We start from the raw sequence: 55,773 nt of genomic DNA, 5'->3' as shown, positions 1-55,773 counted from the left end.
CGTTTTTAGATCGACATGCTATAGTATGACGTTTTTAGAGCGACATGCTACGCTATGATGTTTTTAGAGCGACATGCTATAGTATGACGTTTTTAGAGCGACATGCTATACTATGACGTTTTTAGATCGACATGCTATAGTATGACGTTTTTAGAGCGACATGCTATACTATGACGTTTTTAGAGCGACATGCCATACTGTGACGCTTTTAGAGCGACATGCTATACTATGATGTTCTTTGGACGACAAGCTAAACTATGACGTTTTTAGAGGGACATGCTATACTATGATGTTTTTTGGACGACATGCTATACTATGATGTTTTTTTGGATGACATGCTAAACTATGACGATTTTAAAGCGACATGCTATATTATGACATTTTTAGACCAAAGGCTATACTATGACATTTTTAGAGTGACATGCTATACTATGACAATTTTAGAGTGACATGCTATACTATGACGTTTTTTGGGTGACATGCTATACCATGACATTTTTAGAGCGACATGCTATACTATGATGTTTTAAGAGCGACATGCTATACTCTGACGTTTTTTGGACCAAAGGCTATACTACGACGTTTTTAGAGTGACATGCTATACTATGACATTTTAAGAGCGACATGCTATACTATGATGTTCTTTGGACGACATGCTATAGTATGATGTTTTTTGGACGACATGCTATACTATGATGTTTTTTTGGACAAAATGCTATGATGTGACGTTTTTTGGACCAAAGGCTATACAATGACATTTTTAGAGCGACATGCTATGCAATGAAATTTTTTGAGCGACATGCTATACAATGACGTTTTTTGAGCGACATGCTATACTATGACGTTTGTTGGACCAAAAGCTATTCTATGACATTTTTTGAGCGACATGCTATACTATGACGATTTTAAAGTGACATGCTATATTATGACGTTTTTAGACCAAAGGCTATAGTATGACGTTTTTAGAATGACATGCTATACCATGACAATTTTAGAGTGACATGCTATACTATGACGTTTGTTGGGCGACACTCTATACTACAGGCTTTTTAAATTGACATATTACTATGACTTTTTTTTTTGTTTTTTTGTTTTTTAGCAACATATAAGAATTTGAACAGTTTTCAAAATTACTATACTTTTACTTGTGCAACGAAATATTATTCTATGGCATTTTTTAGACGACATACTCTGATGTCTTCTTGAAAAACATACTATTTTGACAATATACTGCACTATGACATTTTTCGAACCACATATCATACATGACAATTTTAGGCAACATCCTATCATTTTGCACTTTTTGAACCACATAATAATCAGTTTGGGTTTTTTGCCGACATGCTATACTATGACCTACAGGCCATACTATGTTATACTTGAGAAGTATACTATACTTTGACATTTTCTGAACTACATCCAATACTATGGCGTTATACACAGAGTGCTTTGGTTACATGTTGATTATAATCTAGATTTTTTTCTGTTTTGTTTTTTGACGGGATTACCACAGACCTGACCGTGAACACCGTTGACACCCACCCGAGGGAGACGCTGCCTAAGATCCCAAGGCTGCTTGGTCGTGGTCTTTCTGGTCCTGCTCCAGAACGCCTTCATCAACTACATCTTCTTTTGAAGAGGCCCTCAGATGCTGCAATCTCTGACCTTAAGGAGGAACTGCTACTTTCACTCTGTAACGAGACGGCGGTTATTTTAAAGACCCAGCTCCTGGCGGCTTTGAGTAAAAGTTTAACACCCATCAAAATGGTACTACAGACAGTTAAATCTGAGCTGTCGGTCAGTATTTCAAACATCAAGTCTGACCCGGCTGCCCTAAAGCACACTGTGGGTGAAACGGAAACTTCACTCTCCACATCACCGACGACATTGTCACACTCCAAAACAGAGCACCTGTCTGCTGAACTTTTAAAAGTGGACTATAAATGTGAAGAATGTGAGCAGCAGCAGACTGTGAGCAGTGGAACAGATGTGATCAGAAAGAAGTCATTTTCTTTTTTCTTTTCTTTCTGGTTGACTTGATGCTGTCAGATGCAGATGTTGGAGCTGATTCTGATCTTTCAGGATAAAAAAGCTGCTTTTCCTTCACAGACTTTTCAGGAAATTATTCTCTCAGATTTTCTCTGCTATTTATATTTTTATTATCTGTGATTATTTCATTATTTCTTTATTGTAAAAATAAAGTCTGAGGCATAAAGACTCATTTAGTTATTTTAATCCTGAAATCTTTGATGTAGCAGAACTAAACTTCCATTTTCATCCTTGTACTTCTGATACTAGAACTAAACGTATCTTCAACATGGATCATCTGCTTTTAATGAATCAGCAGCAACATCACAACAACAAATGAGACAATTTTCAACAAATTAATGAAACTGATGTCATTTCAAGGGGCAGTGGTGGCGCAACGGTTAAGTCTCTGGACTACTGATCCGAAGATCAGAGGTTCAAGCCCTGATGTGGCCACTGTTGGGCCCTTGAGCAAGGCCCTTAACCCGTCCTGCTCCAGGGGCGCTGTACTGCGGCTGACCCGTCGCTCTGACTCCCCCAATTGGAGAGAGATGCGAAAATCAGAATTTCCCCTCGTGGGATTAATAAGGGATAATAAAAAAAAAAACAACTTAAAACTATCAGAGTTTGTTTTAGTGTCAAATTAAAGCTGATTACTGACAATAGAACATTAACGTTACTGGTTTAATCACAACACTGAGCGTTACATTAATGTCAACCAGCCACAGTTTTATGAACTTAATGAACCACATTACAGGAACACAACACACTTCAGCTGTTTACATGAAACTCAACACATTAGCTTGATGCTACGTTAGCTTTAATCAGGCTACGACTGAGCAGCTAGCTCGGTTAGCATCGCTAACATTAAAGCTAATATTTACTATGCTAACTTTCTTCTCTGGTCAACACACACTGAAATAAACTCCACCAACATCTGGAGTGCATGGCACACATTACATCTGACACTAAAGCTGCATATAAAGTGCATTAAAAGCGGCACCGATACGAAAATAAACATTTACTTACCGAACTATTAGAGTCCTTTCAGTGTCTGCTGGTAGAATCAGCCGAAGGTAGAAAACGGGTTAAAACAAGCCAACGGGCAGGAAAACTGTCTGTGGAAAATGTTCTGCTGCTCCACCGATAAATAAACCAACAGTTGTATCAGAATTAATCCAAAAGAGGAGAACAGAGTCTCTGCTGCCTCCTCCATAGGACCTATCAATCATTCCAGACCGGACTGTCAATCAAGTAGTCCCGCCCCCTGGCTTCGCAAAACTGTAACGCTCTATAAAAAAAAATCAATATTGATTTATTTTAAGATCTGCCACCTGATCTCTCATTTTGACCATGACAACTCACGAAAAAAAATGTATGTACAGTTTATGCACCGTACTCTGTTTGGCTCCACACTTGCTGATGACCACTTCCGGTCTCAGAAAATGAAAAAACGGACCTTTTTTCGTTTCTGTCTCTTACTGATTTTACTTTCTTGTTATTCTAAATATAAAACGAAAATCAGAGCATTTAAAAAAAATAATCGTATGTCCCCTTTTGATCATGAAAAGGAAAAACGCCTTATATTTCAATTTTAATTTTTGTATTTTAAAACGAAAATCAAATAACCACTCGTTTTTTGTTTTTCAATACCCGTTTCAGAACGGAAAATCCAATTACCAGATCCGTACACGGACCGAACTTGGAAACACGTTGTACATATTGTTTCTTCATTTGTTCCTCATTGCACGACAACATTTTTACACTTTTTAAATACTTGTTTCTATTTACTTGTATATATATGCATTTAATACTTGGTTTATGCAGCTGTTCGTTGTTTGTTATACTATGTTGTTTTTGTGCCAACAAAGTTTCATTGCAGAAATGCAATGAAATAAATATCCTTGAATCCTTTTTTTGTTTGTTTGTTGTTTTTTTTTGGTAAAATAGAAAGGCAATTTAGTGTTTTTGTTTTCTTTTTTAATTACTTATGGCATAGGGTTCCTTCTACTACTGGTCGTGGTTGTTCTGTTTCCATAGAGATCCAGGACTTTATATTGTAGTAAAAAATGAGTCCACGGGGGGTGGGGGGGGGGGTGGGGGGGGGCGGGGACCTGATCTGAGTTCACATGGTTAACACATTACATGTTTGTTTAATCAATACAATCAGTCTGAAACATGCTAACCCAGCTGTTAAATATTATACATTTATGTTAAAAAGGACAATGATCAAAATATGTTTTCTATTGCTTTTATGTGTTTTCACTCTAAATTGTCAGCATTGGAAGTGTTTATCCCTGTTAGTCCTGAACCAGCTGATCATCACTGTATTTCTTCACTCTATTCATAATGTATGAATAACATCACTCCCTTCTCAATCATTCTCCTGCAACATCCCATCCTGAGAAAAAAAACTGCAGAAAAATCAACAGTAGTCACTTTATTCATACATCAGTGTTCAGTCCTCACTCACACAATATCATTCACAGTCAGAGCCTCAGATCATGATTGGCTCGGATCAATTGTCCGCTTTTTTCTCTCAGCTGCACAGACTCCATTAGAGGGCGGGAATTACCCTGCATAAAATCTGCCTTTATGTAGACAAACGGAATGAAACAGAGAGTCAGAAGCAGCTGAAATGTATTTGTGTGGTTTCTACAGTTAGTAGATGATGTGTCATGCAGCCCACAGGCTGTGCAGATTATGCAGCTCTACAACTTCACAAGTCAGAGGTGTAAGCTGAATTCTTAGAAAATGTTTGACGCAAATAGCACATTTTTGTTGGGAAATGTATTTCATTAAATTCACATAAGATGAAATTGTGTGATTGTCATTTGAAATGTGCTCTGGAGTGGTTCAGTGCCGTACACTCGGTGTATCGCTACACTCTGTCTCCATCATTTCAAGACTCCTGCTGGTTTCAATTTGACAATTTAGGCTATTGAGGCAAAATTTACACGTGTGTGTGTAATGTGAAAACGCGCACACCTGTGTGCATGAATATGTGTGCATGCATACATATTTACAATTCTATTTTAACATAAAGTGTGTGTCTGTGTGTGTGTGTGTGTGTGTGTGTGTGGGAGGAGGGTTACTGTGGTGGTCATTAATCATTCAATTACACACCTGTCAGAGTTCAGACAAGTGGGAGAGAGTGGGGGGAGGGAGGGAGGGAGGAGAGGGAGGGGTGAGGGAGAGAAAGGAATGGAGGAATGCAGATGGACAGGGAGGAAGAGAACAGTGAGGATCTGAATGACACAGAGAGGGAATGTAAAAGCTGCAGGAGGGTTCAAAAAGAGGGAGAGAAAGGGAGAAAGTTTTATTGTGGGCGTGTGAAGGAGCCGTGACAGAGGCAAGCTGCTGGATGGTGACAGCCGCTGAAAGGCCGCAGTAAAGACAAAGACACTTACATGTATTATGGCGGCCGAGTGACAGATGAGGACGAGGCAGGGCAGGACAGTAAAGACGCAGACCAACTCTGCACTCCATCCACATTGATTTAAGAGGAGCTCCAAGTGAGACAGTGCAAGGGCACATTTAGGGCTTTTTAAATACAATGTGAGTGTGGGACAGTTAATAAATCCAGACAGTACAATGCAGGAGTTTAACACGACATCAAATGGAAATGTAGTTTTGTTGTTTGATGCCAAATAGTAAGGGTCAAGTAAGTATTTTCTTGAAAAAAATACTATGTACATGCATTCCAAACTGAATTGTCATTATTTGTCTTTGCTGATTATGAAAAAATTCAGATTTTTTTACAGTAACTATAATTATTTTCATCCCTAATGTTAATGCAAAAATGACCAGCAGTTGTTTCTTTTTTCTTTGTTTTTTGTCAACTAAGACTGTTTCTACTTTTCGGTCTTAAAATGGACACACTTATTGTGTCTCAATTGCGTTTAAATGCTAACATTATGCAGTGTATATTACTGACACTAATATTCAATAATATGTTCATTTCCGTTTCAATAATTTTTTACGATTTTATCCACTGTTAGGCTGTATAATTTACAACAGTGTATCAAAATCTGATCATGTTTTGAATTGAAAATTTCTTTTGTGCAACAATATTCTGTTTCTACATTTTGTCTGTAAAATTGCCACTCTGGTTGTGTCTCAGTTACAGTTTAAATATTATACTGTATATATTAAAGATAATTCTGCAGCTAGCTTACAGGAAAATACTGCACTTTATGTTTTATATATGCAGGAAAAAACACAAGAAATACAGAGGGAAAGATATATGGAAATGTATGCTTCACCTAAGTGTAAGGTTGCATTATGTAAATTCTCCTTTACACTAAACAAAAAGTTCTGCATTGAAACATTAAGTCGCAACAGTGAAGGTACTCATAATTAAGAAAAATGGCCCATGCAAGTGTTATAATTTATTACAAACTGTGCATCATATTTTATGAGCTGATCATGTCTTGCATGTAAAATTTAATGCTGTAGGGCAACTAGTGGCTATAAAAATGTAGCATGGAGGCAAAATACAGTTTTAAAGTCTGTGATTATAATTGTGCTAAGCAGCATTAAATAGAAATTATCAAGCAAAGCAGTTGTTAATCCAGTGCTGATTTTCTTTTTCATTTTATTAGAGAGCTTTTACTGTTTTGTTGTCAGTCTGTTGGCCACTACCAGTTGTGGAAACTGAGGAAATAAAACCGCAGTATGTTTATACTGTATGTGGCTCTGCTTCAATACATTATATGTGTATAAGTGTGTGTGTGAGTAGCCCTCCCACATTTAATCTTCTGTGTGTGTGTGTGTGTGTGTGTGTGTGTGTGTGTGTGTGTGTGTGTTGCAGTCTACATGTTTAGCTGCAGCACCTCGAATGCCTCAGGCCACAGCCATCTGTGCCCCCTCCCCTCCTTATTTCTCTCTCTCACACACACACACACACACACACACACACACACACACACACACACACACACACACACACACACACACACACACACACACACACACACACACACACACACACACACTCTCCTCCTCCTCCTCCTCCACCTCCTTCTCCTCGTCCTCCACTGCCGCCACCACAGCCATATATCTAATTTATGGCTGTGGTGAGTGCGTTACACACACTCATGTATGCATAATATATCACATGTGTGAAGGAACAGCGTGTGGGAGAGTCGCTGTGTGACATTATGTACTGGCCAGTAGTCTAGACCGCAACTCTTCTGCTCAGCAATCCCCTAAATTTGGCCTTCTGTGTGTGTGTGTGTGTGTGTGTGTGTGTGTGTGTGTGTGTGTGTGTGTGTGTGTGTGTGTGTGTGTGCGTGCCCAATAACCACGACGCTCAGTGTGTGTCACTGCATTTCTTTGTCATTCTTCCAGCAGATCTAACAGCACTGATAAAGTGTGAGAAGAGAAAGGGAATATGCGAGTGTGTTTGTGTGTGTGTGTGTTTGTGTGTGTGTGTGTGTGTGTGTGTGTGTATAAAGGCCCAGCTGTTTCTGAGCTTGACATCCACATGCAGGCAGAATGCCAGATGTCTCATTAGGCAAATTTGATTGGCTCGGTCATTTAGAATGCAGCGATGAGACGGTTCCATATGTGTGTGTACATGAAGCTGTGTGTACATTTACATAAGAGGCCCCCTGTATAACTATTTACATGTGTACATGCTGGATGTATGTGCATTCATTAAGGACTGTGCCAGCATTTGAATTTACAGCCTGTTAATTACTTTACAGTGATGAAAAACATAACTGCTGTGTAATAACTGATACAAGAGGGAGTTGTCCTGGAAACTGCAAGAATGAAACAAACTAGTGACAAAATACAAAAGTTAGACTATTGCAGGGAAATGTCGTGTTTTCACTTCAAAGAAACACTTAACCTCTTTAACTTTTTCAGCTATGGCATTTTTATTTTCCACTAGATCTGCCTTAATTGCCTCAACTGTAGGTTTCACTTCACCAACTGACACAACTACTTTAACTCTTCTGTCGCCAGGTTTCTCATTCAAAACAACAACAAAAAAGACATTAATGTTTTATTCCTGTTACCTTTAATCACATATATTCATGCTGTGGTTTTTCATTCTAATGAAATAACGTTAGCTAATGTGAATTGCTAACCAGTAGCTAGCCAACACCATTAGATGAGTGGCTAAGCTACAGCTATGGTAGCTAACGTTTCAGTGGTGAATTCAATCATGGGATCGCCCAGCAATGTAATCTGTGGTTAAAACTAAATACTAATACTAAAATACTAAAACAACAATAATGCTAAAATACTGGTGGTTTATCACAACTGCGCAATAGAAAAAAACACAGTGGCTAGGTAGCTAGCTTGAAAATTTCTTCATCTTTCTTCCGCACTCTAACATATCATTGTTAGCATGTTGTCCCAGCTACAGTGGTTAAATTGAATATGAAGCCATTGACAAGCAACCAAAATTAAATGCATTATTAGACTGAAAAAAAACTTTTTTTTTTTTTTTTAGCATTTTAAACATTGTTGGAGACATTTGGGATAATGTAAGCCAACATTCACTGTTGCATATTATACTTTATAATGATCACTTTCTCTGTTCAATTTACCAGCTCTTTGCAATCAAGAAGTTGAGATATTGGAGGTATAAAAAGCACAAACTGTCCCTGATTTAAATTTGCCTGCTATCCCCCTCATACTAGTTACCGTGTGCAGCGCTACACAGCTCCCAGTGGTCTTGCCACAGTTGGAATGCCTCCACGTAAATCCAGTTATGGAAGTGCGTCAAGCACCGTCTGCGATGCACGCTGTATCTCCTCTACTGTGTAAAAACAGTGATAGACAAGCTTGATTTTAAATCTGGGAAGTCGCAGTGAGCCCAGTCTGGTGAGTAAGGCAGAATTCAGCTTATTTGCGCCACAGATGTTTTAGGATGTTACAGTAAAACTCTGCATTGACAGTCCGACCCTCAGTGATGAATTCTCAGTGTAGGAACCCTGAAAATGTCAAAGAAAACACAGTCTTTTGGTCATGCTGCTACTACTGCTATGACTACTGGTTGGTCTCCAGTCCGATCACCAATGATGATCACTGACATAAAGGTTTGGTCAGTTTAATGAGGAATCTGATGTTTGCTTTCTGCTCGTTTCAGGTCCATAGCGAAATCTCAAATGTGCACCGACAAGTGGTCAGACCAGGGAGTGATGGCAGCAGTGTAATGCTTCAGACTGCTACAAAGAGCAGCTAAATTTAACTCAGATATGGTCTTTGCTCTTCATAGGTGCATTCTTGGAGCTTCTTGATCTTAACTTGTATAACCTCAGCTGCAACAAGTGCATATTTTTAAGTGCTGGCCCTACAACTGTCACTCACTTTTCTACAAGTGCTTCAACTCGCATGTTTTATTGCTTTATTGTCGCTGGCTAACTCAGCCCCCTTCAAATTCTTTAACCTCGACTGTCGCTGTAACTGTGACGTATGCTTTCACTTGACATCTACAAGGCGGTTAGCTTTTAAATTTGTCCAAGTGTTTCATCTTCTTCTGCAACTTCACAGGTGTTTTGTGCCTCGTATTTATTTAGGCCACTTAATTGTTTGGATTTCAGTTTTCATTGCAACACCTTCAAAGAGCTTAATTTCTGATCCCTTCACCTTCTTTTAACTCTTTACATTTACAACTGTCACTTTAAATTACATCTGTACTGAAGCTCAGCTGGTCCTTCACTACTTTGAAAGCTCTGCTGCTGATCATCTCTTTCAAGTCCCTTTATTTTAGCCGCCGTATCAGTTTCTCCTGCTCTTCATCTCCCACATGTATTTCCTGTTGGTGATTTAAAATCATTACTCCTGCTTCAGTTTCAGCTGCCATCTCAAAGAGGTTGAAACCCAAAATATTTTAAGTAATATATTTGATGCTGTTTTGTGTGTAGAATCAGGGGAAGTTTAATGCTGCCCTCTAGTGGTCCAAACAGAGGACACATATTTCTGTTGTGTAGAGATCTTTTTTTTTTCTTCTGAATTATTTACCCCTTAATTAGCGAAGCTTAAAAACACTGTAGATGAGACACAAACTCAGGCTGCTTTTATTAGAGTTTTTATAGAGCTGCCTGCTAAAAATGGTGCTGAAAAGAGCAGCAACAAACTATACAACAAAAACAGATTTTCCTTTATTACTCCAGCCTCTTTGCAGATGGTTACTTTCATATTAACACATTTACAATTTAAAAATAACACAGGTTTAATTCAATTATCATAATAAAAAAAAAAATCCAAATCACGGGGCGCATTACAAAATGTAATTACCTCCCATTCAAGGGACTCAATTTGAGACAACAAGGCCACGTAACAAAACTCCTGCATTACAGCCTCGGAGTGGACAGTCTGATCAGTTTAAAGAATATTTTCTCTCTGGACTTGAAAAACATGTAGCACTTTTGAAGAAAAAAGCTCAAATTTGAAAAAAGTCACCCATAGAGGAGTTCCAGCCCTCAGGTTGGCAACGACTGAAAAAGGTTTTTATAATTAACGGACACCAGTGTATTAATGACATAAATCCCAAGCTTTCTTTGCCTCTTTCAAAGATAAATTCAAGCAGTTTTAGGAAGGCTTTGGACCTAGTGAGATCATTTCCAGCAATTCTGACCTTCTCCAAATGTACTTTTCATCTTTCTCCTCCATTACAATCCTCTGTGGTCTTCTTCTGCTGCTATACGAAAACTCTGTCTGTCTTCCTGTTTGCTTGTTATTTCGTCTTCCTGTGTCACAGGTGGACAGTGTGATGTTGGAGTCTGTGATTGGTCGCTGGCTCCTTGTTCCTGCACCGTCTCCTCCTTCAGCGTCTGCAGAGCTTCTGTGCTGCTTTCTGTCTGCTTCTGTGACTCATCAGCATTAACTAAATCACTTCCTTTCTCACTTTCCTCTTTACTGCCGGTTTCTGTCTCAGAGCTCTGCGGGCCTCTCTCCCTACACGCCGCCCTGCGAAAGGTCCGTCTGTTCTTGCTGCGACGCGACTGCTCGCAGTGCAGGGTGCGCCTACGATGCCACTGGTTTAGAGAGTGTTGGGCCTCCACACTGAGCTGACGGGCAGCCAGTCGGGGCCGGAAGCTGCTGATGTAGTAGAGAGAGGCGTACAGGGTTGTAAGGTAGTAGCCACCTGTGGATATGAGAATGCAGAAAGGATGGCAGCGTGTGAGATGGTGAGGAACTACCTACTGAAATGAGTCAGGAATTAAAGCTGCAACAGGAAGAATACTGGGAAAGGCAAAAATTCCTCCTGTAGGTCCTTCTTGTCTGTCCTATGTTCCTCCCACCAGATGAGCAGGAGTATGTGTATAAATAGTCCATAGCTGGTCTTAATAGTAGCTCAACTGCTCTGGGTGAAAAGCCCTGTGATTGGCTAACTTAGCTGTCACTGGATAGATTTTTTTAAGCCTAAAAACAGAGCTGAGAGGACGTCTTGTTCCCTCACAGACTGTTTGAAATATAATAAAGGTTGCAATGGAATTTATGCCAAAGAAGAACTGCCTTCCCCAACTTTAGGCCCACACCTCCTGTTTTGATACCTGGACTGGGCTGAACTTGTCATTCATACAGTAAGTCAGTAATCTTTCTAGTTTTAGACTAACCCTTCACATTGTACGTTGAAATATATTTTTTAATTTCTTTCAAAACTGTTAAAAAGAAACATCAACAAAAAAAATCCCTCTTTCTCATGTCAGGCTGGGAAAACAAATAGCAAAACAGTGCAGCTTTTCACTGCATTGCAGCTATAGGAACGTCGACTGAGCACTGGGTGCATCAAAGAGGGAACACTTTATAAAACATAGACCACAAGCTAAAGCGAAACTATGTGTTTTCATTTTTTTTCTCCTGTTTGCCGTAGAAAACCATTTTTACGTGAATGCATGCGTCACATTTCACTAAATCACTTAAAAACTGTCTTTTATTTTGAAATTCCTGCAGTCATTTGGCTTGTCTGACTTGTAAAATCCAACTGACACTGAAATATTACAGCAAAAAACAGCCGGTATTAATGTTTGAAGATAATTCTACGATGATATGACCCTTAAACAACACTTTTAACTATATTTATTGTACATTTTTATATTCTTGGGATGCATCAGCTCCTCAGTCGTCTAGACGCTACACATTTCCTACTTAAAATATTTGACCAAAGCTCTGTAGCATCACACAGTTTTTAACTCTGCTGTTGCCTGCTGTTTGTATTATATATTATGAAATGTTTCTCAGTCAGTTTGTGTCATTTCAGATCCACTGTCTCAGATTTATTCATTGTATTATGAAAATAAAACACTGGGTTCTGCTCAAGGTTTCTTCCCGTTAAAAGGGAGTTTTTTCTTACCACTGTCACCTTAGGTGGGGTTCAGGCTTATCAGTTCTGTAAAGCGTCTTGAGACAATCTGAACTGTAATTGGCGCTATATAAATAAAATTGAATTGAACTGAACTGTACTTGTGTATATGATATAATGCAGTGATACAAGCATGATGATGTGTTTGGGTGTGTCGATCTCACCCTCTCCCTGTAGCTGTGTGGGGTCCAGCAGCTCCATCATGTAGTCTGTGTCGATTTGTAAGGTGACCAGATCACTCCGGAGCAGCACCCACGTCAGGCAGGGCAGAAAATCATCTGCTCCAAACACTGTACCTGCAGAAGAAGAGAGGCTGACTTTAAGGAGATATGAACAGACAAACAGGGTGTCACAACCAGAGACAAACAACAACTAGGATAGTAACAATGACAAGTATGGCCAAACTACCTGAGCTAGAATTGACACTCATGGTCTCATAGATTTTCTTGCAGACTTTGAGGAGCATCTTGACCTTCTTGTTTGGAGAGAACTCCTCGTGCATACTAGTCCACCACTGCTGGATCCGCTCCATCGTGACGGAGTCGGGAACTCCAACTCCTGCCGACCCCCCAAGCTCCTCCACTTTGTTCTTTTCCAGCACTTTCAGGTTGCCCTGGAGACGCTCGAAGCTGCCGTCACTGGTCCTGGAAGTGTGAATGCAGGTGTAGAGGTGCGTGGAGACGGGTTTCAGAGTCACTTTGTGGATGGAACGCTCCACCAGGGAATCTACAGGAAGGTCAAAAAAGACAAGAGGAGGAATTAGCAGAGCAAATGCTGATCCACTGAGGTACAAGGATGCAAAACTGTTTGAAAGGGACACTGTCAGCTCACTCACCAATCTCGAAATCAGATAAGTCAGTAATGCCGTCCAGCAACGTCTGGATTTCTGGATAGTCCAGCAGCGTTTCCCTCAGTGACGTGAGAGATGTCCTCACGTCCTGCAGGAATTCTGATCCCGTGGCACCTCCAGGTTCAGTCCCTCTCCTCAGCGTCATCTCCACAAACCCTTTCACACCCTCTGCAAACGCCGCCCCTTTCTTATCGCTCAGCTCCTGCACACGATTGATCAGTCTCTTCTTCGGGCACACCAGCCCGCCCAGGGCCTGGCCCACCGCCGAGAACCGATGTATGACCTTATCAGCCAGACGATGTGCCGAGGCATGGTGGGGTGCGGAGCTCAGCATTGGGGATTCCTGCTCTTCCTCTATGCTGCTGATCGACAGCGAGTCAAGCTCCAGCGATGGGGGATGGAGCGAGGAGGAGGGCCTGGGTGGAGGAAGCCACACTCCGTCCTCAATCCAGGACACCCTGTGAGGAGACTGAGGCAGGGGGCTGCTGTAGCGCTGCAGCTCGGGCGTCAGGCTGCCAGGGGTGGAGGGAGTGGATGGAGGAAGGCTCCCCGTGCTCGCTCTGTGAGGGGGGCTGGTGGCAGAATCTCGGCTGGGCCTCCTGAGGACCACTGTAGCTGTTTGTGGGGTTGACGGTAAATCGGCTGACCTGGCTCTGACTAGACCTGGACAAGGAAAACATAAATTACAAACACGATGGGAATTAATACAACTGAACTCACTTATATAGTACATTATGGAGCACAGAGAAAAAGAGATCACATTCATACTCTAACAATTCCTGACAGAAAACAAACATATAGATTTCTTTTAAGCTTTCTACTTAGATTCACAATCTGGAAAGCTTTTTTGATATCCATTTTTGCAGTGAAAAAATAACTTTCTACTTTGTCTTTAAACTTATGTAAGGTCTTTGAATTTTAGGTGTAACTTGAAAGGTTTAATTTCTGGGTTTTTAAATGCAGTGTTTTTCAGAACTTGAACAGATGGAAGTACATATTTCAAAACCAGTAAGAGCGAAACTAAAACCGCTTCAGACTGAGAGTAACAAGTCCTGACCTGAGCTCTCTGTGCTGGCAGCAGAGGGTTCCTGGTCCAGGGAGATGGCTCGTTTACTTTGTAACCCTGCCCCCGCCCATGCTCGGGTGGTGCTGAGCCGTCGATCTCGTCTGAAATTCGATGGCTGTGTGGCAGTCGTCCTGCTGGTCAGCCATTCGTCACCATGTTCACGAAGGTAAAGGGGGTTGATGATGCACAGGGCCCCGTTGGTGGAAGTCAGCTACAGTAAATGCAAACATGCAAATAAAGAATTCGGGCATTGTGATGCACTAAATATCCCAAAATATGAGTAAAATAAGCTTTAATGTAATTCTCTGCTTTGTAGCAGTATTATTACTCCGCAATGGAGGTGGAGCCTCAGCGGAGTTACGTGACAATTGGCGTACATTGTCTGTCTGCCTGTCTGTTTGCAACATTACTCAACAACGGACTAACGGATTTGGATGAAATTTTCAGGGAAGGTTGGAAATGACACAAAGACCAGTAGATTTTGGCAGTAATGCGGCTTATAGTCTGGATCCATGGACTTGTTAAAGAATACTGTATCATTGGGAGACAGCGACATGGCATCACTGTAACTATGACAACTAGTGAACACTTCGTTAGCTTCCTGCTGATGATCACATGATTGTGATCCTACTACAAATCCACCGCTGCGGACTTATCCATTCAAAATGATACAAGGGACAAGTGATTAAATTGTGGGGGTGTTTCTGAGTCCCATTCCCGCCGCCCGCTACATATTTAGGTCATGCAATTCGGTATCCATACATAACGTACACATGCATAACACACGCCTGTGCTCAGCACAAGGTCATTTTGTTTCTGGGTACATCTACATTGAATGACCACATTCTATGGTGCTGTGATTTCTACCACCAATTTCTTCAAGATTTCATCTGTCGGAAATGATACAACGACTGAGCAGCCCTGGCGGCGTACTGCTCTCTGAGTGCTTTTCTTGTTTGAATTTGTGGTCACTTGGGTAGTGGAGCACACTACAAGCACAACACTGACACAAAATCACCCTATGAAGTTAATATAGTGAACACGAGTTGCAATCAAAAAGTTCTAAGACCACCCATGGTGCCGGTGTGATAATTTCGCGTGTGCAACATGTGAAAGCAACAGCTGTCACAAGTCAGTATGATGTGTGGCATCCTACGATCAGCAGTGGAACCTGTTTACGCATGTTTTTGTAACCACTACTAGGATGGCATTTTCGATTTCAGCAGAGAGCAAAGATCAGGGTTAGGGTTAAAACCTAACCCTAACCCTATTCTTTTATAGTCAGCAGCCCAGGATGAGTCAGCCTTCATACAGAGGTGGATCTGTGGCTACCACCCAGACACAAAACAATGGTTTCTACAGCTGAATAGCCACAGTCTCCAACACTACACACCATGCAGCACCTGCTCTCGTTTTCTTGACATTCACCTGGTTGGGTACCAGGAATTAATCCCCCAAAGTCAGACTGTCGAGGCAGAACTCTACTTTGGCTCCCTGTGATTTCTGTCTCGTACCCAAAATAAAATTTTAATTGAGGGGTCGGTGTTTTGATACAGTGGAGGAGATCCAGCGTGCATTGCAGACGGTGCTTAATGTGCTTACAAACAGGACTTTTATGGAGCGTTCTAATCATGTATTGCAGGACAAGGAGGTTATACTGAAGCAGATAGTGGCCAAATATAAATAAGGTACATTTTTGCAGGCACAGTCTTTTTGATAGCATTCCAGCAGACACAACATTGACATTCATTTGAAGCTATGCCTCTGGATACCTGATGAATGTTTGGTTTTGCTCTCCATCAACTTTTTAGAAAATTATCTGCCTTCAGTTTCATCACTGAAGGAAATAAGTTATTTCCCCTTCAGCACAGTCCTTCGCTCTCTGTCGCACACACATACACACACACTAAGAAACATACCTGTATCGAACACATCATGCTGCTTGGCTCCTTTTGGGTCATTTCATCAGGTGGTTGCTCAGGCGGTGTGAGAAGCCAAGTGTCTGCAGCAGATAAATAAATGAAATGAAGCAGTTGAAAAATCTCTTTCAGGTTTTGTGTTTTCGAGGCACATTCTGGGAGAAGAAGACTCACTGGGTTCAAGCTCTGAGAGACGGTCTTTGTTCTTCTCAGTTACACTGTAGATCCAGCTGGGAATGTTCAGACAAACAGCCAACACATCCCTGATACAGAGGAAAAGATGGTGGAGATGGATAATAGCAATAATAAAGCATTTAAAGAGACTGATTTGTGTTCTGCAGACCTTAACATAGTTACAGTTCTGTCAGTGTTCAAGCATTTGCTAACTGGGATTTTGCACTTATAATCAAAATATTATATAGATATTACAGATATAATACACATATAAATTAAGTTTTGCAGTGGAGGTAATTAAGTAAAACAACCAATACAGCAATGTAAGAGCACTCTATTACAAATGGAGGCCTGCATAAAAAAGGGAAATAAATATTAGCAGCAAAATGCATTTAAGTAAAAGTCCTGGTTTGGTCCCTCTGACTGATATTTTATCATATATACCATCATGAGGTTAGTAATAGTGCAGCATCAGTGTGTAGGCAGCCTGTTACTGTTGGAGCTGCTGCAGGTTTGAACCACTTTATGTTCAGTTTTATATACAGAGAAAGAAGATAAATCTGAAGGCTCCAAACTTGATTAATAGGAGAGGAAAAAAGACAAGGCAAAGTTCTAAAGCACTGATCTGTTTTCAGTTTTTGGACTTTTTCTCCAGTGTTTAATTTTTGATGAGATATTGGATCCTTTGAACTGAAATAAAACCATGTCAGATGTTTAGAGGAAACAATCACTATTTGGTGGAGCTGTAAACAATTCATAGACATCTGAAATGTGAGCCGGATCTCAGCGTTTTCTGTAAAAAGCCGAAAAGGCTGGAAAATTCAGGTTTATTTGTTAGCAATGTGTTGTATTTTATAAGCTTCTGAAATGCAGTGAAGTGGAGCTACACAGTAGCATAAAATAGGAATACTCAAAGTCTCTCAAAACTTAATGACTTTCCACCGCTGCACTTAGGTTGATATTTACTCTACAATTCAAAAGTTTGGGGTCACCCAGGCAATTTCATGTTTTCCAAGAAAATTTTCATTTTTATCCATGTGCTAACATAATTGCACAAGGGTTTTCTAATCATCAATTAGCCTTTCAACACCATTAGATAACACAATGTAGCATTACAACACAGGAGTGATGATTGCTGGAAATGTTCCTCTGTACCCCTATGTAGATATTCCATTAAAAATCAGCCATTTCCATCTACAATAGTCATTTACCACATTGACAATGTCTAGACTGTTGGAAGTGACCCCAAACTTTTAAACGGTAGTGCAGGTAATCAATAACGATGTGTTAGAGAAGCCCAAGATGAAGTTGAAGATCACACACACACAGATAAGAAGACATCGGTGATGCAGCAGGTTCTTACCTGGTCAGGGAGTAGAAGAGCACTAGCTGAGCCAAGTCAGAGAAAGAAAGTCGAGACTCAGACAACTGGAAGACTGTGACAGAGAAACAGAAAGAGTGGGCAGCATTAGTCTCATGTTAATAGTTCTGCTGAAAACACACATTCCTGGAAACTAACCATTGCTTGAACCAGGAAGAGCAAAAGGGGATTTCTTAAGATAAACCTGTCATTGATTCATCAATTTTATTTCCACACTAGCGTTACTATTTCATTTTACTGTGTGGGTTATAATGCTCAGCAGATCGCCGAAGGTTAAGGATCAGATGACCCGTTATATCTTTTCTAAAGTTTAAGATAACTGGATCTACAGTGTCACAAAAGTTCATATCTAATCAGAAACAAAAAATTAGCCTTATTTCCTTGAACCACACTTTTCAGTCTGAGAGAGAGCTTAAGGCATATCATTTCCAGCTCTCACATGCAACCACTTTCCAGGTTTGTACTGCAGGTACGACCCAGAGGAAAATCTCACTGCTCACAGTCGTCGCTTTTTTGTCCCATCAGAAATAAATCGTGTTTTTGTTTGGAGAATTCTCGCCCATTTCTTCTAAACCTCCTCTTTTAGGAGAAATAAGGAACAAAACAATTCATCAATCTGAGAGAAATTACTCTGTGCAGCTTGAAAATAACACAAGTGAATCAGCCGTTCTTTTGTTGTGCTCGCAGGATTCTTAGAGTTTTCTTCTTAACCATTTTTTGGAGCACAGAAAAGATTTTAAAAAGATGATAAGGATTACACGACTAACTCTGGTATTGGTATTTTATACGTCTGATAAATTGCTTGGGGGGGGCAATAATTAAACTCACACAAGAGAAAATGTATGGCAATATAAATTAAACGTGTACTGTTCATACATAAAGCATCCCAATTCCTGTTGCAGTTATAAAGAAACTGTCACGATTCCAACATCAGGCAATTAAAATCACAGATATTGGGTTTATTAAAGGAAAACATCAAGAGCAAAAAATGTGATCACTGTTTTCCAACTTCTTTCTGCATCTGTGGGGGTCTTGAACTCACGGATCAGTCGGTCTGTAAGCAGCTACATCTGAAGCAGTGTATTTCTAAACATTTTTGGTGAGTCACCATGAAGTTTTTTTGAAATTTTTCAGTTCATCTCAAGACTGGAAGCCCTTAACATGTCCTCTCATGCCCCCAGCAGACCCATCTAGACATCTGCATCTTACCTAGAAAGCATATATTTGTAATACATCTGATTAATAATTAACTGCAGTTTATATGTAGAATTTAGAGGTGAGACAACTCTGAGAAGAGAGTTAAGATTTTAATTTGATGAGTGACAGATATTTCTGATAATGTGCAGACCCATTTATGAGTCACTCAAGTTTTCTATTGGACATTTCTGTTAGGTTAGTGCACTGTGAGAAAAAAAGGAGCATTAATTTTGGAATCTGGCTGAAATGAGAGAAAAACTATTTCTCAGGAGCCAAATTTAAGATATAGGAGAAAGTGGTCAAAATCTCACGCTGATGTTAAAATGAGCTCAGATACGTCCAGGAGAAAAAGGCTGAACAGAGAAAGATCTTATTTAGAATTTTCTTTTATTACATAAACCTGCAACAAAAAGTCTAACTACCAGACACATGGACTTACTGGCTTGTTTAATGTTGGTCTAGTTTGTCCTGTCTGAATGAAGAAACGAGTCAAATGAACTAAAAGTGTCACACAGGGAAATCAGAGACGAGATCACACAGAAATAGATCCGTGTTTGCATGCATTCGGTCCATACCTGTTCCTGTGCATCTGATATGATAGTCAAGAACTTCTTCACTCTGTGCTCCAGCAGACACACACAGCAGGCTGGGCTGAGACGTCGCAGAGTCCTTCACAACCAGGAAGCTCTAGGGAAACACACAGTGACTCATTTAGGTACCCGAAGTGTTACGGAAGCATGTCTAGCAAGAAGAGCAGCTTTATTAAATGACTGTTCACACCGGCAGGCCACATGGAGAGGCTCCATGACAACCAGGCAGCAGCGAGAGAAACACTGAGTGATGACTGACAGCTGGATGGAAGAGTTCAGAAAACAGTTTTAAAGAAAAACTGAGTCAGACTTTCTGTGACAAGAATGGATTGATTTGATCTTGACGGCAGGGCGTCATGCACACAGCGAATTTCCAACGATTTGTAAGTGCTGATAAGAGCTGCAGAGTTTGTTTGCATATGGAGGCTGGTTAATTCTAATTTGAGTGTAGACCAAATATGGCTCAGGACCTCTCACTATTTCCATAATCTGTTGTGTTATTAGTGTTCCTTTTGCACTTGTATAAAAAGCAAAAACTACATGATCCATCCTTCATTACAAAAAGGCAAAATCTATCTATCTGAACATGATATGAAGACTATGGAAAAACCCAGTAAGTAGACATCGATTGAAAACTGTTTAGTAAAACTACTATTTCCAAAGTAAAAAATGTACTTTAAAGTTTGGTCAGCCTCTTCCATAGTCGTCTATGGTGCTTAAATGGTGTCTGATTGGACAGAGAGCAGGTCTCATGGTTTGAAGTGGCCAACACTGTCGCCTCACACGTTGAAGGTCTTGGGTTTAAACCTCTGCTGGGGCCTTTACTTAAGGAGTTTGCATATTCTCCCTGTGCTCCAGCCTCCTCCTACAGTCCAAAAGACGTGTAGATTAGTTGGTGATTTTATATTGTCTTGCATGGCTGTCTCTCTGTGTTGTCCCTGACATGGACTTGTGGACTGGCGATCTCTACAGGGTGAAATCTTTCACCCTAAGTTCGCTAGGATAGGCTCCAGCTTCCCCACGATGCTAAAATACTTTGTCTGTACTGTTTTTATGGATGTTATGCCTGGTACCAGCAAGTTAAACATCTGAAGACTGCAGCTGATACAACACACTCCTGCCAGGCTTTTAAGAAGACAGGTGACCACATTACACCAGTGTTTGCTGCCCCTTGCTGGCTATTGACTGAGTTTTAAAACTGAATGTTAGATTTTATTGCTTGTTTTTAAAGTCTTGAATTGTGTGGCTCCTCTCTATATCTGTGATCTCCAAACTTGCTGTTAGCCTGATTATTTAGATCCTCTAGCAGGGCCTTTCTAATTTTCTTCTTGTCACCACCAAGCAGCAACCCCCATGCCTGTAATAAAGTACCTCAAATGGCCACTTGAGGCTGTCTCTAAAAGTGAGTCAATCACCATCGACCTGTTTAGGGTCTAGCTATTTCCTTGTTCATAACAAATGTACACAGGGTGAATTTTAATCTAACCGACGTGTTTAAGCTGTATGAAGGGTTAAAGTTATACATAATTTAAGGTGTGGCCGGTTTGAGTGGCAGGTGGGTGCTGCCTCTCTGGGTCCAGAGAGGTTTGACCACCAGCTCCACTCATGCTACATCTGTTTTGGTTCATTTTTGAATTAACCTTTTCTGAAGACAAGGGTCATTCCAGAATTGGAGGACAGTTGGGCTTCAAAATTTGTGAAAAATAAATCTCCAGGAGACACACACAGCAGACTCGCCTGAGATGTCACAGAGCCGTTCACAACCAGGAAAATCTGCAGGAAAACACAGTGACTCCTTTCTCTTTTACAATTTCATTTCCTGCTCCATATTCATCAATAATAGGTCATAAACCATCAAAGGTTTGATTAGCTCAGCTTACACATCAATGGTAGCATTTTTATTCCATGTTTTATTTGTTGTTTGCTAACCCTACTCTAATCACACTAACAGGGTTGCTAATCCATGCTAGTGTTAGCTTTTTCTCAGCAGTAGAAGCTAGATATTTAGCTAGCTGTTACTGCTGACCAAGAGGACAAACTGACTGATGGAAAACAGTCAAAAGAATTAGTCTTATCCTGATAATATGAGGTAGAGTGAGACTGAAAATCTTATGAAAACATGAAAACTAGAAGAGAGGACATAGCTTTGCTCTACCCATTCTATAGGAAAACTGTTTGATGATGTTAATTCCAGCGTTTCATGTGATTCACTGTTTTCTTCTTCTTCTACCAGCTAAAAAGGTTACGCTAACAGGGTTGTTGTGGGACACGTTCCATGCATAATGATTATCATTTAAAATGTTATGTTGACTTAAAAAAAATAATATTCCCACTATTACAAGAGACATCAATGGAAAAAAAAAATCCCCAAAAAAGCGGTTCAAATTTCATTTTAACTGTTTTATTTGGGATTCAATTTGGTCATCAGGGGGGTTGGACAAGAGAAAAATTACATTTTAGGGGGAACTCCAGACTTATTTGGTATTTCAAAAAATGTTTTCAAACATTCTTCTATTTTTTTAGATTTGGTGTCAGGACAAGTACATCTACACAACAACTACATGTTTTAGTGTTTTGTACCTGAATTATTTGAAATTTGATGGGTAAAATGTCCTTCAATTCTGGAATGACCCATAAGTAAGAAGTCACTGCACCACAGTGAGCTGTAAAGCGGCTGTTCAGGACATTAACAAAGGACACCACAGACAGTTCTTCCATAGAGTTTATGGCCACCAAAGACTGCAGGACCTTAGCTATCTGGGCCCTCATCACTGGAACATCCTGCCTGGAGATTTCAAGCAGGCAAAGTTAGTATGGTGTTTTAAATCTCTTCTGAAAACTCCCTTTTATCATTTAACTTTTTCTTAACATTTAAATTATTTCATTTTTCGTACATCTTAAGGTTCTTCTGTAAAACACTTTGCAACTTTGTTTTTGAAAAGTTCTGCATCAATAATTCTTGTTATGAATTTGGTAGTTAAACTGCAGTGTTAATATTTCCACCTTGTCACTGATGGTAATTGGCAGGTTGAGTCTAATCTTGTTCCTGTTTGTTTAAAGTAGGCAGAGGTCTGCTGGAAAAAAAAAAGTGATGTCATACATTTCTATGCACCAATCAGCATTCAGCAACATTTGACTCATAATCTGAAGATGGTTGCTGATTAGTTTGTAAAGGAGTTTCTATGTGAACATCTCTGTTTCGGTTTTTCCACATTTCAATTTGCACATCAAGCTTTGCTTTGGCTGCACAAATGTTCTGTTTGTAGAGAGTATAAGTCAGATTATGGTGCTTTCTTTAGCAGCGGTGACTAAGAGAGAATAAAGCAGTGGGTTGAGACATACTTAAATTGGGTAAAACAAAGCACACGCAATCCTAACGGCTCAGTCATGTAGTTACATCACCACAACTGAATTCAGAGGTGCTCACACACATTTATAAACACACAAAGGAAGTAGCACTTAGGCTCGGTGTGCACAGAAATAAAGAATGAAGAGTTTACTTCAAGTCACCAAACTCTGAACACACAGAAAAGCAATGAGGCAGCGGAGATTATGAGCAAGGATTTCTCCAGTGATTCATAACAGCCGCCTCATATCATTCATGAAAGCAGGCGAGCAGAAACGAGCTCATTAACTGTGAATCAACAAAACCAGTTGGACTAAAACCTCCATAACATACAGTGTCTCACATCAGGGCACTTGTACATAGCAGTTAGTACAAGTCTCAGGTTTCCTTTCAGAGTAAAAAATAAAAGCTCCTCCCCATCACCAAATATTCACAGCTCAATGATCTGACGCTGCCGGTCAGACTTGCATTTCTGAGTAATTACCGGCATGTGAATCTTTAAATAACAAACACATCATTTAACATATAACATGCATTTATCTTTTCTACTCACATTCGCTCTTTACAGCATCCATTTTGAAATGTCATTTCCCTGATATGCACACGCTTTTACTCAACACCACTTCTGCATTTAGCCACAAAGGCAGTTTGTTGTGTTATCAGATGAAAAGTAGAAAAGGGAACTACTTGCATGAGACTTGCATGTCATCTCTGGCTAAAAACACTCACTACTGAGACAAAAAAAAATGAAATGTAGTGCGCAAACACCCCTGCCGTGTTTTGTTTGTTCTTAGCTTGTTTGACACCCAGCTCCAAGCTACTTATTTTCATGTAACACTTGAACTGTATGAAAGGATGAGCAGCAAACTAACCAAGAGCTGACACGAGGACAAAATGCAAACTATTTTGCATGAGAGGAACAGTGGGAGGAAGCAAAGAAGAGGATCAGAGAGAGGAAACAGAGAGATGGGAAATACTGATGACGAGAAGTGGAAGTGGAAAAACTAAAAAACAGTACTTTTGTTCTGCTTCTAAAATTTAATAACAGAAAGAACAGAGAGATTTTATTAAAGGGCCAGAGAGAGAATTCTGTAACAGCACGACTCTATAAATCAACAAACCTAAAAAGAAATACATGCTTGTGGTTGTCAAAATGTAACAAACTGAGAGGTTTGGGATTGTGCCACAATTATAGTTTATGCTTTAGGCAAAATCCCAGATCTGAGATAGAGGCAGCAACTTTTTCTAAAAATGAAAAAAAAAAAGATTATGTAGCGTTGAGGAGCTTTATATGCCTCTAAATGTCCTCAAATATAGAAGCTCAACATTCAGATTCCACATATTAATACAGTAAATCTAGGGATTTTCAAATTTTAAACGTTAGGAAAAAAGAAAAAGAAATGTCCTGGAATAAGTGGATCAGTGAGTTCAAGGAATTCTCTACACAATCCTTTGTTAATGATGAACAATGCGTAATACATTTGTGTTACTGCTATACAAAATGACAGACAGTTGTATTTTGACAACGCAACAGGGTTAAACAGCGACGAAGCACCTCGTAGTAACAGCATCAGACTGGTTCAAATGGTCCCTTTGTTTCTGTAAAGCTAAGTACCTAAGGTCCAAACATTTACGATGGAGGACGTCTACGAGGAATGACATGAGAATTCTCTACACATGAACTAGACTTAATTTGATGCCACATTCGAGACATGATGATGTCAAATAGTTAAAGTAAGAGTCCTTAGTTGGGATGACCTGATAGCTGAGTGGTACCACATGGTTGCTTATGCAGTCAGCCACTGTGCACTATAATAAAGGCCAAAAAATAGCTTAAAACACATTCCCTGCTTCTGTACAATTTCACTATCCAGTAGTAGCCATAGAGTCTTTAATTGATTTATCTTACCCCTGCAGGCGTCCCACAGAGAGCAGCATGAGCCTCCTCTCTATCCCAGGCTGCCCCGGGGCACCAGGCCTCCTGACAGCCCTTCAGCTGCTCCAGCAGCGACAGCCTCCTCCTGCTGCTCCTCCACGGGATCGCTGTGGTCCCATTAACTTGACTGTGAACCGCCCTGGACACAAGCATATGGACACGTTCATGTATACATCTGGATTAATGGACAGGTAATGTTTAAGTCAAATATTTGAAAACCTAAAATGAGGGTGCTGATGCTGCCACCCTCAAAGATAGAGACAAAATTCAGGTTAAATATTCATTTTAAATAATCACATCTCAAAATCAATAAAGTTTCTAGGTAGAGTGATAACAGTTGATACTCACATGCGTTCAGCTGCCTCAGTTAGTTGATGTGTCTTCACCTCTCTACACCATTAGCAGCTTCTGCTCATATTGCAGTCTTCTCTCTCTTGAACTCTTCCTTTCTGTGCCAAAGTGTTGCTCAAGAGCTCAAATACTATCAAACCCAAAATAGGAAGCTCACACTATCCTCACAAAGACATCCTGAAGACATTCCTTGGTCTAATATGCGGAATTTTCTCCATTTCTGAATCCAGATATTTGTCGTACAGCTGCAGTGTTTGCGTCCTCCACATGTTGCCATCAAATGCAGTTTCAGTTTTCATGTGAAAATTCACTGCACCTTCTTCACCCTCCGCCTCACCTCAAGCCTGCCTGTGGTTAACCCAGCACTGTGCACAGCGCGAACACTGAAACGACACTACGTGTTCTCTAAAGAAATACATGTGCCTGTTTTTTTTCTTCTCTGCTGCTCTGTCTTCTGCTCAGAAATGATGTCAAAATCTTCAAAGCTGAGACGGTGAGACAGAAAATGTTTCACTGCAGCGACAGAAATGATCTGTGTTCTTCAGTGTTACAGATTTTATCTTGCACCCGAGCAAGAAATTATACAAAGAAACAATAGAGATGTTACACACTACCAGTCAAAAGTTTGGACACACCTTCTCATTCAATGGCTTTTATTTAATTGTTTTTTACATTGTAGATTAATACCGAAGACATCAAAACTACAAAAGAATACATATGGAATTATATTATAAATGAAAAAGTGTGAATCTTCAGTATTAATCTACAATATAGAAAATAATACGAATAAATAAGAAGCACTGAATGAGAAGGTGTGTCCAAACTTTTGACTGGTAGTGTACATAAAAAATAACAGAAGAATCATCAGAGATAGATGGTGGCAAGACTTCTCACACACAGAGGAGGGTTTAAGGCTATTTTCTCTAAGCTTTCTTGCTGTTTAACAGTCCTGCCTTTCACAGAAACCAGACTGATGTGTTGCTGTGGTCAACAATGCCGTGGCAACAATAGTCGTGGTCTTTCTAGAAGAAGCAGTGCTGTCTCACTTTGTTTAAACTGCTTCCTGCCAACAGCATGATCTGTGTAGTGGCAATGACCAAGAGACAACAGGGGGTAATAATAAATTCAAACCAGACTTTAAAACAAGTATTAGTAGCTGAAGGCCTTGATCTCAGCTTCTTTAAGGTTCTTTTTTAGTTTACTACTCATTGTTTCTTATTTTACAAAGACAGTTCTTACTGACTGTACTGCAGAAGCCGAAGACAAGCACATTTTGTCAGTTTTTAGCCATGTAATGGATAGCAGTGGTCTGTCAGTCAGTCTGGAACTTTGTTGATCTAGTTTCATCACTAGGTTGAAACTGGTTGAAAATGACCAAGCAACTGAATAGGAATCACTTCACTTCATCATCAGCTGTACTTTGTGTTCAGTGCTAATTATCGACCTAATTATATAACTGTTGGTATAACAAAATAAATACTCAGATACCACCATAACGACCGAATATTCGGATATCCAGATATTCGGGTCCAGCCCTATACAGAACATACTGGAATAGTGTCTGTTTACAGAGTCAGGGCAGGATTTTTCTTTTTTCAGTTCACAGACAGAACAAAAAAACAGTGTCAAAGGAGCTGAATCAGCTCCTTTGACACTGTTTTTTTTTGTTTTTTTAAAAAGTGAATATTATCAGTTTTACAAAGGTAAAATTTATTGCAGGATTTTGTCTTGGCTTCCATAACATTGTACAGATGCTAATGTTATTGTTTCCAATCCAGTACTTTTTAAAAATTCATATCGCAACAATTCATGCTCTTCCAGCTATCCCAAGAAAATGTATATTCTTATATTATATCAGACCTTCATTTTAGTAACCCATGTTTCTGCAGAACTTCATCAATCTCCAAAGATTAACGAGGCAAAATCAACGAAGGACCAATTAAGCTCTTGACAGAAGGAAAAGCAAAGTTAGTTTTTGCACATTGAGTACAGCTTTTTTGTTACATGATCTGTTTCATCTGAGTTTGAGAGCACTGTGTTAAAAGAAATTACAAAAAATCTAACATTGTTAGTTAAAAATCAAGACATTTTAGAAGTTTAGTATAAGCAATTATGCTGTTTTTATATTTACAGATGAGTTTACCCATCAGGAAGTTAATTTTCTGATGGGCAAAACGTGACACTTTATCAGGTCAATCAGGTTCTTTTTGAGGAGGAAGATGACACACCAACAGCTTGGTTATCTTTGAGGAAGTCTAAATGTAATTCATACACTCCATGAAATGAAGGGAGCTGCAGCACCTCAGCCCACATCACTTCATCAGAGCTGTCCAAGTGACATCATTTCAGCTTTCATGCCATGTAGCAAAGTCATGACCCAAGGGCGGCTGGTTTTTCAAAATTAACCCCCTTTCAAACGTATGAAGATGTGTGCTGCTGAAATAAAGACACATGAACAATTTGTTGTACTGCAGTAAAATCTGCCCGTGCACAGAGAAAGATACACACTACCAGTCACAAGTTTGGACACACCTTCGAATTCAATGCTTTTTATTTAAGTGTATTATTGTCTACATTGTACATTAATACTGAAGATTAATGCAACACAATACCATATGTATTCTTTTATAGTTTTGATGTCCTCAGTATTAATCTACAATGTATGAAATAATTAAATAAAAACCATTTAACGAAAAGGTGTCCAGACTTTTGACTGGTAGTGTACAGCTCAGACAGATGGGAGCTAATGCAAAAAAGAGAAAGATATATTAATGTAAGTAAAGTGCAAATGGCTGATGTACGCATTAGAGTGAAGCAGGAATATGAGACGTCTGTGAGTTTCTCTCACAAGAATTAAATGTCAGCAGATGAAAAGAGCGTATCAGACACCCGTCAAAGCTTCACTTCCAAACAGAAACCCTAGTATCATAGTCTCCTTTCACGGGCCAACTCCAAACTGTGGCATCACTACAGCTTTAATTAAGAAGGGTGCTTTTTTTATTAGTTACTCCTCAGCTTTGGGTTCTGGTGCCGCTGATGCAGAGCTCGCCTTGGCTGCAGCTCCTTTACTTTCACTGTCCTTCTCTTTCTTGTCCTGACTGTCGATTCTGGCATGTTCCTGCTTCACCAACGCTTCCAGCTCCGCCTGCAGAGAAATGAGGTAAAAAAGGGGGTTTACCGAGACTTATGCATGGAGACATGGCGTGGTGATAGTGAAAAAACAGTAGAGAAAAACAGCCTGAGCTCTGTGCTTATCAAGACATCCCCCTACACCGGCGACCTGCGACCACAACTTCACACAGGAAAGTAATAAGATGTTGACATTTCAAAAGTGCTCCAATTTGCTTCTGTCGTACCTTTACACCAACTGGACCTGATGACTGCAGGTGTGCTTTGTACTAAACAGTCGATTTGTATTCACATATATTAGTGTAGCACCAATGACTGATAATATGGCACTGATTATCTTAAAGTCCAAATTAAACCACATTTACTCATCCTTTTTCAGTCAAATAATATCAGTGTGTTTTTACAGTTGTTTTAGGTTATACTGTATCGTATTATTAAAACTATATTTTTTTTAAAAAGGCCTTTGTCCCTGCTGGCAAGAAGGATGTGTCAGGGTCTGTGTTTGACAGAGGTTGGAAATTACACAAACCTGTGCTGTGGTCTACATGTCATGGGCAGACAGTGTGTGTTGTTAGTGTTGTGTACTGAAGAGTAAGGAGCTCTGAAGTGTGAAAACTGCAGATATTTTTGAAATGCTGGTTCATGTGCTGCAGCTGAGCAGCTAATGAGCTTGCTAGCCTGCAGAGTGATGCTAGTAGTACACTCGTGAACACATAAATGTTTGGTTGTTAGTTCAACAAGCTAAGGTGTTTTCATGTTTTTAAGTTACATAAAAAAACTTTAGCAGGAAAGCTAATGTGGGCTAACGTTGAGAGTCTGTGGCTCTTGTGCAGTTCTTGTTGTCCGCCTGACAAAGTTATACAATATTTAACTGGCTTTATCAAAATATTGAAGATGGATATGTGAAGTCAAGAAATAAGAATTGCTTTTGTCAAAACTACAAGGCACCATAGTGTAATCTAGAGGTCCATTTATATACACTACTGTTCAAAAGTTTGAGGTCACTTAGAAAAGCCCTTATTTTTGAAAGAAAACCATTTTTTTTCAATGAAGATAACATTAAACGAATCAGAAATACAGTCTAGACATTGTTAATGTGGTAAATGACTATTCTAGCTGGAAACAGCTGATTTTTAATGGAATATCTCCATAGGGGTACAGAGGAACATTTCCAGCAACCATCACTCCTGTGTTCTAATGCTACATTGTGTTAGCTAATGGTGTTGAAAGGCTAATTGATGATTAGAAAACCCTTGTGCAATTATGTTAGCACATGGATAAAAGTGTGAGTTTTCATGGAAAACATGAAATTACCCGGGTGACCCCAAACTTCTGAACGCTAGTTCATCCTCTCCTCAAACTGACATTAAACTTTTCTCTATACACTGATTTAAACATTTACATGCTTCCAGACCTTCTTTAGTAACCTGTTGCATTGTTAAGTTGATTTTACAGATTTTGATCCACAGTGGTGACGCAAAGCTTTATTTCTTTTCAAAATGCTGCAATTCCTGTGATTTTCTCCTGACAGATCGGAAGACTTCTTCACTGTTGACTTTATCTACAAACTCAGTTTCTCTGTGCTCCAGAAGAATTCCCTGCTCTCCTTGTCCGAAGACCCCACCGAGGACAAGACCTTCTCCCAAAACGTGTCCCATGAGGCTGTTCTTAAATGTCCTCAGTCCATTCATCCAAAATCTAACACGCAGGAACCCCAGCAGACTTATCTTTCGCTCACGGATCCCATAAAAACACCTCTTTTCATCTGTCTTCCCCTTGACCCTTTAATGTCAAAAGTGACCCATATTCCCTGGAATATGGGTATCTCTTGACCCATGTTGTGCATCAAAGGGTTAAAGATGGGCTGAAGTTATGGACCTCTATTAGCTACACCTGCTTTATTCTAAAGAGTGTTGCAGAGAGCTGGAGCCTCTCCCAGCTTACATCAGGCAAAAGGCAGGATAGGAAGTGGAAAGGTCACTAGTCCATCACAGGGATGTACACTAAGATACAGACATCCATGCATACTCATATTCAGATCTCAGTTAGTTAACAACAATTCTCCTCCACGCAAGTATTTGCACTAAAATCTAAACATGCTGTTTGATTTCAGCTGGACTTTTAAAACGGATATCTTAAAATGGGTGTCATTACGGTTCAGTGCAATCTAAAAGATGTTCTATTCGAGAGTTCCATGAGAAGATCTACACCACCCTCATGTCTGTATGCTAATTACTAAAACTGAGCCAGTGGGCATATGCTTCAGTTTCACTGTGGATGTGATCAGTCACGGTGTTGTCTGCTTATTTTGTTTATCATGCATCTGCCACCATATAAAAAAGGCCAAATGAACATGTTGACGTGGTGAAAGACTTTTTTTTCACAAGCGGGGTTTATAAGATGGTTTTCAGTTTGCTCACTTAAAATATCAGATAGTTCTCATGCATGATAAATACAGTATGGTAAAGAGCAGACGGAAATAATACTTGTGGCTTTATAGTGCAGTATCTGTTGTGGTATTCAGTCTGTGTTGCAGGACGCTGTAAGAGCTCGGAGTCACAAATTAAATAAGCTGAATACAATTAAATGAGAGAGAGGAAATGAAGGGTAATTACAGTATTGACTGCATTGTGGTCCAAGGCCATTAATCCTTTGAATCATGTGTGACCGATGTGTGGTAAATGCTCCGTGCCTAAACAACTGAACAAAAGTATAAACCTGAAATAAGCAGCAGATTTCTGAAAGATGAGTGTGATTTACCTTCCATCCCAACAGGTCAGCTAGAGCCAAGCAGCCGTCGTCACACGTACTGATGTGAGCTACATCTCTGGAGAGAAGAAAAACATCACGTCATGTTTATCCTTCTTAATAATTATGGACAACATCACTACTACAAAACCGTATGCGATATTGATACTCATCCAATTTGACTTGTTTCTTCATCAACACCTGCTAAGCTGTTGATAAATAAATACATTTTGCTGAAGAAGGCCCATCAAAAATGGCACATATTTTGTAATTAATTCAGCTTTTTCCATTGCAGGTTTTCAGTCCATGTTTTGTTTATGACACATCTGTAAAATTCACTGCTTCCAGTAGTGTTTATTAGAGGTTTAAAATAAATTTGCTAACTTGTATCATCAGGATGACTGGACAGCAGCAATGAATTAGCGATGACTTTTCAAAGTCAAGGCAACTTCTGAGTGACAAGATAATGACAAAAGATACGATGAAGTGAGATACTGAGCAACTACATTAAGCATAAATTTGCTGCACTGTCATTAATTTGGTGAGAATACAGTAAAGTACAAAGCATCTGTTAATTTCCTGTGGGATTTGCAAAGTACTCCATCTATCAAAATCCACATTATGGATAAGGCTTTGATACTCTCTAGTGGTGTGACAGTAAACTGCATAATGTCACTTTAAACTGGTACACAGAATACATGCACCTGTTTAACCTGCAGTGTGAAAATTTTGCCTCCTTTTTCCACTAGTGAAGTTCTTTTTAATCTGAACATCAGAAACATTTCTTGACCCTCCCTAGGTGTTTCCATCATACTCCTAGTTGACCCCAGATATAAGATGCTATGAGGGCAAAGCTAATGCAGTAAAACCCTTGGAGTGAAGGAGTAGCAGCATCTCAGTATCACCTGTAAGCCTTGTCTGAGTCAAAGTCCATCCCTCCTCCAAAACCGAGCATCCCAAGTAGAGGATCAGCCTGCACACAGACACACATAATGCTGCACACAGAATTCAAGAAATGCATCTGTGATGGAAGATAAGTGAGGCTAAAGAAATAGAAATGATTGATGGAGCAGTGAAGACTCACCTGCCCTGTTTTCTCCATGTTAATGAGCAGTCTGGGGCAACTTTTTGAAACCCTAAATGACAAAGAAACGCAGCACAAAGAAGATTTCCACCAGAGCAATCTGCAGTAGCTTCTAAAATGTGGGTGAGTGCAGTGTCTCCTCAGAGACACTTTGACACAGTCTGAATCTTTCATAATGCAGTCTCACTGGCTGTTAGACTACAGCACACCACCAGGTTATTACTGCAGCAGTGTCTGCGCTCAGACAGGAAGGTGAAACTTGATCTGCACTACCTGCCGACGAGGCTCGCAAATGGTTGGACCTGCAGAGACGTTCCCATGATGATGAGGAGATCACAACGAGGAAAATCCTGACACGTAAAAAAAGAGGTGAAATGTTACTTTTTGCAATTGATTACATCACATCCCCTCCAAGTACGCCCTTAATGCTCGCAAATTACCACCACATGCTCACCATCTTCATCGAAGTGAAGAATCGGACTGGCAGATTCTCTCCAAAGAAGACAATATCTGAGGGAAGAGAAGCACAGAAATACAAAGAGAACTTATCTAGGAGTCATGATCCTAAAATTGGAAAGATATTCAATGCTGTGCAGAAAGGATAAAATGAGAAAAATACAAAAAGCAAAACAAGAGAGCGAGACCATGTAGAGGATTCACTGACCTGGTTTGACCAAACTGCTGCACTTGTCACATTTGGGAATGTCATCAGAAAAGATTTTTTCTGAAAGGCAGAGGGAGAAGGTTAAAACTCCAAATGGTTAAAATCAGAACAGTTTAATAACTTCGGACAAAAACAAAAAGACCTTTCATCCAGTCCAGGTTGTACTCCTTGCGGCAACAAAAGCTGACACAGTGTGACGTGTAGAATGTTCCATGAGCTTCGATCAGATCTTCTCCTTCAAGCCCGGCTACTCGTTCTAGAGTGTCAATATTCTGAAAGAACACATACAGTTATGTAAACACAGAAATGGTGACTGAATACATCTGTAAAGCTGAGTGCTTTTCCTTCCTACCTGTGTGTAGCAGCGTCTCAGGACCCCCTTGTCCTTCAACATCTTCATAAAGTAGTGACAGATTGTCGGCTAAACACCAATTAAAGAGAACACCAGTGAGGTAATTCATAGTTTTACGTATAACAAGATGATCAATTAGCAATTAACCTCCTGCATGTAGTGTGTCGTACCTTAAACTGTCCGGGGTAAAGCTCTTTTGCCAAGGCAAAGAATGGTTCTGGATGTTTCTGAAACACAATATGGAAAAAATATTGCATTACCTCAATACCTCAAATTAGAAAATAAATAGATAAATAAATAAAACCACTACCAACTAGCCATTGTAACCAAGAACCTCAAGCTATAGTTGACTGATTGAAATATGAGCTCTGGTTTAACATGGGGCAGACACTACTAAAGATCAACTTGCAGGTTGCATTTTTCACCAAGTTTATACTTGATATTTCTTGGAAATTATTGTCTGATAAGTAAATGCATGATTGTTTATGTTTCCTGTGACATAAAGGCAGAAAATAAGAAGAAAAAGTCGGTATTTTGAGCAGTATTCTGAAAAGCACTTCATATATGGTGTCACATCACCTAAGGGACTCATCTCTGCGTCAGCGCTGTATCCGGTAGCAGGTGATAGTCTGAGAGGCTGTAAACCTAGAAAGTTGGTCTTTATGCTTAACTCACATTTCTGTTTCTCCTCATCGTGAATTATTGTGTTTGTGCACGATACACAAACTCCAAGCTGCCTGGGAATCAAGTGCACATTTTTCCTGACTACAGAGCTTGGAGGTGATTTATTCAAGTGAAGAGAATTCTCTGGTCCTATACAGCCCTCATTTTACACAGGAGGACTATGTCCACAGAGATATGAGGGCATTCAGGACAGGATCTCAAAGCAAGGACAGTGTGAGACTAATAACTGGTTTGGTTCCTTCAATGGACACAAACTGTGCACTTAAAGTCTCCTTCTTCGTTTGCAAACTTCTTAATTAGCCAATTTTTTTCAGCCTCTCGGTATCTCTCTCTCATGTGGCAATATAAAATGTAGTGTAGATTAATGTTAGATACAACAGATATGACTGATTTTAGCTCTGTGACACCCAGCAGGCTCATAATTCATAAGCTGTGATCCTGTATATGTGAATGATGTGTATAATATACCCTTTTTTTTTTTACATCTACCGTATCAAAACTACCGTCAGAGTCCATATTTCTTATTGTTTAAATTGATCTGCCTTGGCCTAGCTCTCCCTCACGTTACAAAGTTTTGTTTTTAAGGGTATAAATCTGTTAGAAAAACAACTATAGATGTTATTGTAGTGCATACTTGAACTTCTTTTTTTTGAAAAAAAATTTAGTTTCTGCTTAATTTTCTACTCAACATGCAAGGAGCTCTTTCAGTAACATTCGGGGCTTTTTTTTTCTTTTTTTAATGTAACAAGTTGTTTGTGTGAATATCCTGTTAAAAAAAAATCCATATTCAACATTCAAAATCTGCAGAGGATTTTTAAGGACCTTTAAAAAAAAGTGCCATCCTTAAAGCAGTGTAACACAATCTTTCACAAACCTTAAAGTAGTCTATCTGGAAGATGGCCTCTGGGTAAGGCAGGTTGTATTTTTGCAAGTTTGCATACAGGCCAGTTCCAGGTGAGCGGAAATCTGGGATGCCAGCAGCTGTGGAGGGAAACGGAAACAAATAACATCAAAACTATTAACTATAATATATAAACAATCATCACTAAACAGTGTACAATATAATACCTCAAAATGCTTATTCTGTGATATTAAAGCTGACATACTCACATGTGGATATTCCTGCTCCGACCATGCAGATGATGTTTTTACCTGTACGGATGCAGGGAAACTTGTGTCTCAGTCAATAATAACATCATTGTGGTAACAGCCTTATGAGCAGTAGATCAATCCACTGTGGTCAGCCATAATGGATGGGCTGAGTGGAGGCACGCAAAAACTCACATTTGCCGCTGTTTATGTACCGTGCCACTCCATCCAGAGTCAGCTCATCGAGGACTTTCTCTGCTGAGCCGAGGCCCAAAGTGCTGGAGAAGAGGTTGCGCAGGAAATCCACTGAGAGGAACACAGGAGAATCAGATGACAAAATCATCTAGGCAGGAGGCTTCGACACAACACAGCAGGCAACCCTTATTTAAACACAATGACAAGTTTTTGTTCTTGTTTCAGGATAGCCATTATATTTGTAGAAAAGAAGGCAGAAAGCACAGATTTACATTAGTACTGATTGTTCTATTACATGTATGTCAAAATTAAAGGTGGCTTCCAACAGACAGGAAATCACTGAAATCATGAATTGACGTTTGGTTGAAAAGAAATACAGCAGTAAACTGCAGGATTCCAGATTGGGTCTTAACACATCAAGGATTACAAACAGACAAAAAAAAAAAAAAAACAGGAGAAGGGTTTAAAAAATTATCTAAATAAATAATCGAATATAATCAATAAAATCAAGTGTATTCATGTGCCAGATGTGGTGCTAATTGAACCAGACTAGAGCTTGTTACAAAATGCCATATCTATTGTTGCATACTCTCTCCTGAAGCCTCGTCCTCACTGCTGTCGTCGGATTGTTCCTGCAAAGGAAAAAATACTGACATTTAGTGGTGTAATAAATTTAACAACACTGCACTGTAAAGCAGTAGCATGAAGTAATAAAATACATTTACTCAAGTAGTGTACTTATGTACAACGGTTACACAGTTAAGTATTCAAATTTTATGCTACTTGTTCTTCACTATAACTTAGGGGTAAATTATTTTTATCTAACAGCTGTGTTTATTAGTTACTTTCAGTAGATTAAGTGTTTTAAAACCTGTGTGGACATACTGAATAATATAAAATCCAATTGTTATTAAATAATTTAAGTCAGCTGACGGAATATGAAAATGTAAAATCAGCTCTAATTCAGTCAGCTGCAATATTTTAAGGTACGATACTGTACCCTCACAAGTTTCACATGTCTCCAAAATGTGTATTTCAATTTTTCAACACAAAATACTGCAAAGATGGTTGGATGATTGTATAACTCCGGGTTGGTTTTAGTGCTGTTCTAAACAGGTTGAACACAGAGCCGGATAGAAGCAAAACAAGAAACAAACTGATGGAAACACGCTGAATTTCAGGTGACATGAAAACACAGTTAACCACCTAGTCCCCATTTATGGGTTTCAAATTGTTCTGAAAGTTTTCACCTTCTCTAAATGCTCCTCAGTGTTGCAGTTTCCACAGAGCTCTGACCTGTCAGTATACCATCAAACCTAATGGTAACTTTAGCCACTATAGCCACACAACATGCCAATACTAGGGATTTTACTATTGCTCTCAAAAATGAATGCAATCCTGTGGGTCTTCATTCCCTCAGATACTTGGAATGCACCAAGACTCTTGTGTTTATTGTTGCAGTCAACAGCAGAACATTTTATGTTCTTTATTCATGGATGACACATTTTACTGTTAGGGATTTGTGGAACAGCAAAAATAAATAGCTTAACATTTTAACAGCTTTTATTTGACACCTCACCACAAGGAACCTCTAAATGCTGCTCACATAAGTAATTACATTCCACTTTGGTAGGCTTTACTATTAATATTCACACAGTTGTACTTACAGCTTAAAATGAAAGACGTTTATTTGGAAGTGATGTTTTTAAATCGAGACAGCTACTTTTACTTGATTAATAGATCGGAGTACTTCTTCCATCACTGCTATAAATACACCAGACAGACAGCCGTGTCAGACACTGACAGAAGAGGTCTTTGTTTTGATTTTGCAATGCTAGCAGCCGCCTGACGAACATAAAGCCACCTAGCTGCTAACATACATTAGCTGCAGTCTGGCAGCTTTAAACAAATAGCTTTTCTTACCTCTGGTTCAGGCGTGACCTCCTCCTCTTCTTCTCTTTTAGGAAGTTCTACAAATTAAGACATAAACATGAAGTCAAACTCAACACACTTCTCTATGTAAATGAAGCAGCTAGCTACAAAGCTAGCTCCAGCAGCGCAGTGACACACCGGCCCGGTGTCAAATATTAGCGGAGTTTTCGGATCAGACATCCGTCCTACCTGACGCACCAGACATTTATCCGTCTGCTGAGACCCTTAAACCACAAGGCTCCGGGTGACAATCAACTTAAATGCCAAATTTGCAGAAGTTATGAGAGGTTTCCACCGTAAAGACAGAGCTCAGCTGAGCTGTCTTGTTGTTGTCCGACGAAAACACGGTCCGTGTTTATTGTGACCCAGTTTAGAGGGCATGATTAGTTCCTACCGTAGACCAAGTTACTATGTGTTCTGGTAAATATCCCCTCCGACCCTAATATATACATCATCCTTACTGTTAATGAGCACAGGTAACGTGAAATAATCACATAATTTGTATACTACTTTACAGTAGATTGTAATACTACAAACCCTTCATGAAAAGTAGGAGTAGCTTATACATATGATCTGTGCACATCAAATCACGCTACCAAATCATTGTAACTATCTTTACATACAGAAGTAGCAGAGGTTTCTTCAGCCTCCATTCATTCCTGTCTTCCAGTCTTACTGATGTCCTCACCAGGAAGACCTGTGGGTCTGACTACTGCTGAAGAACAAGGCTCATACTGGATTATGGGCTTTAGTTTCCTCACATAAGCCGTCACAGTGAAGATTAGAAATACATACAGCTACACTGTGATGTGTGGCCACATGGTTTGCATTGTCTATCAAATATATATTATAACTTCACATAATTAAAGGTTAAAAAAGTATTTGAAAACTAAAATGTATAAAATACAAAGTATCATGATAGTGAACAATGAGTTTTTTATTAAATACATTTACAATCATATTTACATTTGAGCAACAAATAAAATCATTGAAGACAAAGTACAGTTTGCTTGAGACAGAATTCATTTTGTATACATTTAGATTTACATCACAAATGTGTACACTATTATATATAAACTGATTCTGGGGTAAAGTAACATACACGATGGAGTACGCCTCACACGAAACTGCCAAATAATCCAACAAATTTGAGGTAAGTTGTTTGTTTTACATGCTTTCACTGAACTGGATGTTGACATATTCAGTTAAACTGGGGTTCATACCCATTTCATACTAATAAATATGCGTATATGTCAGTTTAAAACTAAACAAAAAAATCTCTAATTTCTCTGTGACCAGCCTAAACTGGACATGATATGGTTCTGTTAAAAAAGACTTGATGGCTGAACAGCTGCACTGACCAGAATTACAGCCGTTTCTTTAGCTGTATCCATCTCTTTGCTTCACCACAGACAGCGGTTGTTGATGTATCACATGAACTGACAGCAGAACTCTATCAGAGGACTCTGTTTTTGTTCACACAGATTCTCGTCTCTATCCAGGCACTACCTCTGTCTTTGCATGTGCTCCTCCTCCTCCTCTCCTTCTGCCTCATTCAGATTGTAGTCGTAGCCAGTAGCTGTGATCTGGCACTGTGGTAACATCTCCTCCAGCAGGATGATGACCAACCCGGGACTCGAAATGCCAGGGAGGGATGACACGTCCAGACGCTTCAGTCCCCTTCAGCAGAAACAACAAAAACAAAAGGAGGAACATGAAAACAGATGAATGGTAAAGTTAACTAGTTGTGAGTTTGGGCTAATTACTTGAGATTCCTGAGTGCAGCGAGGCCGCCTGTGGTGATGCGTGGACAGTGAGAGATGTCTAGTTCCTCCAGAGAGTCCTGGAACACATGGAGCCTGGCAAGGAACCAGTCATCCACTTCAGGACACCCTCGTAATTTCAGAGTCCGCAAAGATCGTTGGCTCTCTGAGGAGAGATGAATCAGATCAAGAACTGGACTTCCATGATGAATATCAGTGCAATGAATTCACAGTAGATGTGTTTTTAATAGGAAAAGAAAGAATCTAAAAAAGCAAAATAAGGCTGAGTTGGAGCTAAGTACCCAAGTTACACAGTCCTCTGTAGTTGATGACAGTGTAGCTCATGTCGACTTCCTCTAGAGGTGTGTCTTTGTGATTCAGAAAGTCCCAACTGAACTTTCCCTTTTGGTCTGCATAGAACCATTCAGACTGTCCAGCAAACCTGAGGATGGAATGCAGATCATGGAAGAACTGGGGCTCAAGATCTTAACATGAACACAGCTCATGACTGCCAGAAAAAAGCTGATGGTAAACAGAAACTTTCTGAATGTAGTCAGTGCACCTGAATTTATTTCAAGACATCAAAAATTAATTTGGAAAGAGTCAATTAGGAGCTTGGATGGCAGAATCCATTCTATCTCAGTTGAGACCTAAAAAGTTGAAAAGAAGAAAACAACACAATATGCAAGAACCACTGAAGTTGTAACAAGTAACCGATTAGTTGTCAGCTATTAAGATAATCAGCAACTATCATGATAATTGATTAATCAGTTTGGGTGAGTTTTTTAATGGAAACCAACAAAATTTTTTAAATCAAGTATCTTTAATTGAAAATTTTCAGATTTTTTTTTACTACTCTACTGAATGTCTTTGGATTTTTGTACATTTCTCAGTTTCATAGCACTGAAAATGTAATCTCCTTGCACTTAGAACTGCTGTTCCAGCAAAAATGACCTTTTAAGATATCACAATGGACTCTGGAAACCTGTATTAGGAGTTTTTCACAATTTTTGCACTTGATCACAGTCAGCTTACGTGAAATTAGTTCATATGGAACACAAGAGTCACAATTTTTAGCACTTAATCGAAATGTTCACACAGCAGCAGCTGTATGTAATGATGTATTTTCAGACTAAATCTGAAGGCTGACATGAACAGTAGTAAAAATTTTAAAAAAGAAGAGAAGAATAATGCAGGCTTCTTACTGCATACCTACAGTGTAACCACAAACAGTGCAGAGGTATGAGTACAAGCCACTTACCTAAATCCTCCTTTCAGACTCAAGATAAAATATGCTGATGCTATATCCAGCCCATAAAACCTCTGAGTGTAGCCATAGTAACTATAAAAGAGAGTAGAGAAAAGTCAGGAATGGCTAGAAGAAAATGTAGAAGTAACTCAACAAACTGAATCTGAAATTCAAAAGTGCCAACATGTGTCTTACACATTCTTCTTCTGAAGCTGGTTCCTCGTCAGCTGAGACCTCCAGCTCAGGAGCATCTCTACATCATAGAAACGCTGGGTGAGGAAGAGGAGGAGCCTCGTGTGCAGAGGAGGAGGAGACGCTGAGCTGGAGCTCCAGCGTCGCCTGGCAACATGGAGGAGGAGAGCCGACCGCTGGCAACATCTGTGCAGAGACTGTACACACAGAAGGAGGAGATGGGATGAAATGGAGGAAATGAACAGTGACTGCTGTCCTCCAGCAGAGCTGCAAATATGAATTAGTTTCTTCAACTATTGAACTATTTTAATTATCGATTAATCGGTGTAAGCAGCTTTTTAAGAAGTTCTCTGATTCCAGCTTCTTAAATTTCAGTATTGTCTGGTTTCTTTGCTCCTCTCTGACAGTAAACTGCATATCTTTGGGTTGCACACAAAACAAGACATTTGAGCACATCTTCTTGAGCTTTTCAAAACATTAATATTGTTCACCATTGTCTGGCATTTTATAATGTACAAGACAACTTCATGTTTTCCATGAAAACTCACACTTTTAGTCATGCGCTAACATAATTGCACAAGGGTTTTCTAATCATCAATTAGCCTTTCAACACCATTAGCTAACACAATGTAGCATTAGAACACAGGAGTGATGGTTGCTGGAAATGTTCCTCTGTACCCCTATGTAGATATTCCATTAAAAATCAGCTGTTTCCACCTAGAATAGTCATTTACCACATTAACAATGTCTGGACTGGATTTATCATTCATTTAATGTTATCTTCATTAAAAAAAATTGCTTTTCTTTCAAAATTAAGAATATTTCTAAGTGACCTCAAACTTTTAAACGGTAGTGTACTTAAACAAGATATTAACCCTCATCAGTACACGTTGCAAAACCTATTAATCTATACACCCAAGTAGTATTTCATCTGTTTCATATTTCTGTACCTGTCCATATCCTCTCAATATATATTTTTCTAAAACGTGTGTCGTCTGTAGATACAATTATGAAAGAAACAATTAAATTACTATTGATAATTACTGACATGTATTGCTTACAATATTAGTGTAAGAACTCCTGAATTGAAATGAAACAGTGCAACTGAAGCAGTCATCACAAGAGCAGCATAACACAAACATACATAAATAAAAGCTGCACAGTCCTGCTGGGGTCTGGCGGGGGTCCCCATGTACCCCAAATGATTTTTCTATATGGAATCAAATAAGTTTTGGTGCTTGTGATGGCAAGTATGTGGGTGACCACTAGCTAAAAGGACTTAAAAATCCAACTTGCATATTAAAAAAAATACGACAACTTATATACCTCTGGGATCTGCATGGACCCCAAGTGTACTGATGAGGATTAAACAAGTACATTGTAATTTAACAAGTGCTTGCCAATCAATCAAGAAAATTATCAACAGATTAACTAAACAGCGACCTTTCAGGTAAATCTAAGTGGAAACCAAGAGAAAAAAAGGACATGCCAATTAAATCATTTGTACTTTGATACCAGCAGTATTTTTTTCTGCTCATTATCTCACAGAGTAAGGATTGTGAATAAAAATACACGCATATCTGATAAGTATCTATGATAGATGGACAGACAGACAGACAGACAGACCGATAGATAGATAGACAGACAGATAGATAGATAGATGGATAGATGGATAGATGGATAGATGGATAGATAGATAGATAGATAGATAGATAGATAGATAGATAGATAGATAGATGGATGGATAGATGGATAGATAGATAACACTGGCTACGTTACATTCATCATGCTTAGCAGCTGTACTTCAGCTCTCCAACAAACCACTGAAACAACAGCAGAAGCTTTTCTCTATCGACTAACTGTGAACGCGGCTTTGTAACAGGCTTAACGGACATGTAAAAAGACAGACTAAATGTGTTCATTAGTCCCCTCGGTGTAGTAAACAGCAGATATTTGAAGGGTAACTCACCGTCAAGGGGGCTGACATGATAAGTTCGTCGAACGGAAAGTCGTGTGGGACAAACTTCACACTTCCGCATCTCCTTAAAGTCAGTTAGTTGTATTTCTCCATGTTCACCATGAGGTGTCGCTCTGTCCTCATCTCTCAACTCTGAGGACGAGCTGCGACACAAAGCAGTTTGTTACGGATATGTAGGTAAGGGAAGACGGTGGTGGAAAGTAACTGCTTCCTCAAGTAGTATTTCCTCAAGTATTTTCCTATAACTAAAATTTTGAGACACAAAGTAATTTATTTGAGTATTTCCATTTTATGTTGCTGTATACTTTTACTCCACTTTGCTTCAGAAGGAATTATTGTATAACGACCTTTTAAAATGCAACACATTGTTAATTAAATCAGTGGTTTCCAGTCTTTTTGGCTTTCTCACAAAACCTCATTTCTAGCCTGATTTAACCATTTCTTTACCACTTTTGATGCATGTTTGGGCTCACTGTCTTGTAGGAACACCCAACTACATCAAAGACCCAACCGTTTGGTTAATGGTTTTAGGTTTTCCAGAATGAAGAGGTAATATTCCTTCTTCATTATTAAATTGTGGGAAGCACCAGTTCCACTGGCAGTAAAACCCCAGAACATAATGCTACCACCACCATGCTTGGTGGTAGGTTAGGAGTTCTTGGGGATGAGGGCCTCTCTTCTCCTCCATTCATATTTCTGGTTGTCCAGCTCTACTTTTGCTTCATCTGAACACAGAACTTTCCTCTAGAAGGCCTTTTCCTTGTCCATGTGGTCAGCAGCAAACTTCAGTTCAGCCTTAAACTGTTGCTTGCAAAAGACAGGCTTTTTTCTTGAACAGCAGCCTGAAAACACAGGAATGTGGACACTGACACCTGTGTCCCAGCAACTTGTAAGTCATTGCAGATGTGCTTTTTGGTGATTCTTTGTTGATTCTTGACCATCCTGACCAATAGTGTCTCAGCAGCAGGTGATAGTTTGTGTTTTATTCCTGATCATGGTTGTGACACTACACTACCATGCACTGTATACTTACAAACAATTGTTTGTGCAGTTGATTTTGGGATCTGTAGCTGCTTTACAATGGCTGCAAATGACTGTCTTTACTTGTTCAAGTCAATAATTTGCTTTTTCAGATCTTCAGTTTAGAACAAACCTAAAAAGAATAAGCAGCTGTAGTTAATTGTAAACACAAATTAAGAGGTCATGCCACTAAGAAAATTTGAGTTTGCAGTGAGCTAAGAACAGATGCTAAACATAAAACATAAACATTATGCCCAAACCAATCTGTTAGGCAGAAACTTAAAAAATGAATAGATAAAAGAAATAGTCATCTACTTTAGTAGTACCTCACATGTTCATACGTACAACACCTGAGTAAATGTTCTTATTTATCTTCCAGTGCTGGCCACAGGTAAAACAAAAATCCCTCCCTGTGTAGGAGTGGGATCATTATCTTCTAACTCTATACATTTTTACACACAAAAAAGGTTATTTTTTTAGTTTTTATCTTAACACTTATACAAAGATGTGCCGGATAAAGAAGAATTGGTATCCTAGATGTGCACACAAATGAAATGATATGTGTGAAACTTTGACTTTCTGAGTAGCAAATCAGTGGCAGAAATGCTGCAATACTTTCCAACTCCAAGTTAAAGTTATCTTCAACACATATATATATATATATATATATATATATTCACCGCCATTGGCCATTGAGCATACTTCTGTGTTTGTTGATTAAAAGCTAAATTCAAAATGTAGCAACTTAATGAAATTGGCTTGAAAACTGAATTTTTATTCAACATGAGTTGTTTTGTTTTTTTTTTTTGCTTGTTTGTTTTCAGGACTTAAAGTCCTACCTCAAACCTTATAAACTGGACAGTTTCAGCTGGTTCAGATTGCATGTTAGGCGGTCTGTAGGCTGAATGATGATACTGAGGTCTTTGACAAATAAATTCCCCACTGAAGCAATGAATTTGGGAAACTGTCAGTGGTGATATGACCAACAGAGGTTTCATGTATGGTGCTCAGGAAATATGGTGTACTACAGCATGTAGTCAATGCTAGTTATATTTAGCAGTGAAACTGTGTTCATAATTATGATAAGTAAGCACATAACATTTAAAAAGACTTCTATATGTAAGTACTACTTTATGAGTTATCAGCTGAAAAATGTGTTTATGCCACCAATCATGAGTTGCAATATAGCAATTAAAAATGCTCGTGCACACATGCTTGAGTGTGTGAGAAGATAGTTGAAGTTATCTGCTCGTTATGACAATGGGCAACTTTAAAGCTTTTTTAAAAAAATGTTCAGTGAATCTGTGATGTTTGGAGTTTGAAAGAGGATGATGGGGAAAATTAGAAACTTCTTGGATTGGACGCCTCATGGGCTTCTTGATTTGTTTGACTGAAGTCTATGAGGGAATATTTAATGCTTGAAATAAAGTTATTGATGTCTTTAAAAATTATGATTAACGTATGACTTGTCTGAAACATGAGCTCACAGCAGAATAACCAGCCATGTTTCTGACCAGAGTCATCATGTCAGAAGCTGCAGCTGCCAAGACCTCAGAAACCACCAAGGAGAAAACTCCTTGTGGTACAGACTGTTTGGTCGACGCCTGGTATGTTTGGCAGGAAGTGTCAGTGCTTCACATGATGATTTTACAAATCAGAAACATTAGTGTTGGGATACAAAACATGTTTTTATTTTGACTTCAGAAAAAAAACAGAGGTCCACCATCGTCTGTGAAAGAGCAGCAGCAGAGGTAAGAAAATCAGTGTCAGCGTCAGTAGTGTCACTGTGAACTGAAGACTTTATCCTGGTAATGTTGGTGAAACTGCAGACTACAGACACATTCAGTCACTTCAGCTGATCCACAGTCCAAACAAAGAGTCATCTTCGGTGGTGCAGCTTCCACCACAGCAACCCCACCTGAGAACCAGCAGCAGCCGGAGAAGAAGAAGGAAGTGGAGAAAAAGAAGGGGGTGAAGAAGGAGAAGAAGAAGAAAACAGCTTTGTGGAGGTTTTATAACTTCTTCAAGGTCTGTTTACAAAGTTTCAGTCCTTCACGTTAAGCAGTCATTTACTCGTCTGGACTTGAATGTTGTCTTCTGAAGTGTTGGTTCTAGTTACTGCTGGACTGTATTATTCATCCGTTCTTGTTTGTTTTTCATCCAACAGAGAAAAAGTCATGTGTCCCGAAGTCCTGACGAAGACGACCAGGAAGATGAGAGAAGGTAACCAGGAGTCATTTCACTGTATTGATCTGTGTTCTCTGATCTCTTGATCAAAGTCAGTGTTCAGCTGTTCACAGTGTGTTTCATCACATCCTGAAATGTAGAAGAGGAGTTTTCTCTGCTGATTACTGGAACTGTTCTTTGTTATAAATGAGGATTTTATTTTATTCCCTCATTATCAGAAATTAACTCTTATTTGATGATTAATTTGATTTATCATTTATTTATTATTAAGTTTTGCTGGTGGTTATGAAGTTTTATTAAAATTAAAAATTTCTTTCCATATTGCAGCCCTGTTAAAGCTGAGGAGGCGACTAAGCAGCCCATCCAAATAAACCAAGTGATGGAGTCTGAAGGGCTTAAAAAAGAGAAGACGCTGCAACAGAAGACTCCCAACCAGACAGCGTCAGGGATCAGCAGGTCTGCTGGCTGGGGTGAGTAAATCACATCACAAACACATTTTATTTAAAATGAAACTAGTTTCCATTTCAGTAGATTCAGCCCCAGTTGGTTTGTCACTGAAGATCATGATGATGTGTGATGTGACTTGTTGTTTTTGTGTGTCAGGTTTCTCAACCTAGCCCAGACCTGCTACATGAACTCCAGCCTCGAGAGTCTGCTGACACTCTGCTGACTCATCACTGATGCCAGATCCCAGGAGGATGTTTGGAGTTTAAGTCCAGACTCAGAGATGATGAGGTACAGCAGCCACACACATCAATACACACACACGCACGCACGCACGCACGCACGCACGCACGCACGCACGCACGCACGCACGCACGCACGCACGCACACACACACACACACAAACCAATACGCACACACAGAAATTATCCTCATGTTTGTCCACGATCCTGGAGGCCAACATGAAACATCAAACACCATCTTCTCTCTTCCTCTGCAGCTGTTTTATGGACATTGTAAGATGTCACAGCTCTGAACATATCCGCCATAAACACCAGGCCCTCCATGCCTTCAAGAGGTCCGTCTCTGTCGAGGCTCCTGAGTTTGAGGACGACGGGCAGAAAGTGAGTCTACAGTTTCTGATGGTTTAATGTTTTCTTCCTGCTGAGTTTCTGGTCTGTGCATCAAATCAAAATCTGTTTGTGTGTGTTTGTTCAGGAAGCCCACGCGTTCCTCACAGCTGTCGTAATCAGATGAGGAGTCTGGCTTCACCGCTGCAGCAGGCTGCAGCCTTCATAGGGAAGAGTTACACCTGCCCTGTGGAGAGAAACCTGGTTTTCAGGATGCAGAACACCAGGACATGCAAAATGTAAAACCACACAGAATGTGGCGACAAACCAAAGATTCTCTCAGTTGTCCATCGTTTTACTCTCTTCTTGTGATTTTTGTTTCACTGTTTACCAAATGGCCACTTCCCCCAAATCTGAAATGTTAAACTTCGATTCTGTTGAGTACTGTGCCATGCAGATCATGTGGTTGTGATTAGATCTTGTTCTCATATTCTGGGCATACTGCTTATATTGCAAGGTCGATTTCTATGCCAAAATTTGTGATATAAAAAAACACATGGCAACTCAAAAACATTCCCAAAAGGCAAAGGCCTTACAACAATTCCACCCAAATGAAGCTACCATTAACAATGAAAAAAAATGACTCTACAAAAAAAGGCTGAAGCCACCATGGCATTAGCAATTGCTGAGCACTGTTCCATGCTGGCTTGTGATCACGTTGGGGAAGCATGTAAAGCTGCTTTCTCAGACTCCACTGCTGCTACTCACTTCAAAATGCACAGGACTAAGTGCACTGAAATGATTAATGGTGTTCTAGCACGATACTTTCTAAAAAAGTTGGTTGCAGATGTGGGTGACCAGAGGTTCAGCCTCCTTGAGAAGTCCACAGATGTCAGTATTTCTACATACCAGGGGGTTGTAATAAGGTACTTTAGTGACAGCAAGCAAACAATCGTCTCAACGTTTCTGGGGCTTGTTGAGTTGGAGGGAGGAGATGCCAGGTCTATAGCCTGTGCTGTTGTGGCTTTCCTGGAGAAGGGTTGTCTTGAAAAAGAGAAACTCCTGGGGATAGGGACTGATAATGCCTCTGTTATGACGGGTTTAACAATGGGGTCCATAGAGTGCTAAAGGAGGAGTATGGCCTCAAAGATCGAGTTATTGTTCGCTGCATGTGTCACTCTCTGCAGCTTGCTGTAAGTCATGCTTCCAATGACACCATCCCGTCTAGCGTGGAGTATTTGGTTTGGGAGACGTATAACTGGTTTTCAGCGTCTCCAAAGCGCAGGGAGGCCTACAAGTCCATATATAAGACTATGAACTGTGGGGGAGAAACCCTTACAGATAACCAAGGTGTGCGACACACGCTGGTTCTCCATTGAACCAGCGGTTTCACGCATTTTGGACCAGTGGGAGGCGCTTAAACTGAATTTTGCATTAAAGTCTAGTGAACATTGCTACATGGCTGAGGTTTTATATTCCATGTATAGTGATCCTCAAAACATCTTGTATCTGACTTTTTTGAAGTCAGTGCTGGGTGAGGCACATCTGGCCATCAAGGCTTTGAGGGAGAGCAGGTAGACCCTCTTAAGCTTCTTGACAGCTTGGTTGTGTTGATAAAGTCTGTGAGTAGCAGAGTGCTGAATCCACATGCAAATATTGATGTTCTCAAAGAGCCAATTGATGGATACCTCAGCCCAAAACCATACCTTGGTTACCTTTTTGAATCAAAGGCAGCTGAGCTCCACCTTGCACCTGAGGTGAAGAACATTGTCCAGAAGTGGTATGTAGCCTTCATCATCTCCCTCACGAATGAGCTGAGGGTGAGACTGCCAGGCAACATGGAGACACTGCAGTTCATGTCATTATTCAATGTAGAGGAAATTCTCAAACATAATAAAAGCCTGGGAGAAACTGAAAACACAGCCAAGCTCCTTGGCTACTCTGCTGCAGAAATCGATGATTGTCCAGCAATGGCGTGCCATCCATCTTAGCAAATGGAATGAAACCAAAAACCCAGTGGGCTTCTGGAGTGAGGTTTGGAAATTCAGGGATGCAGCTGGTATCAATCCATTTGAAGAACTTGCCATGGCTGCTGTGTCTATGTTGTCCTTACCACACTCAAATGCTGAAGTCGAGAGATTATTCAGCCAGATGTGTGGTAAAAAAGCAAACTTAGAAATCAAATGTCCTTGCAGACCCTGAACTCCATCCTGTATGTCCGATATGGTCTGAAGTTGTCTGGTGAGGCTTGCAAAGAGCACAAGCTGCCTGACAATGTTTTGCAGCTGTTTGGCACATCAGCTGCTTACCGGTACTCATTTAAGTGAGCTCCATCAGTTGCTGAACCTGCCACAGAAAACCTTGACCAAAATGAAGATGACCTACTCTTTCTGTGAGCCAGCACAGCGCGCGTCCTTTACATATTTTGCTCATTTTCTGGAAGTTTGTTTGCTGAAGTTTCTCTAAATTTGGGCTTCAATTCTTCTCCACAGTTAAATTTTATAACCTTCAGTTGATATTAAGACACCTGATGTAACAGTGATTCTTCTCCTGTTAGGACACTACATCAGTGATGAGGTGCATCCTGGCAAGGGCCTGGACAAACCCAGCTGACCGCTGGCTGCACTACAGTGACATCCATGCCACCGAGACGACGGGATCATTTGTTTGTGCACAGCGTCGAAAAACAGCATACATCCTCTTCAACTGGCTTTGCAGTGGTAAGCCACCTATTGCAATTTTACAGACTCATGACCACATGAGGCCAAACGCATTCAGACAATAACATCTGGTGTGTCTAGTAGGCAGCTTTGGTCCCAGTATTCCTGTCACTATAGACTACATTCATTTAACCTCACTTATAGGGCAGTCAAAAGTCATGGGGTGTCTGTAGAGCTTGTGGGAATGTGGCTTATTGCTCAAGGGCACATCAGAAAAATCAATGACAACGGATTCAATAGTCACCTAGCACCTCCTTACTAGAGACACTAAAGTTACTGTATAGATTTGTAAAACACATTGCACATTGATTCAACAATTTCATATTGCAGCTGCCATGCTCCACCCACAGTTGTATTCTAATGATTTGCAATTTAACCCTTTGTGCAAGTCTGCTAAGTCATATTCTTACATTTCTACATGCCATTTTTTTGAGTATTTTTATTTGCTTTACATCAAAATAACCCTTATGTCCCAAGTTTTAATGAGAAGTATTGACTTGTCTTAACTACTACAATAAATTTCTTAAAAGTGCAATAAACCAAAAAAAAAAAAAAAAGACAATTTTATTTTTTTTCACATATATTTCAAAATACAGAAATTGCATAGCTGTATCCCTCAAATTTGTAAGTGTAAAAAAGTTGCACAATATCCTTTGGAAATAGGAAATTTATTTGGAGTATGTACATAACTTGCTTATTGAGATATAGTAAATTGTGTAATCTGTAAAAAAAAAAAGGAAATAAATAACTATTAAATAAATAAATAAAGCGACAACATTAATGTCAAAACAAACTATATACAGTAGTGCTATCAAATTTCCAAGAGTGCTAGATACTTACGAACACACATATTTTATGTCATAATAAGTGCATTTGAAAATAAAATAAAATTGTTTTTACTGAGTTGAATCAGAAACAGAATTTTGATGGTCGCCTGGTCCAAGTACACCTTGAACAGGTCTGATGGTGCAGGGCTGACCGCATATTCTGACAGAGGTGGCTGGACACACTGTGGCAGGGAAGGCAAGCTGTCAAGCTCCTTCTCAGTTTTACAGCCAGCTGCAGAGAGTGCCTCTGGCCCCAGAATGATTGATCTGTCTTGTCTGGTTTCAAATCTACCGGCAGTCAAAAATTAACACGCAAATCGTAGTGCCGGTGCTACGCTAGGCTCTATAGGGTTAAGTATTGCTAGTGTTTGAACGACAATCATGGAGGAAAACCTAATTAGAGATAAAAAAAAAGAAAACACCTACTTAAATATTGTCACCTTACATTTATTTTAATTGGTGCAAAAACATCACGCAACATCTGAATCAATCACACCACTAGATGCAGCCTACATTTTTTGCACATGTATGTTGTCGTATAATAGCTCAACGTCAGTGTTGCTTCTTTATTCAGCTTTTCTCAGAAGGCTCTGGATTTTCTCTTTAATACCACATAAAGGGAAGACAGCTTGAGACAGCACTCAGATGACAGATGTGTCACTGAAAAACAAGCATACCAACACCACACCTCCTTCGGCGTGTGCACATGCACAGACCTTCAGCTCCAGCACACGCCATTAGTGTGACGTGACAGACGGCTCACACCTGCTGGTACACACAATTAGTAAATGAGATCTTGGCTTGCACTTTTCCTGAGTGTTTGTAGGGGATTGGCAGGGAAAAGAAGCTACAGAGTCACAGTCATCAGGTTGTATTCAGCGTTTTAAACTTCAAATACGTTTCCAGTGACTTGTCCATATAACGCATCAGCGATTAACAAATAAAACATGCCATCAGAATATTTTGCATATGTCACTTTTGAAAGGTGGATAACTAGATGGTAGATAGAGTGGAGAGATGGAGGAGAAGGTAGTAACAGAGTCAGAGACTGTGTGGAGGCAAATCACATTAAGGGTCGGTTGAGTGAACATATGGACCAATGAAGTAAAAGAGTGACTGGCAGAGGGAATGAATGAATTGATTAGTGGATGGATGGAATAGATGGACTGCTTACTGGACCAGAATTCAAAATCTTTAACAGTAGAGGTGGATAGACGGTGACTGTACTGCCCTCATGGAGGGTTGGAAGCACACTCAGCTGAGTGTTTGTGTGTCTATGCGTGACTTGACTCCTACCATCATTGAGATTGATGATGATATATTCTGATTTGTTTGAGCCATGAAAAATAAATATTCTGCATGCATCTCTGGTTTTAACACGTCTAAACCAATCGATCTTTGTCAGGCTGCGGTAAGTTTTTGGATATATACAAACATGTATATATAATACATACTGTATTATTTCATATGTTTGTTTACACTCATGAAATCTCAATAGACGCTTGAAAAATGAGCCATGATGTTGTTTAATAGTATAGTATGGAATATTTTCAAATTGAAATTAAACAACTAGACCAGTGTTATACATTTTGGTGGCTTGTGTACCAACATTGTAACAAATGTTTCCAACATTGGAAATCCAGAGAGATACGTAATTTAATTAACACAACGATGAGTTTAGTTTTGATCCCGTCAATGCAGCAATCTGCTCTTATCCCACTGTAGCCAAAGGATATGTCAGAGAGTACAGGAGGAAAAAGAAGCCTGCAAACTAGCCAGCTAGCCATGCTATCATTTTTTTTTAATTCTATTTTTTGTTTTTTCACTCGTGATAGTTCATAATTACTCTAGTATGATGGTTCAGATCTCTGATATCAGCACTGGGCTACCTTATAATTGAATTCTTTAAGAATTATAGTAGTTGTATAAGTAGTCAACTCATCCAGTGGTAAGTTGACATTACGTTAGCTTACATCACATGACTATAAATGACTAAAGTTCATATGAGTAAATCTTTATTACATTAACATGTCAATGAACATGATTTCTACCTGATTCATCATTGACACCACATGTATTAATTGATAGAGGGATCTGACTGTGAGACTGTGTAGGGCTGTGTAGTAGACAGGGTAGATCCACTTCTTGTCTATTTTTAATCTAAATGGTACCATAACTTACAAAATTAACGTCATGTTTCATTGAATGAGACTTGTAACTAGTGATTGAGACCATAAACTCATCAGAAAATGTTTACTAAAGTAACAGATCAAGTGAGAAGTGGAATCATTTTCTCACAGACTTCTATGCAATCTTACTTCTATTTTCAAAAAGAGGAGTCGCCCCCTGCTGGCTGTTAGGAAGAATACAGGTTTCATGCAGTTCTGAATTGACTTCACTTTCCAGACCCAGAGAAATGCCCATCTTTTATTTGCAGCCTGTGGTCCAGCAGATAGATTTTCATTGATGGTGCAGACAGCAATTCCCAAGATTCCATGCTACTTCATCAAACTGTCTTTTGTTATGATTTTGCCCAGGAGACCTCCAGCAGCAGAAATGACATACAATGCGTTTAAAGTCTGAGGTGAGGCTACATGTATGTATTGTTATTCTGTGCGATAATTGAAGTCTGTTCAATGTTGATGTCACCAGACGGCTTTTATGCTGTAGGTTTAGCATCTCTAATGTCACTTATAATATCATTCAAAAGCCAAGAATAGTGACAGCGCTTTGTTTTTCCTGTTGCTTGATAAGCTTACCAAAATAAATGCATTGCTTGTAAACCCAGGGCCTCTTCCCAAAGTACTGAAAAAGTAAGCCACTCTTAGTGAAAGACGGTAAGAAGGTAAAGGTTCATTCTCATTCAGAAAGCACCAAAATCAACAGTCCAGTTCCTCAAAAATAGTCAGTTAGGACTTTGTCATGAGGCTACATTGTCTGCTTGAACAGTTTCTTTCATAACCTCTCTATAGTAAGGCCAGCACTCAGGATCAGATGAATATCACAACAGTACTGTCACATAAGAGGAAATTCTTTTTGATTTAACATAGCATCAAAACACTAAATAGTAACACAATAAAAATACAAAGAAATTACTGAATGCATTAAAGTGCATTTAATTCAAAAGCTGAACAATTAACAATTTAACATCTTTGGATATTGGAACCCTGCCGGCACAAAGTGAATCATTAAAAAACTTCACACATAATTACCCAGCAGTTTTCTTGTCTTCAATAGACAACATCTTTTAAAATCTTTAAAGTCTGTTTAGTTTCCTCATGAGATTTTAAAACTGAGGAAGATTTACATAGAAAGCTGCTGACTAACATCATCCTTGGACCCTCAACACTTCTGTTTACACTTGTGATCTTTTTTTTTTTGCTGCTGAAATGACCCAAGTCTTCTAGTATTATATTTATATGTGAACTTTTAATCTTAATGTCTGATCAGACTCGTTTTATGACATTGCAAGCCTTCAGTAAAATTGATGAATACATACATCCCACACAGCCTAAACAAGAACTATATTTATGTACAAATGTTCTGCTGTCAGTCAGTCTGATGAAGACGGTTTGCTGCTCTCTGTTCAACTTCTCAGCTGCTGACTGATTGACAGCTGCTTCTGAGGACAGATATACTGAATACAAGTCTTGACTGCAGTATAACCAAATTTCCAGATATTTATAGTAATAGATTTCACATGATTTCCATTTTTTTGTGAATAAAAGATGCTTTGCCTTACCAACATTCGTTAAAGGTTTGAGCTTCTGCTGAGGTGTTTGAACAACATCAAATTTAGACTGTGATCTAGACATGCAGAAGAGCCATAATTCAAAACTCTTCATAAAAATGTCCTGACAGCTCATGATTCACCCGGAGAAGCTTTACTACAAGCAGTTGCACCATTTAAACCAGTGATCTGTGGAACGGCTGACCTGTCGGACGTGAAAAAGAACACAGAACGTTATATACCATCAAACTGTGTTCATGTATTTGGTGCTGCTGTGTCACCACTGATCTTAAAAAAGCATTTATTGCTTCCGCTGGTGTATGGGGCTGCAGGTATTTATTAAAGTCAGAGGAAAGAATGTAACACACAGCAGCTGTGAGAACAAACAGGACATCTGTAGATCTGTTTCTGCCAAACCTTGAATTCAGTGGAACCTGAAGAGTTACTGTTTCAGATATTAATCTTATACATCACAGATCTATCTCAGTCACAACAGCTGTATTTTTGACAGGCATGAACTGTATGTTCAAGGAAGTGTAATAGATAGCCTATGATATAAGAGAGACTAAAAAAAAACAAGGGTATACATGAAAGTGGATTTGTGATGTTGAGCTGTGTGTGCACAGCCCTGCTGACTGAAGACTCACAAGCTGAGGCTTTTAAACCCTGCAGCTTTCATTCTGGACCAATCTGCAGAAATGTAAAGAAGCTGAAAAACTGAACCTGCTGCCATTACCGTAAAAAGTAACTTTGCTGCCTGTAATACATCCACCTGTTGTATGTCTTGTAACAAGCAACAATATATTCTCCTCTTCCTTCCAACATTCCACATTAAGTTCCATTAGTTTTGAGGAGCAGAAATATGCAGAGCTCTGCTCTAAACATTTGGGATCAGTGGTGGCCCTCAGGACTTGCAGGATGGATCCACAGCACTGTATTCTACAGATGCAACAATCAATCGAATACTTGTCAACTATTAAACTAACTGTAGACTATTTTGATAATCAATTTATTGCTTCGTGCTCTGATAGGGTCCACACTTAGCTTTTTTTTTTTTTATGGAAATACAGTGAAAATAAATAGGCAATAACAAGACATACACTACAGTTCAAAAGTTTAGGGTCACTTAGAAATGTCCTTATTTGTGAAAGAAAAGCAGTTTTGTTTTCAATGAAGATAACATTAAATGAATCAGAAATACAGTCTAGACATTGATAATGTGGTAAATGACTATTCTAGCTGGAAACAGCTGATTTTTAATGGAATATCTCCATAGGGGTACAGAGGAACATTTCCAGCAACCATCACTCCTGTGTTCTAATGCTACATTGTGTTAGCTAATGGTGTTGAAAGGCTAATTGATGATTAGAAAACCATTGTGCAATTATGTTAGCACATGAATAAAAGTCTGAGTTTTCATGGAAGACATGAAATTGCCTGGGTGACCCCAAACTTTTGAACGTTGTGAAAAAAAATCCTTAAATATGCCACACCAAAAATTACTTGAATTTTAGCAGTACCATATCTGTCCCATGAGATAAACTGATTTAATTATCTTAAGTTTAGTATGAAGTAATTCAGTCTGTAAATTGAATTAGTTTATATATTGAACTGGTAGAACAGATATGTACAGGGGGTCATTTTTTAGCCGTAAGTCGAAACTCCATCAGAAGAATCTGACTTGTGCTTGGGAGCCATAATGAAGGGCAAAAATGTTGCACAATCCAAGGTGACATACAACGGGCGAATGTTAACAAAGCCCTCTTTTAGCGCCAATGTATCGATGCTCCGCTCTCCAACTAGTTCCACATAACCAGTTCCAACGTAATGACGAAACGCCATAGATTGAGGATGTCGTAAACCGAGGACCCCCCTGTATATACAGGTCATGTCTTTTTTTCACAGTTGATCTGACACTGGAACATCCAGTTCTTTGGATGGATTGATACTGTACGAGGTACGAATCGAGAGATCAGATATACAGAATTTGGCTATAAGAAAGGTAAATCTGAAAAATGTGGCTCTCTGATTTGACTAAAAAATTCATGCATGCAC

At 39.5% G+C, this 55,773-nt stretch overlaps 3 protein-coding genes across 6 annotated transcripts; all 3 read right to left on the bottom strand.

Moving 5' to 3' along the window:
- Window positions 1-10,126: 10,126 nt before the first annotated feature.
- rinl (Ras and Rab interactor-like) lies at window positions 10,127-26,737 on the bottom strand. Of its 2 annotated transcripts, XM_023266392.3 has the most exons (11): window positions 25,160-26,737; window positions 24,785-24,950; window positions 19,515-19,626; window positions 17,725-17,797; window positions 16,362-16,450; window positions 16,188-16,270; window positions 14,260-14,479; window positions 13,188-13,865; window positions 12,761-13,078; window positions 12,517-12,648; window positions 10,127-11,134 (listed from the first exon to the last, which is right to left on the bottom strand). In XM_023266392.3, coding segments are annotated over exons 1-11 (2,349 nt in total). In that variant the 5' UTR covers window positions 25,162-26,737; the 3' UTR covers window positions 10,127-10,658. The 2 variants fall into 2 exon arrangements, with proteins under 2 accessions (XP_023122160.2, XP_054868384.1); XM_055012409.1 differs by having other exon boundaries at window positions 24,785-26,737.
- Window positions 26,738-26,855: 118 nt separating this feature from the next.
- Window positions 26,856-37,389, bottom strand: sirt2 (sirtuin 2 (silent mating type information regulation 2, homolog) 2 (S. cerevisiae)). Of its 2 annotated transcripts, none has more exons than XM_023266386.3 (16): window positions 37,229-37,389; window positions 37,031-37,077; window positions 35,697-35,739; window positions 35,108-35,218; window positions 34,934-34,975; window positions 34,698-34,804; window positions 33,310-33,366; window positions 33,140-33,208; window positions 32,930-33,059; window positions 32,788-32,847; window positions 32,578-32,633; window positions 32,397-32,473; window positions 32,124-32,175; window positions 31,945-32,012; window positions 31,052-31,118; window positions 26,856-28,307 (listed from the first exon to the last, which is right to left on the bottom strand). In XM_023266386.3, the coding sequence occupies exons 1-16, from the start codon at window positions 37,242-37,244 to the stop codon at window positions 28,167-28,169; spliced, it is 1,143 nt and encodes a 380-aa protein (XP_023122154.1). In that variant the 5' UTR covers window positions 37,245-37,389; the 3' UTR covers window positions 26,856-28,166. The 2 variants fall into 2 exon arrangements, with proteins under 2 accessions (XP_023122154.1, XP_023122155.1); XM_023266387.3 differs by having other exon boundaries at window positions 37,238-37,383.
- Window positions 37,390-37,958: 569 nt separating this feature from the next.
- On the bottom strand, window positions 37,959-42,342 carry dmac2 (distal membrane arm assembly component 2). Of its 2 annotated transcripts, none has more exons than XM_023266399.3 (6): window positions 42,213-42,342; window positions 40,247-40,440; window positions 40,064-40,144; window positions 39,105-39,244; window positions 38,806-38,968; window positions 37,959-38,719 (listed from the first exon to the last, which is right to left on the bottom strand). In XM_023266399.3, exons 1-6 carry the CDS (start codon window positions 42,228-42,230, stop codon window positions 38,545-38,547), a joined length of 771 nt encoding a protein of 256 aa, XP_023122167.1. In that variant the 5' UTR covers window positions 42,231-42,342; the 3' UTR covers window positions 37,959-38,544. The 2 variants fall into 2 exon arrangements, with proteins under 2 accessions (XP_023122167.1, XP_023122168.1); XM_023266400.3 differs by lacking the exon at window positions 42,213-42,342 and adding an exon at window positions 42,023-42,179.
- Window positions 42,343-55,773: the final 13,431 nt, after the last annotated feature.

Source organism: Amphiprion ocellaris, chromosome 7, assembly GCF_022539595.1.
Source record: "Amphiprion ocellaris isolate individual 3 ecotype Okinawa chromosome 7, ASM2253959v1, whole genome shotgun sequence".
NCBI lineage: Eukaryota > Metazoa > Chordata > Actinopteri > Pomacentridae > Amphiprion > Amphiprion ocellaris.
Note: the sequence above shows the minus strand (reverse complement) of the source record. Positions and strands in the feature narration are given on the sequence as shown.

Coding starts and splice junctions, on each gene's coding strand:
- sirt2 (XM_023266386.3), bottom strand. Junction 34,976..35,107: donor GTACATAAACAGCGGCAAAT/GTGAGTTTTTGC, acceptor GCATCCGTACAG/GTAAAAACATCATCTGCATG. Junction 34,805..34,933: donor CGGAGCAGGAATATCCACAT/GTGAGTATGTCA, acceptor TTCCCTCCACAG/CTGCTGGCATCCCAGATTTC.
- rinl (XM_055012409.1), bottom strand. CDS start 24,964: ATGCTTGTGTCCAGGGCGGTTCACAGTCAAGTTAATGGGACCACAGCG. Junction 16,271..16,361: donor TCTCTCAGAGCTTGAACCCA/GTGAGTCTTCTT, acceptor TATCTGCTGCAG/ACACTTGGCTTCTCACACCG. Junction 14,480..16,187: donor GCATGATGTGTTCGATACAG/GTATGTTTCTTA, acceptor CATTTACTGTAG/CTGACTTCCACCAACGGGGC.
- dmac2 (XM_023266399.3), bottom strand. Junction 38,969..39,104: donor CAGAGGACTGTGTAACTTGG/GTACTTAGCTCC, acceptor ATCTCTCCTCAG/AGAGCCAACGATCTTTGCGG. Junction 38,720..38,805: donor GCTGCACTCAGGAATCTCAA/GTAATTAGCCCA, acceptor TTTCTGCTGAAG/GGGACTGAAGCGTCTGGACG.